Consider the following 60,948-nt stretch of genomic DNA (forward strand, 5'->3'; position numbering starts at 1 on the left):
AACATCTTGATGATCCCCAAGACTTTTGGGAAAATATTCTGTGGACTAACGAGACAAAAGTTGAATTTTTTGGAAGGTGTGCGTCCTGTTACATCTGGCACAAAACTAACACAGCATTTGATAAAAAGAACATCATACCAACAGTCAAACGACTTGCCGTGGTTCCATCAATTACAAGAAGTCATAATTGATGGAACCATGAATTCTTCTCTTTACCAGAAAATCCTGAAGGACAATGTCCGGCCATCAGTTCATGACCTCAAGCTCAGGCGCACTTGTGTTATACAGCAGGACAATGATCCAAAACACACCAGCAAGTCCACCTCTGAATGGCTTAAAAAAACAAAGTGAAGGTTTTGGAGTGGCTGAGTCAAAGTCCAGACTTATGAGGGGCGGGGTGGTTCGATCCTTGGCTCCTCCAGTGTTTTGAAGTGTCCTTGAGCAAGATACTGAACCCCTCACCACTCCTTGCATGGCAGCCTCTGCCATCAGTGTGTGAATGGGTAAATGTGAGGCAAACATTGTAAAGTGCTTTGAGTGGTCAGTAGACTAGAAAAGCGCTATAGAAATGCAGTCCATTTACCAAATCCGATTGAGATGCTGTGGCATGACCTTAAACAGGCCGTTCATGTTCAAACCCTCCAATGTGGCTGCATTAAAACAATTCTGTGAAGAACAGTGGGCTAAAATTCCTGCATAGCGATGTAAAAGACTCATTGCCAGTTATTGCAAATACTTGATTGCAGTTGTTGCCGCCAAGGGTGACACAACCAGTTATTAGGGTTAGGGGGGCAATTACTTTTTCACATAGGGCCAGGTCGTTTTGGATAGCTTTTTTCTCTTACAGTTTTTTTTCCATTGCTTACACACTAAGAACATACACTTAAACCAGTGTGACAAAACTTGAAGTCATTGGAACTAAACCTTAAACACAGCGTGGCCATACCTTAGACACATGTGCTGCTTTAAACTGTGTTTGCAATTCTACAACATACTTCCTCCTTAACACTAGACACTATTTCATACAGAAGACACCTCGCTCAAAAATGAAAGCATGTGGTTACAATTGGGAAAACATTTATATTCAAAATACAAAACACATCGGGTAATTAGAAAACCCGAGACACACACATGAAAGCACTTACTTAGAAAACTGAACACCAACCAGTCAGGGCCTAAGCACTACAAACAGGCCCCAGGTCAGCCATGTTGAGTACTTTGCGTGGAGGCGGTGAGAGAAAGAGGCACAGGAAGACATCGTATGCGATGTGGATGAGATTTTGTAGCTGTACGTAGTTTGATTTTGTTATATTGTTTTATTTTTGCTTTACATACTATGCATGTATGTTTATTTATGTTTGTCAAAAGGCTTTTACCATGACAAAACCTTTCAAACATGCAGCAAAAGCACATTTTGTCAGCGCCCAATGCAACTAATCCAGCCACTCACTCACTTCATACTCAACACCAAAATGCAACACACCCTTTTCAGCCTGAGCAGGTTCAACCTCACTTTTTCTTGTGTGTATGCAGTCATATTTTTTTGACAATTTGCATAGTTACATATTGTAAAGCAAGTAGCAAAGCCAATATTTCTCTCAAACAACTCAACTTCTGCCCAAATGAGTAGATTCCTTCAGTCAGCTCTACTGTACTGTACCACAGCTGACAGCAGAATACAAAATACAGCTGTCAGTTTGAACAAGGTTCTCCTGTGAGCTACACATTCAAATGTGAACTTACAGTAAAGAACTGCATCCAAACTCAAAGACTTTGAAGTGAAATTTTTACTGTATTTATGGCAAAAACTGAAATACTGTAATTCACATACAGTATTACACAGAAAAACTCAAAGGAGTTGAAAAAAAAATACCGAATACAATTTATAGGCCCTTTTTTTTTTTAAGTGCATCCTGATTGATTGGTGAATGGTGATTTGTGGAAAGGGTAGTGATGCAGGTGCACTAGTGATTTCACAGTGATGCAGGTGCAAAAGAGTGTGAAAAATGTGTGAATCCAATGAAAAGGTATGAACACATTTGCAAAAGAAAACTTCTGCTGTGGTTTGGAGGTGAAGATGATGACAAAGTGGATCCCAGTTTCATTATACTGGAAAAAGTGATTGAAAAAAACTGTACTGTAAAGTACAGTATACTCTATACTGTATTCAGTTTTGAGTTTACACCTTTCTTATTTATTTTTATTTTTTGGTTATTTTGCAAACAGTTGTTACTGTGAAAAAATTTTGAGCTTTGCAGAATTCTTTTTGAAGAAATAAATGAAAAGCAGTAAAAACTGCACTGTTTTGTGTTAAGTATATCGTTGTGTTGCTTGCTGCTGTCAAAGTGTGTTCATATTATAGAAATGTGTATCCTTTTGTTATCAGAGTTGCATTTTGACAATGGATTTTTAAGTTTTGATGACTGAGTTTCAGTTTGCCATAAATGTGTATGGTTTATTTCCAGGTGTTGTGTCTTATTTGCGTTGTGTTTAGAGTTTTGGCACAGTGAGCAAAGCATTTGTAAAATGAGTTCAAGCAATCAAAAAAAAAACTGTAATAAATGAAATCATTATTTAAAAACTGTATTTTGTATTTACTTGGGTTATCTTTGTCTAATATTAAAATTTGTTTGATGATCTGAAACATTTATTTGTGACAAATACGCAAAAAAAAAAAAATCAGGAAGGGGGCAAATACTTTTTCACAGCACTATACATATAGTCTATGCAAAGGTGAAAGGTCTACAGATATATTTTAGTGGGTTTTATTATTTATTACTCTTACAAGGTAGGCAAAGGTTTTTCTTTGATTCTTTGTATTGATCCACTTTATTTGTTTTGTAACTTTATTTTCTGTCTTATTTTTCTGAAGATCTGTATTTCTCTGAGTGTTGAGAGGGAGATTTTGTGTGTAATATGTGATGCAGTCACAGCCCTCAACAGCTCAAAAGCTTAACTTGGAGCCGGTCCTTTCCCTTCTCCCTTCTTTTAAGGAATAGTGTTTTTTTTTTGGTGTGTGTGTGTGTGTGTGTGTGTGTGTGTGTGTGTGTCTTTTATTATGAGTACTGTAGTTGTTGTTTCTGTCGTTTTTTGCCTACTGTGTGTGTGTGTGTGTGTGTGTGTGTGTGTGTGTGGGTGTATACATGTAAGCCTTTTTGAGCCTTGTCAAAGAAAACTACTACTACTACTACTACTACAGCAACTACTACTGCCACTACTATTATTACTACTACTGCTACTACAGCAACTACTACTGCTACTACTATTATTACTACTACTGCTACTACAGCAACTACTACTGCTACTACTATTATTACTACTACTGCTACTACAGCAACTACTACAACTACTACTGCTGTTACTGCTACTGCTACTACTACTGCTGCTACTACTACTGCAACTACTACAACTATTACTGCTGCCACTGCTACTACTGCTACTACAACTACTACTACTACTACTACTACGTACAGAATGTAGGTCCCGTCTCCAGCAAAATTCCCTGGGGCATCCAGGTTTTCCCGCGCGTTAAACTGCAGCATGAACGCAGTGATGTCAGGAGTCAGAAGTCTCTGGGTTGGAGCTCCAACTTCCAAGTCGTTTTGAACGCAGCATACACACAAAATCAGATGGTTTCGAGTCTACATGTTTCTCTCATTGATCTGATTCATTGATAGGCTTAGTCACTGTTTCTTGCTGAGTCAAAATGATTCTTACTTCAGTCTAACCTCAGTTTTAGATAGTACACTTTTAATTTCATGATCATTTGATTTACCACAAATTGCTACAATACAAAAAACATGATTAATTTGACAGGATTCAACCCTAACCCTAACCCTAACCCTAGGCTGTTAGTCAGTGTTCAGGTACAACAGTATGACTACATGTTGTGCAGAGCTGCACATTAGAGTGTGGCTTGTGTCGCATGTTTTTGTCTGAGCCTGACCTGAGACAAGAGCACAGTAACTGAGCCCAACCTGAACCCCACAGGCATTCTGCTGCTTGTGTCCAAACCCGACCCGAGGGACCTGGTGGGTCCCAACGGTGCCTGACGTGCTCAGGTCAGGTATCCACACTCTGCTACACATGTAGCCTTTTTCTGCATGTTAACCAGGTTCCAGGTAGTGTTATAGTTGGTTAGGCTTACACCTACTGCTAGGATCAATCACAGCATTAGTGGAGCAGGGGTATACGTGTAGCTCCGCCCCATCCTCCAGTGTCACGTGTCAGCCACACCCTGAGCACTGCTACTGCTCCCTCATCCTTTTTTTTTTTTTTTTTTTTTAATTTCCGTCCTTACATTAATTTTCACATTATGTTTTCAGCTGCCAAACACAAATTTTTATCTCACAATACACAATAGTCCACACAAAAGTAAACAAATTTTTACATATTTCAAATACATGGAATGGAAAAAGCCTGTCTGTCAATACCATTTGCCATGACAACTGTACCAAACGCTAATTATGAACCTACTGTGACATCTTCTTCAAAGTAAGAAGAAACTACACTGACATTGGCATTTGACATACCCAAATATATTGCAGTTTTTATTTTGAAAAGTTTTATTTCAGTCTGTGAACAAAATTAACATTATTTCTCTTTTTGACATTTTGTGTTTAGTTTTTTGGTACTTTTCTGGAAATTTTCATGTAATTTCATTCGAAAAACATAATTATAATAATGATAAATATAGTTTTCTTGTGATTACACTACTAGGTTTTATTTTCTAATTTTTGGACAGATTGTTTGGTGATTTTAATATAATTTAAAACATGGATTTTTAATAATTATGAATAAAGTGTTCTTGTATTTACATTTACCAGGTTTTATTTGCAATTTTTAATGTAATTTTCTTTTTTTATTTTAAACAAGTTTCCTGATAATTTTCTGGTCATTTTTATTGTTTGCAATAATTTCTGTTTTTTAGGTTTAATAATGTAATTTTATGGTAAGTTTCTTGCATTTTTTTTTTTCTTTTTTTTTTTTTTAATTTTGGGGTAATTTTGTGGTATTTTTCGGTAATATTTTGTTCATTCAATTTTAAATATAGCCTCTTATTTTTTTTTTATTATTATTTTTTTTTTAAGAATTCAAGTTCAGGTTTCAATGGGTTTAAAACAATCTCATCATTTTCCATGAAATGATCACATTCAGTTTGCCAGTTTTTCAACTCTAAAGTGAGTACAGCTATCATGACAGCCCTCCTGTGAAGTTTGCTGAGCAGCGCTATAGGCTAGTGCTCTTCTTTAATCAGCTTAATCACCAGTTAATCGGTTAATCGCTTCTCAGGATGGCGCATTGTTTGAACTCTAATTTCAATAATAATAGAGTATATTTGTTTGGAGTGGGGCTTTGTTGTAATGTTTGTAGTAATAGTCGGGCTATGCATGGGGACGTGCATTAGTGTTACATTGTAATGTTAAGTAGAGAGGGTTAGAATTAGTTATGTAAGACAGCGGCGCAGGATTGGTGGCGGAGCTGAGCATGCGCAGAACGCTGCACCGACCAACACAATAAACCATCAGCGCTGTTTACGGAATTGAAATTATAAGTGGTCTTTTTTTTTTTTTTTTTTTTTTTAAGAAGGGGAAAGCTTTGAGTGAAGAGTGAAGGTGAGTTTTTGTGTTTGTTCCCGCTGCTCCGCTGCGGCTCTGCTCTCCCGGAGAGACTTGCTGCTTTCTCTGCGCCTTTATGGAATTAGGAGGGAGAAATTAGGACGGCCAGGGCATCTGGCGGACTGGAGACACGGGCATTAAATATAGCAGCAGTAGGCCTACATCCAGTCCGCACATCCTCACCGGAGCACACCGCAGCTCCGGTGCGCACAACTCCTGCCGTGCACTAAACCTAAAGAGGATCTTTTGATCGGGAACAAAATGTTCCTCATTCAAACAGACTGAGTGTCATTTATCACTCTTGCAGCATTCCTCTGTGCTCTTCAGGCTGCAGTTGAACTCCTATTGCCACAACTGTTTCATTGCTCTTTAGCTGTTTACTTTACATTCACGACAGATGTCACTTACTCAGTGTTAAGTCGTGTTACGTAGCTGTTTGGCTCGTGCTGGTGATTTATTACCACACTGTCCTGCATGCAGCCACCAACTTGTTGAAGTTGTGTAATGATTTTTTTTTTTTTTTTGAGTGTGTGTGTGGGGGGCACGCTCATCCAAGGTAAAGGTGATACTTGTATCGGTATCTGTGCGCCAAACAGACGCGGACCAGTTTGCATTTACACTCTGTTGTTTGTTGTTTACTGTGTTTTGGTCCTGTTGGGACTCTTTAGATTCTTCACTTGCAGCGTGGCTGGAGCACACACCCACTCCATACACACACACACACACACACACACACACACACACACACACACACACGCACCCAACCCCCCATTCCAACTCCCCTGCATTGGGAACTCATTGTTCTTTTGACTAAAGCGCGGTTGAAGTTAGTGAGACTGCAGATATTGTCCCATCACAGCCTGTAAGAAACCATTTCCCAGCCGCTGTTTGCGGAATTTTGTGCGCAAATAAAAGTAACAGAAAGTGCGCACTCAGCGTTTCGTGCGGCAGCGCAAGCCGCCGCTCTCAGTCCGCACTGCTGAGGGAAACTTGGATTGAAAACGACGCTCCATCTGCTCAGCGCAGGCTGCGTGTCGTCTGACCGCGACCAGCTCTGCTAACATGGGTCTGCGTAGCAAAACCTGAATGAGGCATGGACAACCGGCCTCTTAACATGTTTGTGAGTTTTGGGAACATCATGTTCTCAGTCAGGGGTGGACTGCACACAGCAAACAGCCTCTTCCTTGTTTTCTTCTCTAAACATGAAGCACAGTTTGGTGTTCGGGGTCCCTGTGCGTTCTGCGGGGAAGACCCGCAGAAAGTGCACTTTGTGAGGGACTTTAACTTTTTCCCACGAATTTCAGTCTGTGATGGCAGACTACAACTAAAATGTGTGGTTGGACTGATAGGAACCAGTATTGGCTGATCAGATATCAGCAAGTCATGACTTCCACCTGTGACCATAACTACATAAAGACATATAGAATTATATATAAGTATATACATATATGTACATGGATGTAGATAGATAGATAGATAGATAAAATTGCCCTTTTCAGTGTAAAACTATGATTTGAACATTCTTAATCAAATTCAGAAAATTTCTTTTTATTTTATTCAATTTATTCATTTTTATCTTTTTTTGTGTGTGGTGGGTGTGTTTGGGAATTTTCTTTTTCTTTCTATTCAAAATATTTTAATTTAAACAAATATTTTTCGTGATTTTTATTTATTTATTTTATTATTAACATTTTTATTTATTTTTTTGTTGTTTTCTTGTCATGTTCGTGTGAGTGTGTGTGTGTGTGTGTGTGTGTGTGTATACAATCACAACATCTTCCTAATTTTCAGGCTGCTCATTGCTCAAGGCGGTAATGTATCTCTCTACCACTAACTAGCTGGGGTGCTTGGGGGCCGGGGGCCACACTATAACCTTATAGAGCTGCTAATCCAAAAAGGCCTGAAATGGCCTGGGTTTCGGTGGAGAGTTTCATCGCCTCATGAAGGTGTAAATACTGTTTCAGAGACTGCTCCACCCTGACTAGAATAAAGTTCTGAGGTAAACAGTGAACACTTGGCATTTCCTGGCATATGAAAGTAGTAAAATGTTACAATTCCGAATATACAGGCAAAATACTACTTATTGGTGATTTTATTTAAAAATGTATGTATATATCAGCATCAGCAGTATGCATTGGTTCAGACTGTGCTTTAAATGTCACACAGACTGCGGTGACTACATTCAAAGGACCAATAGAAAGAGAAAAGGTGGCTGACCCAAAATGGGCCACAGGCTCTGTCTTAGGGGATGAGCTAAGCCACTGCTGATGCTTGAGGAGCCACCCTGCTATAGCTCACTTTTTGGCAACAGATACCGCTGATTGTTGTGCAGGTGATAGGCAGCGTGCGCTGGATGACACTGTAAAAGAGAGGACAGTGAGAGAGTGGAGCGTCTGGCTGCTTTGTGGATGGATCTGTGGTATTCACTACTCCCTGCCCTGGGGGAGCACCGAGCTGGCTTTCAATAGAGCCATGCATGCATGTACACACAAACACACACAGTCAGATGCCAGCTTTTTTTTATACTCAGTCTCTCTATCTGTTTTCACACAATGTTATCTCTCTCGCTCTCGCTCTCACACACGCGTACACTCACACAAACAAAACTGGACTTTATGCTTGGCTGGTGATGCTCAGTGACAGTGGGTGTGTGTGTGTGTGTGTCAGTGGCAGACAAAGCGGGACAAGGGGCAGGACTGTGGCATAGAAAATGGACAGGGATTCAACACTGCCTCCAGTTAAATACCAAATGCCATAAGTGACTACAGCCAGAAGCAGCTCCAGCATCAGCTATGAGCTGTGTGGATCTGTGTTCTGAATGAATATGTGCACAGTTTATTAGGGCTGTGTGATGATGTGGCATGGATATGAAGGAATACAGCATGCACCAAACAGACATACATTTTAATGAAGATTTTTTTTTTTTTTTTTGGCATTTCTGCTTTATTTTATAATGATAATAGAAAGAGAGACAGGAAAGGCACAGGAGAGTTTAGAGAGGGGATCACATGCAGTATATGGCCTGGATTCAGATTCAAACCCAGGGCGCTGTGGTAAGGACTCAGCCTTAATATGTGGTACACACTTTACCAGGTGAACACGAGGGCACCCAAAACTGACCCTCATCTAATCAGATTTAGTCCCAGGGAAGAGTTAAGTTGGGTTGGAATTAGAGTGTGGACACCTGGCCTGGGCCCACCAGGACCTGTCAGGACCCGACTTGGATGGACCTACTGTCTGTTCTGAGCAACTTCCTGTATAGTGCTGAAGTTTATGTGACACTGAAGGCAGCACGCAGGCTATTTCAGGCAGTAAATGTAACCAAGCGATGGAGGATAAGCAAAAGTTTGGGCTCACAGTATCTGTATCTGAAGAGGAAAAAGTATCCTGCAAAGGCAAAACAATTTTCCAATAAGCAGGACGTAGTCATGTTTTTCAGTGTTACAGTATGCACAGTGACAGAACAGTTTCACTTGAAATATGTAAAGCTGGGGAACAAATAAGCCTCATAGGAACTCAAATGTGCATCAGTGCAGTTGAAGTTGAAAACTCAAATATTGATACTTGGTACAAGTGTGCCAATAATGTATCACAATATATTGCCTTATCGATTTATTGTTCACCCCACTAGTTGGTGCCTATTTAGTACTGAACTGTGCAGCTGTCTATACGTAAAGATAACAGCAGTGACAGTGAAATTTAGTATTCTACAAGGTATGCTTTTCTCTTATTGTAATAATTTCTAGAGAATTAAATAACACACTGAAATTGAACTATTCCTCCTTTTGCTAGGGATCCCTCCTTGGAACCTCTTAAAAGTTCCTTGGGAATCCCTAGCTCCTATTTTGACAATAAGTGATACAGAACATAAACAAGCCACAAATGCTATAAATGGCATAATTTCAAAAACACAGAGTCATTGGGAAATATGAGATTTGCAGTTTGATTCTGTGTTACCCCTTCTTGACAACAAGAACTGACATGTAATGTAGGTGGGAAGCAGCAGTGTTCGCTGTGGATTAGCCTAAAGGTTCTATTCATGTTGTTGATTTACATACGTGGAGTTTGATGTTGTCCCTGTGGTTAGTCCACATACTGAGGAAACTGGTCCAGCCGGTACCTCGGCATGGCAGCAGGGAGGCAGGACTGGAGCCCACGCCATCATTATTACCATCAACCACTATGAACCTGCATAAACAACTAAATAAACTGTGCAATACAGAAAAGTAAACTAAGGATGCACAATACATCAGTGGCCTATTATCATCTAATAAATGAGAAAATGTATTTGTCATTATTGTTTCCATAATGTAATTTCAGCAGATAATTGTGTCTGATCATCTGGAGCCTGTTCTTCCAACAGCTGCAGTTCCTTGGTGGCTCTTTTGCATTACAGTTTAGGCATTTCACAGTCAGAAGTTGTTATTTATTATTATTATTACATTTTTTCAATTCAAAATAGTGTTGAGCATTTATGGTGCTTTCCATTGACTGTCGGACTTTCCGACTTCCCAGTTGTACCTTCCCACCTCTGTGCTGAATGTGTTGCATTGCAGCTGGCATGGACAATAGGGTGCCATCCCATTTGCCTGATGGACCATTATTCCAAAACCTCAGTATTCCCATAAATGTTCCATTGGACTTATGGGCTACTGGGCCCAATTGCCCAGTAGCCTGTTATCCTGAAAACAAACACCCATTGCTCTGAAGACATTTTGCTGTAAATAGTACACACTGTGGAGCTGTTAGAGTTCAGAGACTGAAGGTACTATGAGTTTTGCTGAGAAATGCAGCCGCCCCTGTTTCCCCCAGCATTAACCTGAGAAAACCTCTGTCTAAACCAAATTTACAGAGTGGACATTTTTCAGACTGTTGGGGTTTCGGAATAATAAGCATTTGTTATCAGGGTTAGGGCCTTCAGACTAATGGGCTTTCAGTCTAATGAGACATTTTTCAGACTATACAGGGTTTTGGCCTATAGTTAAATGATTATAAATTTATGGGTGTTTTGGCAAACAGAGAGCTTTGAGATCTTGATTGTAATTGCATACGTATCTGGTGTTCCTTTGCACGATGCCATGAAGGGGACGTGGGGCATGTTGGGTATATCCCAGTTCTGAGTTCAGTGGCATGCTTCATTACTCTACTATCTGCCAACATGGTTTACCCTAAATTATTAGCATGCACACCGCTATCATGCAACATGTGTGTCTAATTGTCTAGCACTAGAATACCATTGAACTTGGGACATAGGGGTCATTTTGGTCATTTTCACATCACTTACTGAAGAAGTTGGCACTGTAGTCCAAGTTTGAGTCAGGCCCTCATATGCATATATGCATTTCTATCATGCTTGTGTGAAGAACAGGCTGTGTAAAGTAGCCAGTGAGTATTTGTGTGTTGGAGGGTGTGTGTGTATGTGTGTAGTAAATATGCTCCAGGACCTTCTATAGGACCTTTTACTCCTCTGCCTCCTCCTCCACTCCCTGAGGCCAGGGGTCGTTGGTGTGTGTGGGGAGTGGTGGTTGGTGTCAGCTGTCAGCCATGTTTGCTTCCTGCTTAAACAGAGACCTACAGATTCCTCTTATGCAATTTAACACTACTGAGCAGTGACTGGCTGGAAAGTTTGTTTGAGTATGGATGTGGGGGATTGGAGAGAGAGACGAGCAGGTTTAGAGTGTTTGCAAGGCTCCTTGCCTTTTAGACTTTACTGATTGTAGCAGGTGTCGGTCAGTGACCCAACAGTAGAAGTGTTTCAGGGGATGAAAGACACTCTGTAGATAATCCACTGGATTGCAAGGAAACATCCCTGGCAGACTAGAGGTATGTGGTGGCAGCCACAGGAGCGAAGAGGTGTGTCTTGTTGTGAAATTATGTTGTGGAGGTTTGTGTGCATTTTAAAACCAATCCATAGATATTATCACCAGTAATAGTAGTGGTGGTATGGGTAGGTATTGTTCCAGGAAAAGCAAAAGGTCCAAGACACAGGCAAAAAAAGCTAAACAGAAAACAAAAGTCTGAGACAGAGCAGGTGGACAAGAGAAGTCCACACTCAGCTTCTGTGTACCTCAACCGGCCCTGTGTGTTTCAGGCTGAGAAATGTTTAGTGTGCTTTTCAGAGTGCCTTTTGAAAAGCAGAGAAGGAACGTGACCTTTTTGCCATCGAGGGCTAAAGGGGCGGGATGAGCTTGACCTCTGGCCAAAATGAGTGAAAGGCAATGTCTTCAATGTAGCACAAAGTTAGCTGCTACCCAGAGTTAGTTGTTCTTCACAGTAGGCCTCAAATATGGAGCAAACTGTAACTATTTGTGGGCATCATTTGTTATTTGTTGTTTGAAAACTGATGCAACTAATTGCAGCACAAAACTTCATTTTAAATCTTTTTGTATACACAACATAGAAGACAGTTTTGCGCCAATGTGAAGTGTATTTTTTCACATGGTGCAGTTACATACAAAGTCAATGTGAAGCATGAGATTAAATTTATTGAATCAAGTCAAAATTCACTTTGCTTTTGTTCTGAACAATACATTACACAGTATGGCATCAGATTGCAGAAGATACTGATCTGATTTTTTTTAATGTTTAGAAAATCACTTTATATACTTTTAACAAATAAACCTAATATAGGGAAACCAACACTCATAGACTGTGTAATCATCCTGAGGTTAAATAAATATATTTGAGGGAAAGCCTTTAACAGCCTTAGTCTTGACATTGTTTGAAGGACATGGTCAATGTTGTGCTGACCTTCTATTGGATATTTAACAGAATTGTTGAACTTGGTGATTTTAGATTTGTTAGCTTTATTACAGTCCAGTGTGATGGGGGTATCTTCACTGATTTCGAAGAGGAATCAAATAAAAATTAAAAATAAGTGTAGCATACACCAAATCTGAGGCAATAATTCTGATGTTATAATTATCCATGAAATGGGTTGACATTAACACCTTCCTCTACATGGAAACATACAGTAGTGTGCAGTGATGATTACACGCCACCATTTTTGTCTAAAAAGGGCCTTAATATATTAATTCTTTCATTTTTTTTTTTTTTTTTTTGGTGGAAATGTATTGAACAATACTACTGCCCAAACCTGAATTTTCTGCTATAATCTGCTCTTTTAATGTGAAGTGCTGTTTACATGTCACCATTTATCAATGTGAGAGATAAATACACCAGCAAACACTAAAGTTAACCCAGAATAGCAAGACACATCACCAGTAACTGTGTTTTTGGGTGGAGCTTTCCTGCCTAAGTCCCACTTTGGCCATTTCCTACAGGAAATTTTTTACACGTCCTCTTGCTAAGGGATCTTATTGTATTTTCCATCATCAAGTACTTGAAGTTGTTGTATCACATTATTAAATGACTTGTTTGCACATGTGTTTGGTGAATTTCTAATCACTCCATGCGCTGACTGAATTATCCTACATTGTCTCTCAGACATGCTAACTGAACGGCTTTCCAAACTCAGTGTTGTGCCACAATCATTCTGTGTTCACATCTACACCGGCTCACTGTCAGTCCTCCCAGCTTAGTCTGATTGGGATTGACAGGCCTAATAACAATGTCAATGTGGGTCTCCACTGCAGAGACATGTGATTGCTTGTATGAGGGTGAGGTAGCAGCTGACATTTTTACACACCTTGATATCTCTACTCAACAACATGATTCATATAAGGGCTTTTTGATTAAGGTAGCTTTGGTTTTAGTTAGGTGTGTTTTATTCAAGTGTATAACCTAGGATTGGAGATTATTTTCATAGACTTCTAGTACCTTTCGTGAATCCCTAGAAAACCTTGCATGTTTTGCCTTTAACTCGTACCAGACTTTGGGCTCCCTCAGCATGTGGCTGCCTGTTTCCACTCTCCTAACAGTTGGGAAGGCCGTCATTAGCTTGTTTTTTTGGGCTATCTTCAAGCCAGAGGCAAATGGTTTGACACGTTAGCCACGATGTTAGCCTCAGGTGCTCATTTACTGTCACTGAGTCCAAGCGGAATCAGATCCTGCCTGTGTGTGTACTCTAATGACACTGCAAAACAAAAGCACTCCAGAAAAAGCTGATAGGAAACAGAGCTTTGACTTGGATTTGATTCTTTGTGTGACGAAATGTACCAGTGGTGACTTACAGTTCTAGTACATGGCAACCACTCAGCCTTTTTTGATTGTTTTCCCATTCTAAATAAAGCTAAGACTTTCGCAACTGATTAGCCTCACAAGAGATCACTGAGGATCAAAGTGAACTAATGGGTATTTGTTGGACAGGTGAATTGGATCAGATTACCTTGGCTCAATTCAGATTTAGTCTCCCATAGGACAGCTAGTGGTCGAGTAGACCACTGCTTCACTCAGTGACATGCAGACTGAGTGAGTGGAGAGGCGTTGTTTTATCTGGTTGGGAGATCAGCAGTCAAACAAAGATGCATTTGCCACACAAAGCAAGGAAATGCACAACTTGCAAGGTGCCTGCTAGTTTGCAAGCCTTATGGTCATTGCTTTGTTATCTTAATGTGTAAGGGTAATTCTGTCCATTTTGCAACTTAGGCAATATTTTCCCATCATTCATATCATACTGATCCATTCTGGCCAAAATCTCATTTACTTCACCAGAGAACTACTCCGCTCTTGCTTGCCATGGTGCTTTCTGAAATAGTCCTTACAGGCCAATGGGCACTGAAAATCTGCTGATCAAATTAAAAGTGTTAGAGATACTAACTTGTTCTGGCTTTCAAAAAACAGGCAGCCACAGCCGGAGTGAACAGCACAGCCCCAAAGCGAGGGTCAAGGTAGCGTCAAAACTGTTGGACAAAGACGTGGCTTCTGACAGGTCCTCTTCAAACGGGCCTGTCTCTTTAAAGAGTGACAGGCCGAAAAAGACATAGTTTCTTTTAGTTTATTTTTTGTGGTGGAGAGAATATGAAAATAAGGTCACGTTTGGAATTTTGTTTTAAAGGGATAATTCACCTATTTTGAAAAATGTGGTATTATTTCACTCCCCACAGCTGTAATGTAGGACCTTAGTGGTGCCTGTCCCACGGAACAAAATAAATAAATAAATAAATAGATAGATTTTAAACATAAACATTAGAACCATCTCTTTCTGCAGTCTAAGCTCTCTGTGCTGGTCTCAGTACACGTATTCAACAAAGAAAACAAATGATAGCAAAGTGAAGTAACCCACTTGTGTCTCTGTGGTGGCTGCTGCTCCTCTGCTGTGGAGGGATCCAGGAAGTGCAGTAGTTATTCGATCTTTGTGGATGTTGATATCAGGAAAGACACAGTTATAAACTAATAATTTGAGATAAACTGTCGCCCATGTCCATTATTGTATGTGCATTTTAGTTTCAAAAAGCAAGATTTAAAGTGATGTTAAACCTTTTAGTGGATTAAGGTGGCTATTTTTAAGAATGGAGGCTAACAGTTAGCATTTGGAGCATCCAGCCAGTATCCAGTACTTAGTAACAATGAGAGGAAGATAGCACCACGACTGTCCTACACAACAGCTGGGGCACTGGGGTCATAAATCAAAATTTTAAGAATGGATGAACTATCCCTTTAAGTCCTGCTCCTCCTTGGGGCTGATGTATGGCATATTGTAGGATCCACAATGCTCCATACTGTGTTTCTTGTGTAGACAAACTGCTTGCACAGAGAGCCAGCATGGCCAGTGCTCTCTGTGTGTAGCACTAGATGACAAGACAGATGCCTGATAATCTGTATCTAGCAAAGCTGCCCAGCCAAACAGCTCAGGCCCTGTCGCCCAGAGGTTATATAATGCTGCTGTCTGCTTTACCAGCAGGGCTTGTATGGATAAAGCCGCTTAGAATGAACATTTGGTCTTCTTTTTGAAAGAAAGATTAGGACCAGTACATAAATGTGCTTGTCTCAAGAATTCTCTCAACTTCAAAACAAGATTCCAGTAAATTTGTTGTCTCCACAAGTATGATGAAGTAACAAATGCAGCATGTCACCTTGAAGGACAGAGGAAATTAAAGAGGAGCTCACAATGGAACTTCTGAAATGGACGTTTTTATGAATCATTCACAGATTGATTCAAAGCAACAAGCAGTAACAGTACACAACTGTGCAGAGGGGACCACAGAAATCCAGGGGACAGTCTCTCTATGTCTATGTTGTGAACACTGGTGTTCCAGTAAATCACATATGAAAAAATAATCCTGAGGGAAAAAAAAACACTGGGATATAGCTTTTGTTTTTCAAATGTGAAAATGGTGGAAATGAGCACATGGTTTACAGTGATGGTCCCGCAGGCAAGTCAGCAAAGCAGTGACAGCTGGGTTTGTGCGCCACATTGCACATCTTTCAAACTTGTGAAGTCAACTTTTAAAGTTGACTATTTAAAAAAAAGGAGATTGAATGGAGTAGAATGGACATTGCTGTGTTTGCCATGGTCATCTGGCAGATACAGAATAAAATGGCAATTATACTTATATGCAGGGGCGCCGTATATGGGGGAAAAGTTAGGACAATTCCAAGGGCCCTTGCCTGACAGGGGCCCCCAAAAATAGGTAAAAACTAATATAAAATTATTAAACCATCGTCGAGTAAATATATATATATATATATATATATATTTTTTTTTTTTTTTTTCATGGGGCCCAAAATTCCTGGTGGCGCCCTTGCTTATATGCTATGGTGACAAGTCAATAGGGCCGTGAAGTCCTTGTGCTTGCTTGGGAATCGTGCTGTAGCTGTAGCCTGACAGCAGAAGCGACTTAAATATGAACATTTGAATCTGTGTGTCATGCTGTGTCACACAAGGTTAGCTCCTCCAGTCAGCGTCTGCAAATAGCACACCTAGCTGCTCAGCATCATCAAACAGACCTTTTACTGAATGTAACTCCTTAAGCACTACACTTCATGCATTTACCTCATTATCTGATTTAATGTCCTCATTTGGACATGTTTAAAGTTGCAGAAATATAACTGTGGGTGCGGTTTTTTCGCACTGCCTATTGAAAAGTTGTCCACCCTAGAAGCATCAGTCTACATATTTTCACTGGCTGTTTCATCTGCCTTTCGACTAATGTCAGTTCAGTTTTTGCCTCCTTGGGGTCTACACAGCAGTGTATTATCCCTCAAAGCTGAAATAATGGATGGGAGTGATGACAATGGACTGGATGTGGGTCTGGAAGCCGGCCTTCTCTCATCACTCTCATTTGCTCTCCCCTCTGTGCTGAAACAGGGATGACGTTCCCTGTGGATCTCCTGGCTGATGTCAGGCAGGGAGAGCTGGAGCGTGCAGCCCAGAACTACATGAACAGCCTCCTCTTCAGCAACCCTGACTCTCTTCAGCTGCTCACACTTGCCAACGCAACCCAGGTAAAACCCTGTGCATGTGTGCACACATTCTCTCTCACCCCAGATACAGCAGCAGGTTCACAGAGTTCACAAAAACAGGATTTAATTTGTGAACTTTTTGTGCTACAAAGAGCATTAAAACAATGGGATTAAGTGAGTTCTTGGGGCCAGATGCATAACAGTGCATATGCATAATTAGAATACACATGCCATTTCCCACACAAAAATCACAATTAAAAAGATTGTACTTTGAGAATGTGATTTGCTCCAGTGCTTTGGTGATGTAGCGGAATAGCAAACAGAAGGATAAAGACAGAGGAAATGTTATTTTCCTTGTATTTGGTGCTTGATACTTTTCAGAGCCCAGTCCCACAGAGCTTTTTTTTCTCCTCATTTTTAATATTTTGATAAGTTTCTTGTAGTTATCTCAATGTTTTTGACCGTATTCAGGTCATTTTCTTTTGTTTTTTCTTTTGTTTTATTTTTTACTGTGCTTTCAAAAACTATTTTAAAGCTAATTTACTTGTAATTTGTTTAAGTTTTCATTTCTTGCATATAAGATAATCCCTTTTTCTCTATGCTTCTGAAAGAAATCAAGTGAAGTTGCTCAGGTTTCAAATGGTTAAACTAGTCACCTATTAGACTGCAGTAGAGTTTCATGATGATAATAGTTATTTTTTTAAGTCAGTGTGTCCTTTATTTGTACAAGCCGATTTTTTATTTTTTATTTATTTATTTATTTATTTTATTGTAGTACATGTTTATAGGTTTACATACTGGCCCCAAATCTTACTGATGGAAAATAACACTATTGAACACTATCTTGGCTTACAGTATAATTATACTATAAGCAAATAATTACACACTACAGCTCACAGTATATAGTAGTGCATAATATCTGTGTATAATGATACTATGTCTACATTGGCCAGTGCAAGACTAAACTAAGAAAATGAGCGCGATTTCTCTAACCCTTGATGATGAGTGGCATTTATGTCCAAACCAGGTTGGACAAAAGCTTTATGTTGTAGACATACTCACAGATTCACAATGAATAATGTACACAATGTCCATCACCTAAACAGCAATTCATAAAGAAAGCATACATCCATGAAGGCATGTTCCCAGTTTTGTTCGTGCAGGTTTTTAAGTTTTGATTTCCATCTATCATTCTTTTGCCTCTAATTGTTTAGAACTTGAGCCCCTCCTGACCCCACTGGACACTTTCAGGCTAATCCAGAATCCAAATTAGGAGCCGCTGCCATAGACAGCAAGGCTACAGAGTACATTTAACCTCAGCTTACACTCTACAGTATAGGCTGTTTAAGCTACAAATTAGCTGGCTTTCCACAACTACTGCAGAATGAAACTTTATTTTTTTCCCCCTTTGGATGCCACTTTGTTCAGTGTGTGCTTTAACTGTCTTGTACTGAGACCACAGTTTTTCAGTGTTTGACTGACCTGTCCCGTTGTGTGTTCCATCCCCACCACTGCCAGCTCTCTCACTATATTCGCATAATGTCCTCATTTTGGTAAACAGCATCAGTTTGATGTTGGACATTACCCATTATGCCACTTGTTCTCCATTTTTATTTTTTCTGATATCTTTCTGCTACAAAAGTGAGCTGCTGTGCTGACATCTGTACTTAGCAGCTGCACCGTCTCCCCACTTATGAGCCTTACCTTCGCCTCAGACCTCGGTTAGCCATACCGAGATGAAAGACTGGAAGTGACAATGGAAACGCAATTGGCCTTGGAATGCACTAGCACATTCGCATTTTGCGCTACATTGGAAAGCCTGGAAGTGGAGAGCTGTTGGCTTTTGTTGAAGTAGTGGTGTCAGTGCTCCAAAAGCAGCAAACACTTAAGCAACAGCACAGTGTCCTTCATACAAATGTGGGGAGATATGGTTGAGGAACTTACAAATTTTTGGCTCTGACTTCTCTGTCTGTCCACTTCAGGTAACCATTGGTCTTTCCAATGTGGGCTTTGTCCCCATTTATGGCGGCAATGATAGGCAAAAGGTCCTGGCCCTTTTCTCCCCAAGTGATCCATTCACAGCTGTGGCTCTTTACTTACTGGACCGATGGTGGACAGTAGATGACATTCTCAAGACATCAGACCCTGCCAGAGATGGAGCTGTGCAGGTAAGAAGACACAGTTCACCGTCTTGGTAAACCACTAACAGGTCATTCACACAGTTGGGTATGAACATCTGCTGCACATGGGCCAACTGCATTAAATAAAAAGACATTTGCTAAGTATAAAGCCTATTGCTAGTGATTCATGTAGCCTATTCTCCACTATGTGATTTTGTCATTTTATGAGCAGAGAATGAGCCGTGAGAATTAAAGCATGTTCCCATAAATTGTGATCCTGAAATACAATTCATTCAAAACATTTTAAGGAACACGCAATTTAGCTAAGAAAAGCATCTCTGTGTTCTCTGTGTGTTGCTTCCAGGTGGAGACACTTGGCGAGAGAATTGTTCTGTACATCCTCAACCGTGTGATCTACAGAGTCAAGGAGATGAGCACTGAGGAGCTTCCCTTCCTCTGCCATGGGGAAAATGCTTATGCGAAAATCCTCTGGAGAAATGGAGAGGCTGTTGGTTTCTATTCGGTCAAGCCCTCTGGTAATTAATGTGATGTGCAAAACATCTCTGCTGAGATGTCTTGACTTCACACATTGATTGTAACAATAATTCCCTTGATACCGTAGTTTCTGTTGCTGTCTGTAAAGATTAAAACCCCTGCCTCGGCCTACTGAGCACACCCAGGCCATGAGGTGTACAGGCAGGAAAGCAGAACTCAAACAGAGCACCATTAATACAGCATTCTCCCATCATCTTCAGTGTAAAATCTTGCTCCTTCTCTGAATGTCACTGCAGGCAAATTTGTCAAAAAAGATCCTTTGATCTGTCCTCTTAAAGAGACATAGAGTGCTGTTTCTAGTTACATTTCAGTGAGGTCTTGAAGTTCTCTGGGGATTGTTCGTCTCAGTCTCATGTGTGATACTGCGAGCCCAGTCCAGTATTATTATTAGTAGTAGTAGTAGTAGTAGTAGTAGTAATAGTAGTAGTAGTAGTAGTATTTTCATATTTTGGAAACTGTTCCAGTGTGTTCATTCTTTTCTGTCTCATTTTTCTTGTAGGCAGCTTACACAGTTCCTTCTTAAGCAGAAGCTATCAGCTTCCTGTCATGGACTCCATATTTGTCAGAAAATGTCACCGCGGTAACGGTCTTGGCCTCAAGATGCTGGAGGACTTTGTGCTCAGTTTCAAAGAGGACTGCCTGGGGTTACGGTACCCCCTTACAAAAGCCATGTATAAAGGTACATAGATCCTTTATGTAGCTAATATACCTTACTGAATGACTCTGTGGAAATACAAAACACAAACTGATTTACTCTCCAACAGTTTGGCGCGTTTGTGCTGATATTGTAGTGGCATAATGCGAGTTTCTCCTTGTTCCTCTGCGTCCCCAGTTTGTCAGACGTACCTGAGCCAGTACCCAGAAGACAGAGACTTGCTGTGGGAGGTGGAGAGCATAGGTGGGCCCAGCCAGAGGACCAACATAGCCAACAAAATCCGGACCATGGATTTGAGTGGTAAGGAATGACGACAGCTATACAGTGAGGTTTCACTGAACGATAAACTGCCTCATTGTAAACTAGGAAGGCCAACACCTGGCTTCTGAAAAATTTATATTTTTTGACTTGTTCACTTATGTGGGACAGTAGCCGTGTTATCTGCTCCAAATGCAAACTGTTAGTCTGCTGCCATTGAGGTGGAAAATAGGTGCCTTAATCCACTCAAAAAAACAATGATTACAGACTGACTTTGATAATGTGTGGCTGAATTTTTACAGCCCAAAGTGGTCTTTAAAAAACAGATCAACAATAGAACTATTTTCTTGTGTGGTCCAAGCTGTCTGTGCTGGTCTCAAGTTACTACGGTTGCTGGCAGGAGCCCGAAAGCTTCATGAAACGTGTGATAGAGGGACACAGGAAGCTAACCACAACATGACTTGCCAGCTGTCTTTTAATACGATGTAGAGAGTTGTTATTTTTGTCCTCCGACATGTGAACATGTGTTCAATGAAGAAAACAAATCAAGGAGCTATACAGGAAGTGCAGAAGTTACTGAATCTTTCTGGATGTTGATAACAGGAAAAATAAATCAAATCAAATCACACTTTTACGTATTGCAAAATTGCAATATGTAACAATACAATGACAACACAACAGTACAGTGAAGATACAGCCATGCATAAGGAATGGCAAAATAAGAAATAAGAGACATAATAGAAAAGAGACCAGTGAAGCATGGTAGAAGAGGGATAAAACTGTATTAAGTCACAAATAATAATAAATAGTAAAATAATAATAAAAATACTAAAAATAAAATACATTAAAAATAGGTAAGTAAGCAGACAAATGCAGTGTAGTAAGAGAATGCTTGACTAAAATGGTAGCCAATATTTTAAGATTTCTTTTAAAGGTGTTTACAGATTGTGACACCCTCAGCTCCTCTGACAGGCTGTTCCACAGACCAGGACCATTCACCCCCCATAGCTGTCAGTCCTCACCCTGGGAACAACTCAAAGGCCAATGTCCAATGGACCGTAGTGATCTGGAGGGAGCATACTGTAAAGCATGTCTGATAAATATTCAGGTGCTAGTCCATTGAGCTCTGTGGTGTTGGTTAGTACTCGTGCTGCTGCATTCTGAATGATCCATAGCTTATTTAAAGCTTTCTTGGTTAGACCAGAAAATAGAGTGTTGCAGTAATCAGGACTGCTGGTGATAAAAGCATGTATAAGTCTCTCAGTGTATGCCTGAGAAAGAAACTGTTGCACTAAAGCAATATTTGTAAGGTGGTGAGAAGCAATTTTAGTAACACTTCTGATGTGATTGCTAAGATGCATCAAACTGTAATTGCTTGTCTTTTTCTTTCTATCTCAGCAGTATCCAAGAGTTTCTCATTCATGGAGGAGTCACTTGTGATCAGTGATGTGACTGAAAATGATGTGGTCATGGAGGCAATTACCACACATATTGAGGAACATGAATCTATGGAGTGCACAGTCGAAATTGTGGTACATCTTTCATGGTTTTGCAGTTTGCACCCTTAAATTGTTTGAGAAATGAATGAATTTCTTACAATTAAATATTACATGTAATTTTATTTTTAGGAGGAAGTTACAGTAGTGAAAACTGCAAACGGTAAGTCTCATTCTTTTATAGTTTCATCACACACTTTCCTTATAAATGTTATAACATTAAATGCAATAATTATAACAGTTTCAGAGAATGATGAAGTACCAGTTACCACCCGTGGCAGGAGTAGTGGCCTGAAGCGGAGTAAGATCAGACAAAAGATAACAGAGGACAACAAATCAGAAAAAGTAATCAGGTAAAAGCATTGCATGTATGAAAACAACATGTCCCTGCTACATCATCACAAATGTATTTGTATTAAGGGTTAACAAGGCACTGAAAATTTAAAAAATAGAGCATTGCGGTAGTTGAAGTGAGCAACGAAGTGTCACATTGTCATACACCCTCCAATCACCTGTGACCATAACCACTGTTGAACAGCTAGATGGTCCACTGAGACAGATCTGGCAGCCAGCCCTTCCTTAGTACTACACTGCATCCCTGCCTGTTGACAGCACAGCCTGCAAACCCCCACCCAACCACCCCCGCCTCCACAGCGCCACAAAATGTTCTTAACAGTGTCCTACACACTCCAAAGGACTTCAGTCTCCTCAGCATATGAAGATGACAGTGGCCCTGTTTGTACAGGACATCCATGTTGCCTGACCAGTCCAGTTTATTGTTAAGGTGAACACCCAGGTGTATGTAGGTTGTATGTTCCCACCATTTCAAAATCCAATCCCTGGATGTTCACTGGTGTGGTCTGTGGCAGCTTCCTGCAGAAATCTGCCACCTTCTCCTTTGTCTTGCTGGTGTTTATGTGGAGGTGGTGGAGAGATTCAATAGTATGTCTCTGCGGTGGAGGTTATAAACTAAGTCAAGAAGTGAAGAAGTGCCATGCCTGTGCAGATTTATTTTAAAGCTTCACAAGTGCCCTGACAGACACTGTGTTGTGTGTAGTTAAAATCAAGGTTAAGCCATTTTACCCCATGAGCTCTGTAAGGTGAGCTATGTATGTATAGTACTGGAAGAGAAAAGTATGTTCAAATGAGAAGTGCCAGATATTGCAGTCAGGATAAGGCAACTGTGCTATTTTCCACATTTGCAAATATTTGATGCAATTATTACATGCTGTATTAAGTGACGAATTTCTTAGGTTTTATAGAGCGACTGCTACTATTTGAATGAACAGTTGTGCAATGTGTGTTGTATGTGAGACATGCAAACAAGAACACAAACAACAGGAAGAGTCAAGAAAACAAATATTCATTTTTTTCTTTTCAGATCAGAGTATTAAAAATAACTGATGTCCTCTGATGTCCCTCATACACATGCCTGGCCATACATTTTTGTAGTTGGCTATTCACATGAACAGATATACAGATGGAAATATGCTATGTACAGTAATGCGTCCAAAATGTTAAGACATGTGCATAGGCACATATCAAATTGTAAAAGAGGGGTAGTTCAGAGTTTTCTGGAGCACAGCATAAAGATAGTGCTATGTAACCAAGCGTCCCTCTTTTTAGTTGAGGCTTTTTTTTTGTGGCAGGAAGTTTTGTTTAGCTGGATGGCAGCAAGCATGAAGGAATGCTGGAAACATTCTGTTGTCAAAGGTGCTGTGTAGCTGCACAGGCCCACTGTAGAAAGGCTATGAAGCGTTGTACAGGATGGATCTCAGTTTGGACCTCAACTCCAGGGTGTCCAGACAAACAAATACCATTTGATTAACCAGTTCTTGAGACTGCTGGCATCCCCTGTTTTGATATTGCTTCTTCAGCACACTATAGAGAGCACTATTCTAGCCATTATGGAGTGGTAGAAAATGTGGAGTACTCTGTTGCACACTTGACATGAACTTTTTCAGCACTCACCTGCTCCATGTTGTTATCTCAACATGTGTATGTAGCTTTAAAATGATTGAAATTAACAGCCGATGCTCTAACATTTTTTAGAATCGAGGATATTGAAGCAGAAACTCCCAAAGAGGAATGTGTCGCAGAGCAACAGGAAATGGAGCTGCCGGACGTTTCTGAATTGGACAAGACAGTGCAGGATGAGGTGTGCACAATTAAAGTAGCATTTGCACTATTTGTCTCAATTCCAGTCTGAGGCATCTTTTGTGATTTCATTGTCTTATGATATTTTTTAGGATGTAGTTGGTGTGACAACTGAAGAAAAAGCAGAGACTCAAATTGACAACATGCCCGAAGACGAAGTGGATACAGTGTCAGACATACCTGTCTCAGTCCCAGCCACAATTTCATCTCAACAAGACTTAGAAGAAACTACAGCTGAGGTTACAGAAGCATCAGCTGGTGAAGAGCCTTCAGTAGAGGATATCTGCACACAGGACCTGAATAAAACCTCCTGTGAACCACAGATAGCAGTTGAGAACGTGGCATCCGAAGTAGAGGAAGCACAGGAAGAGTCTCAAAAGGAAGACATCACAGAGCTGGCATTCTCTATAGAAGGTGTAGAGGTGTGTAGAGCAGCGGAGGCCCTAGAGGAAGAGGAAGAGGGACCTAAATCTGAGACTGCAAAAGAAACTGTTGGACAACAGAAGTCAAGTCATCTCTCAAAACAGCTGGAAGAACCTCAAAAACAAACAGAAAAATCTGTTATAAAAGCCATAAAAGCAGTACAGAGTGAAATGCCCACAAGGAGATCTCAGCGCTACAACAAGCAAGAAGAGGTGGTAAAAGGGGAAGAGACTACAGCACAGGGTGGTACAAGAGTTTTGAGATCAAGAACTACAGTGCTGCCCCCCACGCCTAAGCGCAAGAGCACCCAACAAAGCCAAAAAGAACAAAAAGAATTACAGAAGGAAGATGAAGAGGCAGAGAAAATTGAGGCTTCAGTTGAGCCCCCTGCAGTTGTAGTGGAAGAGTCAATTGTAATGGAGGTAAAAGTACAAGAAGAGATCACTGCAGAGGTTACAGCTGTCAAAGAGGATATTCTTGCTGTGCAAGCGGAATTAAATGAGGAAGATCAAACCATTCAAGAAAAGGGGCAGGTGGCCGATGAAAAAATGGAGGATCAGGTGGGGACAGAGAAACAAGAGGAGCCAGGAGTAGAAGACACTGTAGTGGAGGAGAGTGCCATAGAGGTTCCAGATACAGAGGAGTCTGTCCTTAAAACACCAGAAGAGGAAGAGACAACAGTAGCAGAAATGGATGATCTGGAGAAGGAAAAAAAGGATGTGGAGGATCAATCAGAGGTTTCCAAAGTTGAGGATGAGGAGCCTCCTGTTGTTTATAGAAGAGCTTTAAGGGGCAAAGTAAAAACTGTTGAACCTACGCCCACAAGACAAAGCAAAAGAAATCAAAAGGAGAAGGACAAAGACAAAGCAGAGCAGACCACAGAAGGTCCCTCTAGCATACAGAAAGAGGATGAACAAGTAACAAGCAAAGAAGACACTGCTGTAAAAGAAACAGAGAAAGCAGCGAGTTTGGAAGTAGAAGAGAAAGTGAGAAGTGTTGTTGAGGAAGAAGCTGAAATTCCAGAGGGCGAGCAGGCATTGGAGGAAGCTCCACCTGTAACTGAGGAAGAGATGGGTGTGGAGGGGAAACAGGTTGAGGAAGAGGAAAAGACTCAACCAGTGACAGAGAATGCATCTGTTTTGGAAGGAGATGAAGAAGCAGCCAGTGTCCCAGATGCTGGAGATGACAGAGTTGAAGAGGCAGAAACTGACACAGAGTTAGTCAAACCCACGACTGCATCAGTGACAGTTACACCTGATGAAGGTCAAGGGGAGACCAAATTCAGCACTGTATCAGCAGCTGCAGATGAAGAGCTTCAGGAAGAAGATGATATCACTTCTCAAATCCCTAAGCTCCAGAGAGCTACCGTGGTCTTGGTCGACCTGAAAAAAACCTCACATCATCTTGAGGGAGCTGTAGGAGAGTATCTTACTAATGAAAATGCCTCCGAAGAACAACAGAAGGAGCAGGCATCAGCAGAAGAGGCTGAGAAAGAAGTCCCTAGTTCCACTGTAGAGGAGCAAAATCTTGAGCCAGAAAAACTGGTAGGGAAAGAGGGAGAGAGTGTGGAATTAGAAAGTATAAAGGAACAAGCTGCACCTACAACCGCAGAAACAGAGATTGTTGAGGAGGAAGAGGTTGAAAAAGACACCTCTAAACAGGGGAAGGAAGATATTATCAATGTAGAAGAGGCAAATTCAGGTGAGACAGAACATGCACCAGTTATTGAATCAAGAGTTCTGAGAAGTGGGAGAAGGACAGTTGGAGCAAGCAGATCCACAAGTACAGACACAAAACAGCAAGGGAAAGACATAGATAATGCAGGAGCGGATATTAATGAGGAGACGTTGGACAAGGCAGAACCAGAGCCAGAACCAGAGATTGTTGAGGGGGCAACAGTTGAGGTGGAAAAGGTAGAAGGAGAGATAACATCTGTAGAGGAGGACACAGTCACAATAGAGGAAGCAGTGGGAGAGAAACAGCCTGCCACTTCACATGCATTGGCAGATGGGCAGGTAGAAATCCTGGGTCAGGAAGAGACTCTTGCAGCCAATTTAGATGAGACAAAGAGCTTTGAAGAAGAACAAATACCAGTTGCTCAAACAAGAGCACTCAGAAGTGGAGGAAAGACAGTGAAAGTTACACCAATACACAAATCAACAAGAAGCAAACAGCAAGAGGATGATGAAAAAGGGGAGGAAGAGGCAGCTGTAGGAAGCAGTGCTGATGAAGATGAACCAACAGTAGAAACAAGAGTTCTGAGAAAGGGAAGGAAGACTGCTCCTGTGACACCCAGACCCGAATCCAAAAGAGCTCATAAACAAGCCCAGGAGGAGGAGGAAGGAGATGAGGAATCTAACTCCACAAGAGCCCTGAGAAGTGGCAAAAAGACAGTCAAAGCGACACCGAGGCGCAAATCCACAAGAAGCAAACAGCAAGAAGAGGAACAAGAGGAGGACGCAGCTGTAGAAAGTAGTGATGAAGAAGAACCAGCAGTACAAACAAGAGTCCTGAGAAAGGGAAGGAAATCTGCTCCTGTGACACCAAGACGTAAATCCAAAAGAGCTCGCAAACAACTCCAGGAGGAGGAGGGAGAAGAGGAATCTACAACAGCAGAAGAAATACAAGTAGAGGCAGAAGAGGCTGGACAGGAAGCAGCTGAGGAAAGACTGGGAAAAAAAGATGGCGAGATTGAAGAAAATATTCAGGAGGAAACTGCTACTACAGCAGTGGAAAGTATGGAGCCAGACACTGACATGGACAAAGGAAACAGGAAAGAGGAAAAAGCAGAAGAGGAATGTATACCTGCAGAGGAGACAGAAGTGGAGAAAGAAGAGGAGAGGCTGAGCACAAATGAAGAAAAAGAAGAAACTGAAGCAAAAGAGATGGTAGAAGAAAAGGTAGCTGAAGAAGGAGAAAAACCTGGAGAAAAGCCTGCCTCTGTAACTATAGAAGACAAGGTAATGGAAGAAGTGACAGAGGAAGTCACTATGACATTAGCTGAGACGGAGGAAAACTCTGAGATAGCTCAGATAGGAACTGCAGCAGATGAAATGGTACAAGAACAAGGAACTGACACACTGTGTGAGTCCAAAGCTGGGTTTACACCTTCAGCTGAAGAGCCAGAGAAAGAGGACAGTGTATCTCAGTTCTCTAGTCTCCAAAGAGCCACTGTGGTCTTAGTTGACTTGAAAAAAAACTATCATGAACTACAAGTGGAAGCAAAAGAAACAGCAACTGTTGAGGAGAATGTTTCCACAGAGAAGCTTCCTGCTGAAGCAGAAGATCAACAGATGGAGGAGAGTGAAAATGAAAAAGCAGAGGAGCAAAAAGTAGTGCCAGAAAAGATGGCCGTCAAAGAAGGAGCAGAAGATGAAAAGGCAGAAGAAGTTGGAATTGCATCTGCAGAAGTAGAGCATATTGAAAATGAACAGCTTGACGAGGATAAACCTGAGGCAGAGAAAGAAGCAGTTACTGAAGCCAATGCAGCAAAACATTCAAGTGAGGAAAAAGACATGCAAGCTATAGAAACTAGAGCCCTGAGAAGTGGGAGAAAGACAGTCAAAGCAGCAATAGGACGAAAATCTACAAAAAGAAGTGAACAACAGCAAGACAATGAAGAAGACAAAGAGGCAGGTGTTGAAAATAGTGCTGAAGAAAATGAACCAGCAGTACAAACAAGAGTTCTGAGAGGAGGACGCAAGTCTACCCCTGTCACACCTAGACGTAAATCCAAAAGAGGTCAAAAACAACTCCAAGAAGAGGAGGAAGAAGAGTTTACAACAGTTGAGGAAATAGAAGTAGAGAAGGAAGAAGTTGGTCAGAAAGCAGCTGAGGATAAAGAAGCAAAGGAAGATGAGGAAATTGAAGAGAAGGCTGAAGAGGAAGCTGCTGAGACAGTGGAAAGCACAGAGCCAGAAACTGATGTGGACAAAGAGAGAGCTGTGGCAGAGGAAGTAGCCACAGCCACATTTGCAGATGGAGAAGAAGAGGTCCCAGTTGGAAAAGAGGCTGAAGTTGAGGAGACAAATGAACAAGAAGAGGCAGAGCAAGGAGCAGCTGGGGAAACAGATGAAAAGAAAGATGAGGAGATAGAAGAAAAAGTTGAGGAGGAAGCTGCTCTCGAAAAGGTGGATGGTCTAGAGTCAGAAATACTGGTGGAGGAACGGGAAACTGTGGCAGAGGAAGCTGTTACAGTGCAAGATATGATGGAGGAGAAAGAGGTTGCTGAAACCTCTGTAGAGACCCCAGTTGAAAATCTCTTGCCTGCCAATGTAGATGAGGCTAGAAGTTTTGAAGAAGAAGCGCCAGTTGTTGAAACAAGAGCCTTGAGAAGTGGAGGAAAAACAGTCAAAGTTACACCAAGGCGCAGATCCACAAGAGGCAAACAGCAAGAAGAGGAACAAGAGGAGGAGGCAGCTGTAGAAAATACTGATGAAGAGGAACCAGCAGTACAAGCAAGAGTTCTGCGAAAGGGAAGGAGGGTTGCTCCTGTTACACCTAGACGTCAGTCCAAAAGAGCTCGCAAACAACTCCAGGAGGAGGAAGGAGAAGAGGAAGTAGCGACCGCTGAGGAGATAGAAGTAGAGAAAGAAGGTGCTGGGCAGGAAACACCTGGGGAAAAACAGGAAAAAATAGATAAGGAGATTGAGGAAAAGGTTGAGGAGGAAGCTGCTCCTGAGACAGTGGAAGATACAGAGCCAGAAATTGAGGTGGAGAAAGAAAAGGCTACAGCAGAAGAATTAGTCACAATAGAAGGTACAACTGAGGAGACCAAGTCCTCTGTGCCAGAGACATTTGTAGATGAGGAGGCAGAGACTCCAACTGGAGAAGAGGCTGAAGAGAATATCCTGTCAGCCAGTGTAAATGAGGCAACAAACACTGCTGTGGAAGAAGAGGTGCCAGTTGCTGTTGAAACAAGGGTCCTGAGGAGTGGAGGAAAGACAGTCAAAGTTACACCAAGACGCAAATCCACAAGAAACAGACAACAAGTGGAGGACGCAGCTGTAGAAAGTACGGATGAAGAGGAACCAACAGTACAAACAAGAGTTCTGAGAAAGGGACGGAAGGTTGCTCCTGTAACACCGAGACGGAAATCCAAAAGAACTCGCAAACAACTCCAGGAGGAGGTAGAAGAGGAGGGAGAAGAGGAGTCTACAACCGTTGATGAAATACAAGTAGAGAAGGAAGAGGCTGGTCTGGAAGCAGCTGAGGAAAAACAGGAAAAGGAAGATGAGGAGATTGAAGAGAAGGCTGAGGATGAAGCTGCTGAGACAGTGGAAAGCATAGAGCCAGAAACTGATGTGGACAAAGGGAAAGCTTTGGTAGATGAACCAGCCACAATGGAACAAAAAGAGTCTGAGACATTTGCAGATGGAGAACTAGAGGCTACAGTTGGAGAAGTGGCTGAAGTTAGGGGGATAGAAGTAGAACAAGAGGCAGCGCAGGGTGCAGCAGAGGAAACAGGTGAAAAGAAAGATGAGGAAATAGAAGAAAAGGTTGAGGAGGGAGCTGCTCTTGAAAAGGTGGATGGTTTAGAGTCAGAAATAGTGGTGGAGGAACACGAAACTGTGGCAGAGGAAGCTGTTACAGTGCAAGATACAATGGAGGAGAAAGAGGTTGCTGAAACCTCTGTAGAGACCCCAGTTGAAAATCTCTTGCCTGCCGATGTAGATGAGGCTAGAAGTTTTGAAGAAGAAGTGCCAGTTGTTGAAACAAGATCCCTGAGAAGTGGAGGAAAAACAGTCAAAGCTACACCAAAGCGCAGATCCACAAGAGGCAAACAGCAAGAAGAGGAACAAGAGGAGGAGGCAGCTGTAGAAAATACTGATGAAGAGGAACCAGCAGTACAAGCAAGAGTTCTGCGAAAGGGAAGGAGGGTTGCTCCTGTTACACCTAGACGTCAGTCCAAAAGACCTCGCAAACAACTCCAGGAGGAGGAAGGAGAAGAGGAAATAACAACCGCTGAGGAGACAGAAGTAGAGAAAGAAGAAGCTGGGCAGGAAACAACTGGGGAAAAAGAGGGGAAAAAAGATGAGGAAATTAACAAAGCTGTTCCTGAGACACTGGAAAGTATGGAGCCAGAAACTGAGGTGGACAAAGAGAAAGCTGTGGCAGAGGAAGCAGCCACAATAGAAGATATAACAGAGAAAGAATCTGCAGTGGAAGAAACAGGTGATCAGGCAGAGACCCCAGTTGAAGGAGAGGCTGAAGAGAAGATCCTGTCAGCCAAGGTAGATGAAGCAACAAGCACTGCCGAAGAAGAACCACAAGTTGTTGTAACAAGAGCTTTGAGAAGTGGGAGCAAGACAGTTAAAGCCACACCAAGACGCACACCAGATAGAAGCAAACAACAGGAGGAGGAGGCAGCTGTAGAAAAGAATGCTGATGAAAATGAACCAGCAATTGAAGCAATAGAAACAAGAGTTCTGAGAAAGGGAAGGAAGGTTGCTCCCATGACACCTAGATCTAAATCCAAAAGAGCTCGCAAACAACAGAACAATGCAGAAGAGGAATCTACACTGACTGAGGACACAGAAGCAGAGGAAGAAGAAGCCGGGCTGGATTCAGCTGAGGAGAAAAAAGATAAGGATACAGAAAAGGTTGAGGAGGAAGAATTGCAGAGCCAGAAAATGGAAACAGAGAAAGAGGGCTCTCCAGAGGAGGAAAGTGTTGTGGGAAAGGAGGGAGAGAAAGAGGGAACAACTCAAGAAGAATCTGCACTTGCAAATGCAGAAGAGGAAGAGAAGATGGAGGAAGCCGCAACAGAGGAAACAACTGTAGCAGTGCTCGAAAAGGAGAAAGAGATTGTAGCTATTGAAGTGGCAGAAGAGGACAATTTGGCAAACCAAGCTGATGACGTAGCCTTGCTGGAAACAAATGAAATAGTGTCTGAAGAACAGGAGGATGAGCAGGGGAAGGCTGAAGAGGCTGACCAGGAGCAAAAGGAGCAAGCAGAAGAAGAGGAAGCTACTGCAGGAGAACCTGACACAGCTACTTCTAAAGAAGAGGCAGTAGTTGATAAGGAAGAACCTCCAGCTGTATTAACAAGAGCTCGTAGGAGCAGGACAAAAAATGTGCAAGCCACACCATCACGAAGATCCAAAAGACAGAAATCCAAGGAAGAACAGAGTGACCAAGATGTAGTGGAAGTGCAACAGCAAGAAGAAGGAAGGGTGGAGAGTGAAAAAGAAATTGAAATTCTAACTGTTGATTCACCTGAAAACAGAAAAGAGACAGATGTAACCCCTTCAACGGAGCAACAGGAGAAGACAGAGGATACAACACCATCTGGAAAGGAGGTCAAGACTTCAGCTGAAAGTGCTGAGGAGGAAGATGACAAAGTCACAGAGCCAGCTGGTCAAGTTTCAGCATCAGAAGAAAAAGAGACAGAATCATCCGAGGAAGAACTAACAGAGAACAAAGAGGAAGGGAATGTGGACCCTCCAGTTGTTGAAAAAAGAGTCCTGAGGAGCAGGTCAAAACCTGTTGCAGACACTCGTGAAACAAATTCCAAACAACACCACCCTAATGAGGAGCAAACCAAAGTGGAAGCAAGCGCACCTCCAAAACGCAGATCCAAACGGCAAAAAATAAGGGTGGATTACAGCGAAAATGATGACAAGGATGAGGAGGGAGATGAGACAGAGGCAGCAACTGATTCCAAGGTGGAAGAGGACATAGTGGAGTCAGATGAGGGCAAAGACAAGAGTGAAGATAAGGTAGCTGAATGTTCTGAAGATGTAGAGACAGACATGCTGGAAAAGAGTGGAGACAAGGAAGAAGATATAGAGAACAGCATGGAGGTCATTAATGGTGAAGATGATGCCGTTCTAGATTTAGCACTGGATGAAGACGAAGTGGAAGAGGAGACAGGTGCAGCTCAAGAAGATAAGGAAGATGAGCTAAGTATCTCAGAGGAAGATGACGAACCTGTAGTGATTGGAAAGCGAGTGTTAAGATCGAGATCAGTTCCTTCGGTAATAATCACACCGCAGTCTAAATCAAAAAGACGCAGCTCCAAAGGCAGAAAAGAAGCAGAGGAACCGGAGGCGCCTTTGTCTGAAGATCCTGAACAGAGCCCTCATTCTGCTCAGAGCAGAAGTCCGCGAAAGAGAAAAAGCGCTGAGCTATCTCCAATTCGCAGATCCAAGCGTCACAGCAGAGTTTAGGATAATGTGAATAATTGGAATGACGTTGAAACCAAAATACATATCCGCACTTAAAACTGGGGAAAAGCAAAAATACTTGTGTTGCTCATTTTTCATTGCAGGCAGGCCTTCTTCATTGTGCAGGACAGACTACATTCAGACAACAAAACACAGGTTCAGATATTGTCTGTCAGTGACGAAAGGATGCCCCTTTATTGTGTATACCAGTGGCTGAGCAGGACGTGCACACAAACGCCTTACCAAGTTGTACAGTCAAGTCGAGTAAAACAGGATTCTAGATGTAACACAAATTAACTGAGCTGTATTGTTTCACAATGCCAGCCAAAAGTGAATTGCAATAACTTTGATCAGGTAATGCACCAGTAAGCCACAGCTAAAACAATTCTTTGATATATCTAGTCCCCAAATGCTTTGTTTTCTTTCCACTGTGGTTGTTTTGAATAAAACAGTGAAAACCTAAGCTTGTTGGCTAAAGCTAGCCATCTTGTCAGTAGCTTAATGACAAGATGGCTAATTAAGCTAATTAGCTTTTTAAGCTACTGACAACAGCCTCTCCGCATCCGAGTCACAATGCACATGAATGCATTTCTATCTTTTCACAAACCGGGAAGCAGGAGCATCCGAGTTATCCCATGAATCCAATGAGGTCATGAGCACAGCGTAACTTTGTTATAACTGTATTCTTCAAGAAGTGTTTTTTTTTTTTTTTCTTAAAGACATGCAGGTCTGGAAAATAACAAGGTGAGTCCAGAGGCGATTATCAAATGCAAAAGGTGATACTTGTGGAGAATGTTTTTCCCAAGTTGACTTGGAGAGAATGAACAAAGATGCAAGCACACAGAGCGTCTGTCCGGTTGGAGATGGACTGTGTGCTTGCAGTCTTAGGACACAGCTGTTCATCTTCTCAGATAATTCCAACAGTTGCTGACTGTTCAGATCATTCCTGTAATGAATCTTGGTGCTTCCTAATTCCCTCTCTTCAGTGAAGTCACCATCCAGTGCGTCCTTGGCAGGCAAGTAAACTTCCAACATCTTTACCATCTTCCACCATCACCTTTTTTTTGTAATTGTACCTCAGCTGTTAGATATTGCGTCAAACACATGCTGATAAGGACCCATTGACTTCCTCCACAAAACTGGCTTTTAATGTAATGGTGTAAGGCCACAACAAAGGTCGAGATAGTAATTCTATTTTCAGACTACAGAGGGCAGCCACATGCCATCGCTGCATCTAGCCTTCCGAAATGCAGAGCAGGAGGAGTGCTGTGAGGCCACACACTGATTTGGTCCTGCTCGGTATCGAACTGAAGTTGCAGTGAAAACATGGAGCCACTTTCTTTTGCTTTTTCCCTGTTGCCGTGTACTTTCAGTTTGCTAACCCTTTGGTTTTACACACCAGCCGTAAAGACCGATCCACCGCTGCGTGGTCAGTTTTTTGTCATTGTTGGTTTTTTGCAATGATGACAGTGATGTCAACACATATATGCAAACTCCATTAATCAGCAAATCCTAATGGGACCACAGTGAATATTTCCAATGACTGTTTCTCAAAGAGCCATAGTTTCCAGTTTTATACATGGAATGTTTACTCATGGTGAATTGATATTTTTATATTGTACATATTTTTCTTAAATTTCATTTCAAACAAATTATAAAGTGTGTTATTGATCTTTTAGTTTGCAATTTGAAATCTAGAGGCTGAATATCATGTTTTCAGTCACTTTTATTGCTTATTTTTAAATAAAAATAAATACTTTTTGGTAATTTGTTTACTTATAGCAGAATGCCAAACCAGCCCCAATATGATAAAAGAATTTTTAATCTTTCTTAAACGGGTAGAATACCGTATTATATCCATTTTTAATTCCTCAACAGGACAGAGTAGTGTTGATGTATTTTTAGATGAATTAGTGTACTTGAAATTACTCATGAATTTTCCAAAACATGTTTTTGTTTTTCAAATATCAGCAGAACTCAGGATGTAAAATTCAGATCTCCTCCACTAACAGACATTTTGTTCGACATGTAAAAACATTTTGGTCTTATGTGACTCTAAATATGTAACACACATTTATTCAGACACAGTACACCTGTAGCTAACCTTGTGAACTTTGGAGTCATAGCCTGTTTTGGAGAGGAGGCTGTCTCGTGTTTTTTTCAAACCATTTCTGTTTATATTGTTTTAACATTGTGACAATATTTAATCCACATTTTACATTGTGTCCTCACTATCAGTGAATGTTTTTTGTTGTCCATCTAATTTGGCGCATAAACATGTGTGATGTAAAACCGCTGGCCTCCACAAGGTATGCACACATGTGATGTTTGTGGCATGTGCATCTATCTTGGGTCAGTGCTTGGCAGCAGTTGTCACCAGCAATCATGTCATTTTTGATCACCTACATTTACTTTTCATGTTTCATGTTGACAAACCTCTCAATGCTTTCTATTACAGGTTGTTTTCCCAGTGAAATGTCATTTGTAATTATCTTTTGTGGCAAATAAAGATTTCTGGAAAAAAAAGAAAGAAAAATTCCCTGTTTTTATGTTCTCTGAGAAGGAAATACAAAGTTTGCAATGCAGCTATACACAGAAAAATAAATGTACCAACTTGAACTGAAAAGTTTTCCTTGGAGTGATGCTTCAAGGGTTCCAGAAAATACCATGGTTCTATAAAGAACCATGATTGAAAGGTGCCTCAAAGAGCCATAGCAACAGTTCTTTGCAGAGCCAGCAATGGTTTCTTCAAAGAAGACAGAAAAGCAAAGGTACATGGAAATAAATTAAGTTAATTCTCTTTTTCCTCAGGAAAAATAAAGGTGGAACTTGGAACCAAAACCAGTTCATAGTGGTGATATAGGAGAACCTCTTCTGATTCCATAAAGAACCTTTCAGATCTTCAAGGAACCATTTCGTAAATGTTTCTTAACAGAATCCTGAAAGGTGTTCAAAGAGCCAATAAAAAGTTATTTGAGGTCGTGGTGACATGGTTCCTCAAAGAACCTTCACAACAATAAGGTAGTTGTTGGCTGGTTAGTTTGGTTCAAAGAAAAAGTGAGGATCCATCCGTGAAATAAAGTGGTTCTTTAGTAGGTAATGGTTCTTTATGGAACCATACAGTCTGTAAAAGAACCATTTAGAGCCATTGTTTTTCTGTGTCTATACACTTTTACTGGTTGATGTGATGAAGCAGTTCTTCACTTTAATAGCACAATCCCACTTTTCAGCATGTGAGTCAGTGACACTTTACTGTAATGATAAATAAATTGAGCATAGTTCAACATGGCCCTCTATTTTCATAATTACTCATTAGCTAAAGGTTTGTGAACACATGATCATGTCATGGTGGGTCACATCCCTGTATAGATGTGTACTGCCCAGATGCAGAGGACTGGCAGCTCAAGCACTCACTGGCAAGAAATACATCAGTTCATGGTACTTATTAACACTGTTAGTTCAGAAAGATACATTATAAAGATTATTAACTTTATTCCACGTAAATTATTATGGTTAGTCCAGTCACTAAATAGTTGACCCCTATTGCACTGTTCATCCCAGCTGCATCTTCTTTAAGGCTGTTTTCAAATGCCTGTCAGAAGCTATTTAAGCCTTTGAAAGCTGAGCAAATTGACTTGGTTTCTTTCAAAATCATGGGTACATGGTGACAAGCAATTTAATAAGGAATGACCCCCAAAAAATCAGCCAGAAATTAGAAAACAAAAAAACAAACAAACAAAAAACCTAGCAAATCACTGCTGGAAAAATTCCAGCAGTACCCCCAAACAAGAAAAACAAAAATAAATCAAATTTTCAAAAATAAAATTAAAAAAAAATAAATCAAACACACAGTGCAGGTAAAACTCACCTGTTGATTTATTTCCATGCCAAAAAAAAAAAAAAGTAAAGAAGAGAAAAGAAAAAGGAAAAAGAAATAATTGCCATTTTTTCCTGCCCGGTGAAAGCTGGGATAAGCTCCAGCAACCCACGACCTGGACTGGGACAAGCAGTTTGGAAAATGCATGAATGACATGAGGGCTGCACCCCTCATGAGTCACACATTGAAGAATGAACATATTAGCATATGTTTAATTTGGCTTGGTTTGTTTTGCTGTAAACATGATAGCTACTAGATGTTTTTTCACTATTAGTGTGGCTGACTGATTTTGATTTTTCATTTTTCATTTTCATGGTTATTACCTTACATTAGGAACTGCTGTTAAACCATGAAAAGGATAAAAAAAAATTGTTGGATAACTTTAATTAGGCCACATTAGGAACAGCACTAGCGTATGTAATCAAATGATCAGCAGCTACAAAATAATATCATATCAGTGTTTCAGAACTTTATCAGAACTTTGTCTTTGAATTTCAAACATTTCAGTTATGGGAGAAGGGGATCTCTGCAAAAAGAGCAGTCTAATGCACCAGAACAATGGAGTAATGGCAGGTCAAAAAATATGTATATAATAAAGAAATAAAGAAATCAGTAAATCAATCATTAAATAATTAAAGTACACTTAGTGGCCACTTTATTAGCTCTACCTGTACAATCTAATCCAATCCAACCGCTGTGCCATGAAGTTTCCTTTCCTAGTGTCTATAATGCTCAGCTTTTCTTTCAGGTGTTCATTCAGTTCTGTGTTTGGCAGTGAGCTCATAGTTAGTGCTGCTTTTGGACTGGACTGCATTTTACTGAGAGGTGTTTCTAATATTCGGTTCCCCCTCATGTATATAAACAGGGAGGACAAAAAATTAGAAACACCTCTCAATATAATGTAGTCCAGTACAAGACCTCTGCAAACTACAACCTCAATAATAAACACAGAATTAAATTGACACATTCTCCACAATGTCAAAAACTGAACATTATAAACTTTGTTAAAAGGTAGAGGCAGAGCTGCTGACCTGAACTGAATTAGACTGGACAGGTGGACCTAAGATAGTGGACACTGAGTGTAATTTGTAATATTATGTCTTGATAAAGGTCTACTGCAAAACTGTTTAGTGCAGACCCAACACAGGCCTTGTAGGAGCAGCTATCCAGCAGCAGGTGGCAGTGTTAAAGCATTTGACTGTCAGTCATCCTCAGACAGCAGATGGTTTGAAATAGTTCCAGGCCTAACCAGATGATCTTAGTTCAAACTTCATAGAGTGGCTGATGCCAAGGAGGAGCTGCCACTGCTACTGTGGCCTGCCTCCATGCATCAGGCACATTCTCTGCTTTGTTTGGTGAGTGCATTTCATATTTGAGTTGGCCTGCCAGTCAAGTGAGCGCCCACACTGGCCCTCAGCCTGCCAGCCATATCCCACCCACCCCACACACGTCACAGCAGCAGCCCCCTCATTAGCTGTGTGAGAAGTGACTCTGCAGGATCACGACAGTCTGCTGTTCTGACAATACATGGGCATACTAAGTAGGACTGAATGAATCACTCTGACTTCCAGCATTTACAAAATCTAAAACAAGCTAAATACACTATGGTTTCCTCTGGCTTTTATGCAGTATGGTAACTCTGAAGCCAAAAACAGGCAACATGCACCAGGAGAAAGCCTACAAACTCCTGGTGCACGTTGCCATGGTCTCACGGTGTTCATGGTGTTATTTAGCAACTTTTAAAATATATGTATTGAACAAGATAGCTTGCCAGACGAGGGCTAGAATGTTGACCAATGTGTAGTATTGCAAATATAGTTTCAAACTGGAAGACATGTTAATAATCACCGAAAAAACTGATATTTAGACTCCAGGAATGAAGATGAAGATGATATTTCCTACTGAGGAAGAGGAGGAGGAAAATAGAGAAGAAGTGAATCAGATGAAAAGCAGCATTGCAATGTACTTTTGTTTTAATAAAACATGATTTTAAAAAAGTAATGGAAAAATTATTTTAAAATGTTTTTACGTTTGTTTTGACATTACTTTTTATGTGGTTACTAGTAGACAGAAATGATAAAATCGGTTAAATCAATAAAACTAGTGATGAGGTTCAATGACCAGGGAAAACAAAAATGTATCACTTCTCTTCATCAAATAAGACATTAAAATGTTTATGGTTTTGATACTTTTTACACCTTAATTGGGCGATACATCCTTGGAGATACAATATCTACAATACATTTAAAAATGAGAGTGGAAATGTTTTGCTTTGTTGCAAATGAGATAAGAAGTAACATGAAATAATTTGTTACAGCTCATTTACCCACACCTTCCTGTTTCAGGGTTAACCACGGTCCCATGAGGACATCACGCTGACTGTGCGAACCGTAGTGCTGCTGTGTCTTTGTTAAGGGATTTTATGGTAATTGTCATTAGTTGGCAGTAATACTGTAGAGATTAGTAGAAATATTGTAGAAAAGTAGTTAAACCATAATACGTGTTACACTACCTCAAAAAGACAAAAAAAAAAGTTTGGTTGTTTTTTTTTTTCAAACTCAAATTTGCAAAATCTGCTTTTAAATATTAACCTTACATGATGTATACAATATCACTACTGACTAATCTGACTAATTTAATAAGGTCATCAGCTGCAAGCATGATACACAGCAAGTGGCAGCACAGTGAAGCCATGTGCTTCCTTGAGGTTTTTTTTTTTTTTTTTTTTCGTAAATTTTTATCTTTAATCTTAGACAATATCCGCCTTTTTAGCTCACAACTTTACTAATTCACCTGGGAAATTCTGAGGGTTTTTTTTTAATCGGAACACTACCCCACCACACCCCGTTTTTTTTTGTCATTTCCCCCCTACTAGGGCCCTAATAGTAAAGTATTAAGGTTAGCTTATTTTAACAATCTCATGATTTTAGTAAAGTTATGATAATGCTTTAATGGTCATCATCACGCAATGCACATCCTGTCAAAAGGTTTAACTCAGCAGCCATGATCGCTCTCGGCTTCCGTAGCCTCCCCTCTCCTCGGTACTTGTCCGCCTGCTCTCCTGCAGCACAGCCAGTCCGCCTCAGCGAACCCAGCGCGCTCACACACATTCACACACACTCACACACACACAGCCTCCACTCAGACTCGGTCGCTTCCATGACACACGCACGCACTGCGAGTTCAACAGGTAAGACACGAACTGGCAAATTGCGTTTCTTTGAGTCGAGAATGAGGTGAACAGAGAGATGGAGGAGTTTCCAGAAAATGTCCAGGAGCCTACTTCTTTTGTTTGTCAGCGTGAGGCGAGCAGGAGCCTGCACAGGGTCTGTTCCAGCGTCTGAGGAAAGCTGTGGAAACTGTCACATACAGCCAGCTGCTCAGCCTGGAGTTCACCCAAACGCTTGAGTTGTGGAATGGCAATAGCTGTTTTAGTATAGTGGCATGTGTGTCCCTTTGTGCTGTGATGTTTGTAGTCAGTTTATCTACAGAGCCACCTTTGATGCCTGGCACACACCTTGTTTTTTTTTAAATCGATGACTAAAAGTCACGAGTTAAAAAAAGATAGGCTAATTAGTTGACTAATGGTGTCCCCCACTGGTCAAAGAAATGCATCAAAGACAAATGGCATTGAGGGGGGTTCTCTTTATTGGACAGTATCTGTGTGATAAGGTTAGATTGAGCTGAGATGATGTGGGATTGCAGGAATGAGCTTTAAAACCCCTGCATGACTCTGTAGTTTGATGGCATGTTGTGTAGTGCTGTTTGCATTGTGTTTTGTTATGATGCTTTTTGCTTTTTTTTTTTTTTTTTTAGATAGGAGAAACAGGCTGTCTTATATAGAAGTGTAATGCGATGCATTTCTCCTCTTGTTAAAAATGAGCAGCCCACTTTTTCATCAAAACACAACATTGTGTAATGTATCTCTAATAGTAAAGCAAAGGGCACTGTGCTAAAGTGTGTCCTTGCAGCTTTATCAAGAGCCAGTGTATCTGTGCCTTGTTTTTAATTTGGTTTGGAACTCATCCACCTGATGTAAACAAAAGAAGCCTTATGTTTCAGAATGGCAACATAATGGTCACATCCTACATAAGTATTAATTTACAGTTCTGTTAAATGACTGTGGTAGTCCAGGAAAAGTTCTAATATGCAAATGACTGGGTTCACTATGTGTCACCAGTCACCTGTTTGTGATTAGATCTGCAACGTCGTTCCAGAGAAAAAGTAGTTCAATGTGACATCACTCAAAGGCATCTGCTCTCTGGCAGAGATGAGTCATGCAGCCAAGCAAATAACCTGTCAGTGAATATATTTCATATTTGCGTGGGCATTTCAAATAATATTGCCGTCATTCCCTCTGTCAGTTGGTTGTTCTTTATAGATGCTGTAATAAAAAAAAAGGAAGTTATTTCTAATGTTAAGAGCATGCAGCTATGTGTTCATTTTGCACAGGACTCACTATATGAATTGATATGCTTTTCTCTCCACAGGAACAAATGAAAATGTCTTTCTGCACACATGAGAACCGGAAGTCCCGGGTCAGCTCAGCCGCCATGAACATCTATCTGTTTCACAAGTCCTCCTACGCCGACAGTGTTCTGATGCACCTCAACTCCCTCAGGCACCAAAGATTGTTCACCGATGTCCTCCTCCATGCTGGAGACCGCTCCTTTCCTTGCCATCGAGCTGTCCTTGCTGCCTGCAGTCGCTACTTTGAGGCCATGTTCAGCGGAGGCCTGAGGGAAAGCCAAGCCCGTGAGGTGGACTTTAAAGATACCGTCCACCCCGAGGTGCTGGAACTTCTGCTGGACTACGCCTACTCTTCTCGTGTAGTCATCAATGAGGAAAACGCAGAGTCGTTATTGGAGGCTGGGGACATGTTGGAGTTCCAGGACATTCGCGATGCATGTGCAGAGTTTTTAGAGAAAAACCTTCACTCATCTAACTGCCTTGGAATGCTGCTCCTTTCAGATGCTCATCAGTGCACCAAACTCTACAAGCTTTCTTGGAGCATGTGCCTCAGTCATTTTCCTGCCATCTGTAAGACTGAGGACTTTTTGCAGTTACCCAAGGACATAGCCATCCAGTTGCTTTCTCATGAGGAGCTGGAAACTGAAGATGAGAGGTTGGTTTATGAGGCCGTTCTCAACTGGGTTAACTATGACCTGGAGAGAAGGTATTGCCACTTGCCGGAACTTCTGAGGACAGTTCGCCTGGCCCTTCTGCCAGCCATCTTCCTCATGGAGAATGTTTCCACAGAGGAGCTTATCATTGCCCAGACCAAAAGTAAGGAGCTGGTCGATGAGGCCATACGCTGCAAGCTGAGGATCCTCCAGAATGATGGCGTCGTTAACAGTCCATTAGCCAGACCTAGGAAGACTAGCCATGCCTTGTTCCTTCTAGGTGGCCAGACCTTCATGTGCGACAAGCTCTACCTGGTAGATCAGAAGGCCAAAGAGATCATTCCCAAAGCTGACATTCCCAGTCCAAGGAAAGAGTTCAGTGCTTGCGCCATTGGATGTAAAGTGTACATAACAGGGGGAAGAGGCTCAGAGAATGGAGTCTCCAAAGATGTCTGGGTCTATGATACGTCCCACGAAGAGTGGTCTAAGGCTGCACCTATGCTCATTGCCAGATTTGGCCATGGCTCATCAGAACTCAAGCACTCTCTGTACGTTGTAGGTGGGCACACAGCTGGCATAGGCTGCCTCCCTGCCTCCCCCTCTGTGTCACTCAAACAAGTTGAAAAGTATGATCCAATCACCAATAAATGGACCATGGTTGCTCCTTTGAGGGAAGGAGTGAGCAATGCAGCAGTGGTCAGTGTCAAACTCAAGCTCTTTGCCTTTGGTGGCACTAGTGTCACCCATGACAAGCTGCCTAAGGTGCAGTGCTATGACCCTCTAGAGAACCAGTGGACAGTGCCCGCCTCGTGCCCGCAGCCGTGGCGCTATACGGCAGCTGCTGTCCTCAACAACCAGATCTTTGTCATGGGTGGGGACACAGAGTTTTCTGCATGTACAGCATATAAGTTTAGCACTGATAGTTACCAGTGGACTAAAGTAGGGGATGTCACAGCCAAACGTATGAGCTGCCAGGCTGTAGCCTCTGGGAATAAACTGTATGTTGTGGGCGGCTACTTTGGCACACAGAGGTGTAAGACTCTGGACTGCTATGACCCTACACTGGACGCATGGAACAGCATAACCACTGTGCCCTACTCCCTCATCCCCACAGCATTTGTCAGCACCTGGAAACATCTTCCTGCCTGAGGAGTCAGCGCTGTGGTGAGTAGAGTGATGATGCTCAAGCTTCATCACTACTTACATTTAATTCAGTTCTTCCTCTAATATCTGTCTGCTTTTCTTCTGAGACATCTGTGCCATCCCTAGACCTTGGTGGGGCCTATGCAAAACAATCATTTGGGGGCCCTTGCATTTACTATAAATAGATTAATGTAGGTCCACATCCCTAAAACACCAAAAGATGAATAATCTGTCCGACACAAGTTCATAAGATTTTGCAGCATTTTGTTTTAATGTGTCCTTTGATTTATTATGTTGTTAGAACTTTGAAACCCTGGAGCCTATGGGTGGGTTTTTATTTTGAAAGGTTCTATTTCACACTCACTGTTTCTTTCTGTTTTTTAATTTTTGGGGAAAGTTTTTGGTGATTTTCATGATTTTTTTAATCGAATTTTATTTTATGCGATTTCATGCAGTTTTGTAGTAAAGTTTTACAGTTTTTTGTGGTAATTTTGTAGGTTTTTTCCCCCTCATAACAGCTTTGAATATATAATCATTCTAAATATAGATTTCTGTAAATTATATAATTAAATTTTTTTTTTTTTTGGTAATTGCAAACTGTTCAGCTAATGTTTTGGTAATTTTCCATTGATTTTCCATTACTGTCCATTGATTTTGACTGGAGAAAATTACCTAATTTTCAGGTCATTTCTTTCTAATAGGCTCATAGCCTTTTTTTCCCTTTTTTGTGCCAAACAAATCAATTGGATTTTCTCAGGTTGCAAACAGTTTGACCTTTCCCCAAAAAAACCCAATATTTTGTTGGACCTTATATTGAGGAAGGCGGGCCTGCTTTACCTGATCTGCCTAGTGGGCCTGATTGCTCTTTGAGACATCTATTCATTTTTGGGGAGGCATTTTTACTTTTTATTATACAGTTCAAAGAAGAGAGACCCAAGACTTTGTGGTTACATAGCATGTGCCTTACCAAACTGAGTTGTTGTTACCCAGATTTCAACCATTTCACTTAAGTGGAATTCCAAGTACCAAGTAGAAATATTTTGCATTCGTCATTATTCAGTGAAAAAAAAATGTAGATCTGGAGTCTGTAAATCTATACAGGAAGTAAAAATGGGTAAATCGATGAGGAAGTATAAGAGCTGAACTGATAAGGCTATGATATAAAATGTTCTTTTAGTCTCTTAATCAGTCTCTTCTGCTTTACAGCCATGGCTACATTTTTACCCAAAGTCTTACATAGTGTAGATTTAAGTGCTCTCCTGAGATGCTGGAGGATCACTACTTGTGGCATGACGGACTGCAGCATCAGTGAGGCAGGAATCCTGGAAGTGAAGGAGTGGGTGATGTGTGGCAGTGATTAATGCTGGAGCTTGTGGGGCTGCCTTGTGCACAATTCCCAAAGGTAGAGGAATGGGGGGGTTTGAAGCCTTTGGTGGCGGCCCCCATTGTTTATTGAAGTAGAATCCAGAGGTTGTTTTTGAAAGGCCTGGGTGGGCTGAGTCCCATGGGGGGGCTCAGTGGGGGTGTGAGAGTAATGTGGAGGTAGAGATTGCGAGGGGGCCGTTGAGAAGGCTCTTTGTTACTTCAGGAATGCCCTCTCTCCGGACAAGGTAGCACTCCTCAGCCTCTGTTTTTCTCACCGTACAGCCCTGCTATTGTCCAAGCAGCCCAACGATGCTAACAGAAAAGACATAAGCTCAGTCATGCTTATCAGTCTAAACCAGACAACACGGCTTATTAACGGTCAATCAAGATATTGTCGAAATCGCAGTTTGGCCAAGTGCAATATTCAAATCACACGTACTGCAATTCTTAAATAAAGAGAAATGCAAACAGAATAAATAAAGTATTATGGTGCTACAGAGATGCTCTGCTACATAGAATCATTACCCTTCTATGTTGAATCAAATCATATCACGGAGTCCCAGCCGATTCCCATCCCTATTTTCTGGTACAGACCGCAGCCTTTTCAGTGAAAATGAAAATTATATGTAAAAATGATCATGTATCATATTGCAACTGCAATATCTGAAAATTTAATGTAATTTTTTTTTTACCATTGTGTTCAGCTCTACTTATTACTTAATTGGTGGAAACGGGATACATGGTCGGATAATGTACTGGCATTTTTTTTTTCTGTTGATGCACACTCACCAGTGGTGATTCTCCTTGCACGCATTTTTGTCTTTATAATGAAGTTCCCTAAAACTTGCATGCCAGAGTTCCTGTGTCCAGTCCAGTTGAAAGCCTCCTCCACAGCCTGTCCAGGTAGCAGCAGACACTCCACAGCAACCCTGTTGGACTGAGGAATGTAGCCCACCTTGGTTGGCCAGTCATTCTTTAAGTGGTGGCCTATTGAGAGGGTTATTAATAGGTTTAAGACGGGCTCCCAGCCGCTGCTGAGGGTCCCCATGATCACCTTTATTACAACTCAACCAACCAAGAGAGCAGAGCCAAGGAAAAGTTCTCTCTCATCTTCTTCCCTCCTGCTTCATATGTTGTCTGTCCTCCTGGAGAAAACACTTTAGTGTGAGTCTAGATAGTAGCATGAACTGCTAACATTTCAGTTCCTGTTTGTTCTGCTCTCTCTCAAGGCTTTCAAAGTGGACTGGAGCTGTCGAGTGTTAACTGTGAAGAGGCGAGGCTTCCTGACAAGTGAAGAAGCTGAACAACTGCTCTGCAGATGACTAACTGAATCCACACAGCTCTGTTGGACTTAAAGGCCTACAGTGTTTACATGAAGGATGAATATTTTTTTGTCTGTCTTTTGTCTTTTTTTGTCTCATTTTTTTAGACTCACCTATAAAGACTCACTTCCTTAGTACACCATGAAAGGGAAAAACAAACTTGCATATGTGTCTGTTTTAATCACTGCATTCCCACTAGCATCAAAATAGAAGAGAATGTATTGCCAAATATGTGAGAAAATTACAGCTGTCCTCTTGGGATGCAAACACACGGCGTCAACACCTCTCACACATGCAGCCTTTTCCACAAATGTATCACAGCTTTTCTGTGTGGGCGTCATGTGGGAAGGAAAGCTGGGGTCAAATGTCAGGAAATTATTTGTAGACATTTAGTACTACCAGTGCGAAAGGCCAGACACCACAGGTGAATAGGAAAAAAAAACTTTTCAGTGAGTCAGAATGATGCTGTTGATTCTGTCAGTTCTGTTGATCATTAACACAAATGCAAACACTTTCTGTATCATTTTACTTATGTTGTCAGTATCCATTCAAATGAGGTAGCCCTAACCCTTACAAAAAATGTGTGAATTTGCATATCAGAACACCTTTCCCCTATGTGCATAAAATCAGGGTGTGTTTTACATTTTCATATTAGTAAGATGCTAAAAAGACATAGTCTGTAAATTTCCAGTTATTTTTTAAGAATCAGGAAGTCAGTTTAGTGGCTGTATCTACAAGTTCAGTTGAAATAGTTTTGCATACATTTCTTGAAGCTTTTTCCGGGCTTGTACTTGACACTGCTGGTATAAATCTGTTGTTCTGGGGGATTTTGATCAGTTTTTACATTTAATGAAAAAACAGAGCAAAAGAATGTATCTCAAAACAGAGCATTTTCACCTGTGGTGTCTGGCCTTAAAACAGATTCAGGATGTGAACTTTGTGTTATCTAAAATTAACTGAACTGAAATTTAGCTCCTTAGCCTAGGCATATGAAGAAATTGGTCCACTTACTTTGATTGTCAATAACATTCCAGCCAAGTGAGGTGTGCGGCACCTCTCCCAACCTTAAAATGGAATTAGGAAATGGAACCAGGATTTGCAAGAGCGACACATTTTTTTATACTCTTCAAACGGCTTCAAAAAGGACAAAAAGGTTTTATGTGCAGTGAATTAATAGGAAAATCTTCTCTGAAGTGATTTTTTCCCCCATTTTCTTGTCTTTTCCACAGTATTTGTTGGGTTTTACTTCATGATAAAGTAACTGCACATTTACGTCTTCACCCAGGAGTGTTTCTTCGTTTTCTTACAAAAGAGATGATAAATGAATTCTGAAGCATCAAAAGCTGACATTTACTCTGGAAATAGGCTAGTTCATGCTCAACCCTGTTCTCTAAAATGTGCTGTAGCCTGTGGCTGTTGGTGTGTAGTGTTGTCAGTTGTGTTGAGTTGTGTTACTTTGTGAGGACCTTACATTGACCTAAATGCAACCCGCAACTAACTGTTTCCTTAAAGAATAATCTGTGTCATTGTCACTTGTCATGATTTAACCATTTTCAGTTCATGAAAGCTTGACCATTTGCTCTCTGTTGGGAAAGCAAGTGATTCAGTTCTGGTTTGTTTCACATAAACGGAAGAACAACTGAGTAGTTATGAGCAGCGATATCCATTATGGCTGAGATATTTTTTTTTAAGTATCATTGAAACTTTGGCTGTGGACACTTGTCTTTTCAGTGCGACTTTTGTGATCGGATGCCCCAGATTGGAACTCATTGTGCCCATATGCTGTCCATACATCACTGAGATCCAAACTCAGCACAGGGTCTGGCTGATTGGATCTAAATGCAAGAGATAGCCAGTCTCAGAACAGACAGACTTGACAGTTAATGCGTCCCGGCATGATCGGAAGTCAAACTTTGTGTTGAAAAGACAAGTGAGACCACAGTCTTTGTTGCATTGTTCATTTGGTTCAGTTTGCTTTCAAAAAAAAAAAATTCAAACGAGCCAAAATGCATCAACCAAAGCCATGTGGTAGCTGTCAGCCTGCTCATTGGTCAGGGTCAGACATCTCCAGGTTGAAAGGCAGAGAAAGGAAGTGTATATTTCAGGAATGATTTTTCCTTTGACTTTATTGTATAAATTCATGATCCAACATGGGCCTGGAGCACCATCAGCAGCTTTGGCATTTCTTCATTATCAATGTGCGAAAATACCAAGAACATTTCCTTGTTCCTCAATGTCAACCCTCCATTCATTTGGTTCCTATGTTGCTAATGCTACCAAGACACTTCTTCCTGTCCATAATGCACAGCTGATGCTGCCTTCACTGGAACTCCTGAGCCTGTGGGTGCCATATGGGAAGTCATGTGCATGACGCACAAACTCTGAGCTGTCAAAAAATTTCCACTTCCAAAGTCATGAATACCACAGAAGGGGGGGTATTCATATGGACTCTTCTCATAAACATGACCCCATCTGATGGCAGCGTGGACTATGGGAGCTGCTTCAGCCCGAAACACCCCGGTAGTTGGCTTGAGTCTCGGTCGGTCCAAGTTATCACCACAATCATAAGGCTCTAAGTTTGTTTGTAACCAAGACCACTTCAACAGGGTCTTGGTCCAGTTTATGTGTCCTGAACCAAGCGCGATTGCTAGTTTCACAGCTTCCCAAATGGATGGCACCAAAAGAGGGTAAACACACCAGAGTTTGAGTACGATTCAGACCGAACAAGGCAATGTGTGAAAAGTCCTCAAATTTCATATTGGACAAAAAAACAACAGTCTCGCAGGTTACCACTTTAACCTCAACGCTGAGCATAATCCTAATTTCTAGTGCTGAACTCAAATCCTGCTAAATTAACATGTTTAAGAGATAACCTCACCCCACAAAAATGTCTTAAGGTCTGAAACACAAGCTGGTTCTCACAAGGATAGAAGGCAAAGAACAGCCACATGCGGCCTCGGCCTCCATCAGCCAACACTTCACTAACCAAGTCTCTGTAATGCTCAGCGGTCAGCTAGCCTTTGCTCATCTCTCAGCATCAGCCTCACGGACCATTTGTGTTATCCTGCTCTCCTTGACTTGGCCATGATGTGCTACTGTTAACAATATATTATTGTACAGAAATAATGACATCATTTTGTATGGTATGCATTCCATTTTGTCTACTGGAGGTCATCATTTTGTACAAGTGGATTTGTTTTCACAATGTGAAATTCATTGCTAATAAAGAGTTTTTTCCTCTTGGCCAAGCCCTGACTTGTCATCCAGACGTCTGTGTGAAGGGATGGGAACGTAGCTGCTCACATTATCACATGCTTGTCTACCAGGTCTCAAAGAAAATAACTACCTACCCACTTGAGTCATTTGTGGAATGCTTTCGTTCTAATGATTCCTTCAGTGTTTTGCTGCACAACGGGGTTCTGTATGCAGTCTTTCCACTGAAGTCATTTGCATGCTTGTCATCCACCTAATGCTAAAGCAAAAGGAAGGGAGATACTTTTCTCAATGTCATTTGATACAACTCTTCCTTGAGATATCATATGTCAAGGGAAAGTAGAAACACCAGTTTGACTTGCTGCTCAAGAAACACACACACACACACACACACACACACACAGCTCCACTCAGATTTGTGGAGAGTTATGTTCAGAAGTTTCTCGACATGTTTGCAAGTACCTCCGGGCGTTTTCCTTCACCACAGAACATATGCTCTGAGAAGTGTTGTGAAGTCCTGCAGATATTAGAGAGTTTAAAACATTCTTTCAGCTAAGGAAAAAGACCATGGGGTGAAACTTGTAGGCTTGTGCACATTTCTATCCCAGTGTCTCCATGCTCTCCTCCACATAGTTCAGCAGGATAAAGTCTTCTTTAAGTCAACTGGTTTGCTGATATTGGACATTTATTAAATAACAGATATCAGCCAGTCATGCAGTTTCCTCTCTGACCACAGTGTCATTGAAAAGTCTGGAAATCTGACATGAAGTTTTAGTTCCTTTGCACATTTTGTTTGTCTTCATTTAATTGTTCAGTAAAGTGTTTGCATATTAAACCCTAATTTAAAGGCAATATTGTATCCCAGAGTTTCTGTATACAGTTTGATGGACATGGTAGGTCACACTGCCTTAAATGGCAGTGATTTTACATGTTTAGCATACTATTTCCAAAATGTGTAAACTTCATGTTTCTGCTAATCTTCTCCCAAAGCAAGCAGTTGTATTTTAGAACTCCATTGTCATTTTTCCTGCCTTTATCCAGCCATTGGTTTCCATTCATTCCACTACCACTTGAAAATGAATTTTCAGAGACTTTCTGAAAATTCAAACTTTCTTCACATCACTGTTGTGTTTTGACAACTTAAAATTGAATGGAGTGACACAGAAAATAGTCCCAGAAGAAATGTCTGTTTTACTTAGCCAGTTATCTGTTATGTGGAAGAAGAACATTATAATGTGGTTGTTTTACCCATAAATTAAATTTTGAAAATGGAGGGATTTTGATTATATGGTGTTTAATCAAAGTGGTCATCAGAATGGTTTGTTGTGATGTAAAATGTGGGTGAATTATAGTAAAGGGGCCAAACATTCAGAATCACTGGTATAGTCCTTTAATAAATTTGGAAAGCACAAAAAATTCAAGTATATAACAAAACACACTCTACTTAATGCAGACTGGTCTTTTTTTCCCCAGCGTCCTTGTTCCTGGCCTAAAAACATCTTCATGCTGCTTATGCAGCTGCATAAAGCCTAGCATGAGGCACAGCTCTTGGCAAATCATGCTAATGTTAGCCACAAACAACTTTAAAATGTACAATTCAAATATGAGCAAGTTAGCAAAAGACAAATTACTCATAATCTTGACACCTGCCTGAGGAACTAACCTGTTAAATATGACATAAACGGAGCAAACCCATTAAAACAATGACAACCAATTTTTCCACACTTGGCACCAATTTCACACTATTCACACACTAGTTATTGACATATTGTCCCATTCCCCCGAGGTCTCCTCCCAGGTGGTCATGCTCAGAACACTTCCACCAGGAGGTGGACAGGAGGCTTCAGGATTAGATTCCCATACTATCTCAGCTGGCTCCTTTCAATGTGGAAGAGCGGCAGCTCTACTCCTCGTGTCCTCGCAGATGTCCAAGCTCCTCTCCCTATCCCTAAGGGTGCCCCTGACCACCCAGCAAAGGAAACTCATTGCCATTTCTTGTATCCGCAGGTGAGGATTGGAACAAAGCTCGACTAATAAATTGAGAGCCTTGCCTTCTGGCTTTGCTCCTTCTTCACAACACTGGTCCAGCACATAACTGCTGCCGCTGCCCCGAGCCACCTGTTCATCTTCATTCTACCCTCACTCATGAACAAGACCCCAAGATACTTGAATTCCTCCACTTGAGGCAGTAGCTTACTCCCAACTTGGAGCAAAACCAAACCACCTTTTTTTGGCTTAGCACTTAGATGTGCTGATCCTCATCCCGACTGTTTCACACTCGGCTGCAAACCGCCCCGGTGCATGCTGAGGGTCACAGCCTGACCAAGCCAGCAGAACCACATTATCCACAAAAAGCAGGGATGCCATGCTGAGGTAACCAAACTGGACCCCCTCCACACCCTGACAGTGCCTTGAAATCCTGTCCATGAAGACTACAAACAGAATTGGAGACAAGGATCAGCCCTGGCAGAGTTCAACACCCACTGGAAACAAGCTTGACTTACTGCCAAGAATGCAGAGACAGCTCTCACTGTGGTTATACAGGGACCGAGTAGCCTGCAGCAGTGCACCCAGTACTCCATACTCCTGCAGCACCCCCCACAGGAACCCCCAGGAGCATGGTCACAAGCCTTCTCCATATCCACAATGCACATTTAGACTGGTCAAACTCCCATGATCCCTTCAGTATTTGTGTGAGGGTGAAGATCTGGTCCAGCGTTCCACAGCTAGGTTGGAATCCGTATTGTTCTTCTTGAATCCGAGGTTCGACAATCAGCTGGAGTCTCCTTTCCAGCACCCTGGAGTAAGCTTTCCCGGGGAGGCTGAGAGGTGTGGTACCCCAATAATGGGAGCACACTCTCTGGTCACCCTTTTTAAAAATAGGGATCGAATAGGGACTTTCCCTCCACCCCCAGGGAGCTGACATTCCACATGCCAAAAAGCCAGTCTCCATACCGTAGGTCCAGTCCGCGGAGTCCGCCACTCTTTGTCTGGCTCCTCACCTGAGACCTCTCTGCCATGGGAGTCCCTACCAGGAGCTACATGCTTCTGGTAGCACAGCTCCCAGGGTCACAAGGGCACACAGACCCCCCCACCACAATAAGGTTGTGATTCCCTCCCCTACCCTCTCCCATTTATTCATTCTTTGGTGACATTTGGTGCTTAAAACAATTCTGATTCTTTTAATTCTGATTCTAATTATGAATCTGATTATGAATCAGATTCTACATTTACAAATAGTGAACAATATCTGCATCTACTAATAAATAAAAAAAATATGGCCGTAAAATAATATTTGATATAGCCGTTCAAAAGAGCTCTATAGTTGCCTGAGGAAGACCGTTTGGTCAAAACGTCGTCTTTTTAGTCAATAAAGTTTATTGGGAGCTCCAATTCAGTGTGCGGATTTTCCTCCTTTTTCTCGTTCAAAAGTGTTAAACATGTAACCACCTCCACACTACAGCAAGGAGATGTCATCCTGTAATTCTGTTTCTTCTTTGGTGAAATGAGCCTATTCAGCTCCATTCAGTTGTGTGTCCACCTCATGAGCTGTCATGTTAGGTTGAATCTCCCTCCGTTTCAGATCATCATGTCTGGGCTGCTGGAGAGAATGATGCAGCTTATCCTCCCATCACAGAGCCAGCGGTGAGCCCAGAGGCAGCCGTCTTCTCTAGGCTTATTGCATCTTATCAGCCACCAGCACACCTCACCAAACTCAAACACGTGGACAGGAGAAACTGCTCTGGAAGGGTGCTAAAACAGATAGCACTTTATTCTCTGCCAGTATATGGGACTGGGAAATGTGTGAGTGCAGCAAGGCTCTAAAAGACATCATCTGACAGATAAATCTGCCCCCTAAACTTTGCTTGGATTTTCTGTTTTGTGCACTATTGAAAACTTGGTGTTGGCACATAACACAACATCAATTTTGCCAATAAATAGCAGCATGAACACAACAGTTAACTGTAGATAAATCTAAACAGTCTTTAAGTGATCCATTAAAGTTTCTAGTTCTTCTTTTTGTCTCCATCTTTGGTGCCAAGTCTTGATTGATATGGTGTTTCTGCACTGCAGAGATCACCTGTCATACAACTTTGGTGGTGCAATCATGTAGTTTTAGATTTTCTGCTGATGAAATTTGAGTTTCTGCAGGTGCAACTCTTTTCTTTGTCTCTTTATCCACAACAGTTATTGCTGCTCATGCTAACTACCAAATTTTCCTTCTGTTTATTTCAAAAGAACCAGCAACATAACACATCACTTCCTGTAAACCGGAGGATTTTTCCCAGAAAAGAGCTACTGTATAGAACAGTAAATATTAAAGCTTTCTTGGAGCAGACACAGAATGAATCACTACCATGTTTTACTTTTATATAAAATGATGCAAATTATTACTTTAATCCTCAATGAATGCTGCACTTGTTTTTAGACTAAACAGTTTTTGATAGATAAAGGTTTCCGTCCAACTTGATGTAACTCTGTGAATTTGATTGGTGTGGTGCATTTCTGGGTCTGGCATGTGTTTGTTTATCTGTGGGAACATCGGCATGCATTGCCTTACGTTTTGTGACCACTGAAATCCTCGTTCTTCTCCCGCATAGCCACTCACCAGATTAGCGCTTTGTGATCTTTCAGTTGTGTAAAAAGCTGCAGTGACCCCCCACCTTACCCCCTAAGCCCACATGGCACCAAAGGTCAGCACCCTCCTATTTTAAACTATTCAGGGGGTCCTTGAGGTTCTTGGAGATCCAGACCCCTGAGCCTGGGAGGCACAATGACCGCACAGAGACAAACACTAACAAAAAGCTTGTGCAAAATGAGTGTACTACCTCTTTAGGGTATGTACTCTCAAGGTCTACCCTCGATCCTGTCATCCCACACTCACAAGCTCAGGCTTTGGAAAAAAAAATACTATAGAACTTTTTTTTTACTAAGACACAGTCACATTTAAAGACCCAGATATGTGGGCACATGGAGACATCATAACCCTGTGTTCCTTTGCTTTAATGAACTTCATATTCAGAGTAGTGAAAATGAAAGTTCCCACACATCTCCTTTAACCATAAACACATCTAATTTTCTAATTTTAAACATCTAATCTAATGCAGTTATTTTTAACAATGTTAGCTCAGGGGAAGTCCACTTGAATGCCTAACAGTTAGCATTTGGAGCATCCAGCCAGTAATATCACATTTTTCAAAATGAGTGAATCAGCCAAGCATCTAGGCTGCCAGAGAGCCGAGGTGATAATAAAATAAATAAAATGATCATCTTATCACCACAAATATACTGTAAGAATTTATATAATCTGGATTTACCAACCTGCAAATAGCACAAAATACAATTATGTGACACTGGAAGTGGCCTTGTAAGTAACTATCTTCATCTGAACTCTGCAGACTTTCCTCTTTATGTCTGGTTCACGTGATAGTGATGAAGGAATCTGAACCCAATACAAGAAGTAGCCCCAAAACGGGAGGTTTTATGGATATGCAAGGAGACAGCTGCTGACACGTGACAGCAGCTGACATCTATCTCTTCATATGTTCTGTTGTGTGCTGAACACCAGAGAAGAAGAGCACAGACGAGCCATCATGCTAAGCTAAAGTTAGAGGGACTGGAGGCGGGTTTGTTTTGCCACCTTGACTTTTCCACTGGCTTTGTCCCTGAAGAGCTGAGGCTCACACACAGTTGGTAGATTGACTGTAGTTGGTGTAATATCCACACACAGTTAGAGCACTAGGATGTGGCGTCACAAGGCCAAATAGATAACAGCCCTGCCCACATCAGAGTGAAACCAAACCAGTGACCATATGGCAGAGCGGAAGTGTGGAGGACACTCAGCTCGGTCTGTAATTAGTAGATATTCTGGAAAATCCAACAACTGATTCATCTTTGGACTTTCTGCTTTCATATATCCACATCCTCCTGCAGTAAACATAATGCATCACATGATGCCTGAAAAGTGTTTGGATATTCCCTAAAATCCACATGTGCACGACATGCACACATTTGGAGTCAAATATCCCACATCAGTCCCACAGTGATTATATATATATATATAATACTGACTGAAATGTGATTTAAATGCAATACACGTTCCTCATTATTTATATCAGTATACCCGAACATTACACAGAGATCAGGGGAGTTTTCTGGCAGCCTTGGACAGATTCCGTGTTTAACCTTGTTTAGTCTAGCTTGTCTCTCTTCTTCTACATTTGTTGCATTTATTGCTTCCTCTCTTTCTTAGCCCTCCTTTGTTTTGCCCTCTGCTCCCCCATTTGATGAAGCGTGTCGCGGTGATGTTTGGAGTGCTTGTCTTCACACAGCATGGTACAGCGAAGTCAACAGAACGTACATATGTTAGCTTTCACACAAATGTGATGCTGGTATTAAAGTAATAACATAGCACAGTTCCACTTTCAAGTAAATGCTTTTTGCTTCTCTCTGTCATCAGCTGTAACAACACAACAGTGATTCCACCTATATTCTGCTATTATTTTGTGATCAGCACAGGATGTAACAACATAGCAATATGGGCAATAATGGTAACATAAAAACATCAAGCACAACTGATAACAGCTAACATGACAATAGAGACACAGAGGAGGACATCCAGTGCGACCATGTAACAGATCTGGGACATTCCACCTTCGAGCACGTGTTCCTTTTTGGCAGCAGTACAAGCTGCCAGACAACCTAACAGCAGAATTATCACTTTGGAGAAATAGTGTAAGACCCCAGGAGAATACTTCAATTTAGTGACAGTAACATGTTTCCAAAGAGAGCTGACCTGTGGACATTTCTACATTATGTGCATAAAAGAATCAACAGCTCTTAACAGACGTACATCACATAGTGGAAAGGAAATTGTGGAGATTTTGTATCCTTGTATATTCAGGTTATGAAAGCTTATATTTATTTTGATTGATTGATTGATTGATTTGTTTATTTAAATGTCAAACACCATGATTGGTGCCCAGCCCTCATGGGCTTATTAGACACTGATCAATACATTTAACAAGTAATATTCCCACAATTACATCCATGAAAGCCATGTGACATACTACTGACCAAAGCAAAGCATAAGAAAACCTACAAAGATAGGGACACCTACAAATAAAAAATGGTTTGTCATATAGGGTACAAAATACTTTGCTGCCAATACCAGGCCTTTTCTATAAATTTTGCCAAAGCAAAAACATCATTTTCAAACAACCACCACAGAATCTCACCTTCATATTTCCAAAATACATCAGGATTTTTTAACTGAATTGATTCAAAGAGAGAATTCCTTAAATCACAATATAAAGGACAGTACAAAACAAAATGAAATTCATCTTCTACCACCTGGAGATCACAAAATTCACACAAACGTAAATGTTCTGGTATACCTTTAAATCGACCCACTTCTACTGCCAGAGGTAAGGTACTAGTTCTTAACTGAGCACAGAGGGACGTCTGCCTTCTCTTTAAATTAAAGTTTGTTGTTCATAATACCCTTTGTCTAGCAACTGTTTCCTAGGAGGAATCCTCTTATTCACAGGAGGTGTTGCATTTTACATTTCCATTTGTTTGTAATAAATAGAAGATCTGGGTAGTTTGTTTAAACATAGAACTGGAATTGGAGTAGAACGGACTCTCCCATTCAAATCAACGGTGCCATGCCAAGCCATATCCAACTACTATTACAATAATGTCAAATGGTCCATTATTGCGAAACCCAAATAGTCCAGAAAATGTCACATTGGGCCAAAAGCCCATTAAGCCAATGGCCTGTTATCCTGACAACAAACACCCATTGCTCTAAGAATACACACTCTGGACCGGTTGTTCAGTGACTGAAGGTGTTGCGCCAAGTTTTGCATTCCTGCCAAGAAATGCAGCCACCTCTAACCTTAAGCTGAGGAAAGCCCTGCCTAAACTTAACCACATTTACAGAGTGGACATTTTTCGGACGATTGGAATTTCGGAATATGGGTCTTTGGACCAGTGGGCGGTCCCCAAATCAACATAGCGGGATGGGAGGAGCATCAGTCATTTTTTGGGCATTGTTGCCATTGTAAACAACTGTGGCCAATGAACCAGGCTTCCATTTCCAATTGGTGGTAAGTACAGTAACATTAATTACTGCTTTTAGCAGCCATGGTACAACATATCCTCAGTTCTCAAGCTAGTGCAACACACTTTACAGCCCCACTGACATGTGTTGGCACCATAGCAAATCACAATCCCCATTTTATTCTGTACCAGCCAAATGACCAAACAGTTCCATGACCCCTCTTCTTAATTCAACTTTTGTGAGATTACCACCTAAATAACTTTTGCAACACGCTGGCCTGCCATGAATTCATGTCTAAATGTAGAAGCAGAACAAGCTACGACCTTCATGATGTTATGCTAATTGTAGAGGCAAATCATAATTGGCCTTTTTGTTGCTTATCAATGTCTGTCAGCTCCCTGTCAGAGTGTGACCCCTAGTGAAGCTTGCCTCTTTTGTGTGTTGAGCGGCAGCACCATTTAATAAGTGGGTCGAGCGAGCCCTTTTCATACTCCATCAACCTTCCCTCTCCCCCTTCAACTGAGTAATTAGCTCCTCGATAATTGCGGATCAGCACGAGGTCGTTTCATGTGATAAAGCCAGTGGCCTGGCCTCAGCAGAGCTTCCGTTTTCATTGTTCCCCAGTTACACTGCTACACTGCTCACTGTGGTTAATGACATGCATCTTAGTGCACCAAACGTACTCAGATCTTCTCAAATACAATGCATTGCAACCTCTTGACTTAGGAAAATGCTTCATACCATCATGGATACACTTTGATCGTGTTTTAAAAATGGCTAAAACAAAGACGGCCAACTAAAGATTGCTGCTGAGCGATCTTATTGATTGGTTTGATTTTTTTTTTTTTTTTTTTTTTTAAATTTGGAATGATTTATTTTTGCAAACCAAGAAACAACCAAATTGTTCAAATTAACAACTTTTCAAGTAGCACTTCAGAGTGCCTGCTTGCTGTTGTGCTGATGTGTGGTGGTTGTATGAATCTAGATCATCCGTTAGGCATTAAGTCCTAAACCAGGCTAAAAAAAGAAAAACAAAACAAAACATGGACTGTAACAAAGAACGAACTCTGTAAACTTGTAGAAAGAAACCTAGAAGAAACATGTTCAACTTGTTCTCCAAAAACCTTTCCTTTACTGCACAGCTGCTATTACTGTGTCACAGGAAGATCAAAGGTGATACGTTTCATCTGAAGAAGTCAGCTTGGCTCAGTTCAAAGTAGTCGGTTTTGTTTTATGGCAAATAAAACAAAACTCCTCAGTTAGAAAGTCAAAAACAAAAGGAAAAAACAGAGCAGGCTGACAAGAAGCTCAGCATCATCTCTTGGTGGTGCAGCTCTTTGGTGCAGCACAGGTACTGGATCCTGTTGCATGGGATTCAGCTCTTGGCAAAGTGTCTGCCACTGGCTGTTACTGATTAAGGAAAGCATGCAGGAATACGTTAGAGAGGAAAATGGAACAATGTTTGGAAAATATGTCCGCTTCCATGATGAAACAATTTACAGTGAACTATTTATGGTACAGTAAGGCTGCTGTAAGCACTTGGTTTCATGGCAGAAGATTTTTGAATTTTTTTTTCTTTTATGAAGTGGACATGCCTCTTGGTTGAATCACTGTTAGGTGTTTGAGACTAATTCATTCATTCATTCATTCATTCATTCATGCATCTATTATTTATTCATTAAATAAGCAAACAAAAAAGCAAACATTGGACTAATATATTTATGATTGGGCCTTATTATTATATTTCATGGTAGAATTGTGTATATGAAAAAGCAGCAGTGATGCTAAATAAATAAATGCGGCAGTTAAACATTACATTAATTGTTGAAGTACCTGCAGTCTGCATTGCCACGGCTATCTTATAACAAGCTTGCTAAGTTCAGTGCTCAGTGTTCAGTTCAAACTATTGTCCTAAAAAAGGTTTGCTAACTCCGGTTTCTTCTCCAAAAGTTAGAGAGAGAAGAAATAGAGAGGAAAAACATGTGTTGTTTCATTTGGAAACGATATGAGAGGTTTGTGATTCTCCTCTTGACAACACCGCACGTTTACTGTCAGCTTGACTCTGGCTGCCTGCAGAGTGAATGCTGTGTTACACCTTTTAATCCATGGAAGGTTTACATCCCAGTTTGATCCGTGTATTACATTCCTTATCAACAACCATAAGTGGACACTAAAATCAAAGAGCCTGCAGTGCACCCCCCCAACCATCGTCCAAACAAGGGCGAGAGACTCCACCGGCCTGCATGTTGGCCCACGAGACAGGAAACACACTGTGGTCACAGGCTGTAAAAAGACTAATTATATGTTTAATGGGTCCCATTCTCACGTTGCACTAACATCCCTTTGGCGTGTGTGTGTGTGTGTGTGTGTGTGTGTGGTGGTGATGGTGTGTGAGTGCGTGTGTGGTGGTGGTGGTGGTGGGAGGAGGAGGAGGGGTAGGGGTGGGCGGTGCAGACATTAAGTCTACCTTTGCCCAAAGAACTCCAAATGTGTAAGATCCTATTATTCAGTACCACAGTTAAAGTAATGGAGCTTTGCACTGACAGTCATGATCTGACTTCCAAGTTGGAACGTCCCACCTCCGTGTGACTCCGTGTTCCACTGCAAACAAGCTGGATGCCCACAAGACGACAGAAAAACCTTGACATGTCCACTGACAGCAAATGACTCACTAAAGAGAGACACTGACGAAAGCTAACATCAGCCACTTACCAAGATTAGCCATTACAACTAACTGCTAGTGTAAGGTCCATTGATCAAATTAAAATAATAAACTGCTATACATCTATAACCACTCTAACATAAAGACTACAGAGACTGCCAGTTCCAACTTCACTGGCATTCCATGGCACTGTATCAAAGGAAGTTGGATTTATCCTAGCTCCTGGCTCAGTGGGAAGCTCTGTGACAATCTTCATTTTCAATATTCTACTTTGTCACAAAGGGCATTTAAAGTGTTTTTAAGCTGCTGAAAATGAGTGCCTCAGTGAGCTGTTTTGCAGATGAGCAAGAGGCCACAGCAGAGTGCTACGTTGCTCGTCACTGAAGCTAGCAGTGTGGTTGTGCTCTGTATGATTATTAATGATGGGCATAAACATTTTAAATAGCTTTGTTTGACTAATACTGGTTATATCCATAGGACAAACCTGAACAAGATGCCATGTCAACTAACCCAGTGCCAATATTAATATGAGCTATGGGGTCTGCCCATTGGTCCAAAGGTCCATTATTCCAAAACCCAGTCAGAAAAATGCTGCATTGGACCAAAAGCATGTTCGTGTAACGGCCTGTCATCCCGACAACAAACGCCCCTTATTCTGAAACTTGGGTTTTGGAATAACGGGCTGTTGCATTCCTATCAATAATTTATTAATTAGCATTTTGCCAGCAGCAACAATTGATATAAAAAGTGTCTTAAGGATGATAATTCAAAAATGATATTAGTTGATGTATTCTTTTTCAAAGCACAGTATAGCTAGTGAAGTTCTGTTTGCACAGGGATTTTGGAGAACTAAATGGCAGAAAAGCAAACTTGCGGCAAACAAAATTATTGCCAGACTTTGCTTCTCTGCACCAAAACCTATCAAGGGCCTGGACTGTTAAGTCCACCTCATGTAAATGAAGCTAAAGCAGTGTGTCAAGAAACAAAGCAGCCTTCCCTCCTTGGATACCTCACTTTGTTCTGTATTATTAATCTGTGTTTTTTTTTTTTTTTTTTTGTACATCCCAGGAGTGTTGTAATTCACCTGTTTGCTGTCTGCTTTGACCTCAGGCCACCTAATACTTTACGGCATTTTCTAGAATGGCTTTTGAGAAGCCACAGAGAACGTGCACACACTTGTTACATCTAGCTCTTAGTTTTGCATGTAGGTGCAGAAAGATAACAAAAGTGATACTAACATCATTATTATGGAAGGAGAAAAGGAGTTTTGCAACATTTAAACATAATACAACATATCTTGTGGCTGCATTGCATTCTGGTCTATAGAGGCTAAAGTCGGTGGAGGAATTGGAATCTTCTGGGATGGACCTCTGCCTGCTCAGTGTCTGCTGAATGGTGCAAGGTGACAAGTTCAGAAAGAAGCC

At 41.2% G+C, this 60,948-nt stretch overlaps 2 protein-coding genes across 8 annotated transcripts; both read left to right on the forward strand.

Annotated features, from left to right (window-relative positions):
• The first annotated feature begins 5,281 nt into the window (after window positions 1-5,281).
• Window positions 5,282-35,271, forward strand: LOC115365570 (titin-like). Of its 7 annotated transcripts, none has more exons than XR_003928769.1 (12): window positions 5,282-5,615; window positions 16,828-16,964; window positions 18,905-19,090; window positions 19,407-19,578; window positions 20,097-20,276; window positions 20,430-20,552; window positions 21,909-22,042; window positions 22,139-22,169; window positions 22,248-22,359; window positions 24,059-24,164; window positions 24,256-33,058; window positions 33,277-35,271. XR_003928769.1 is itself a non-coding variant. In XM_030060651.1 (12 exons), the coding sequence occupies exons 2-12, from the start codon at window positions 16,830-16,832 to the stop codon at window positions 32,755-32,757; spliced, it is 9,597 nt and encodes a 3,198-aa protein (XP_029916511.1). In that variant the 5' UTR covers window positions 5,282-5,615; window positions 16,828-16,829; the 3' UTR covers window positions 32,758-35,271. The 7 variants fall into 7 exon arrangements, 6 of the variants coding, with proteins under 6 accessions (XP_029916511.1, XP_029916512.1, XP_029916513.1 ...); XM_030060651.1 differs by having other exon boundaries at window positions 24,256-30,769; window positions 30,854-35,271; XM_030060652.1 differs by having other exon boundaries at window positions 24,256-30,217; window positions 30,329-35,271.
• A 4,392-nt stretch (window positions 35,272-39,663) lies between these two features.
• Window positions 39,664-48,836, forward strand: LOC115365750 (ectoderm-neural cortex protein 1-like). The gene is made up of 3 exons (XM_030060891.1): window positions 39,664-39,821; window positions 41,122-42,918; window positions 45,492-48,836. The coding sequence occupies exon 2, from the start codon at window positions 41,128-41,130 to the stop codon at window positions 42,901-42,903; it is 1,776 nt and encodes a 591-aa protein (XP_029916751.1). The 5' UTR covers window positions 39,664-39,821; window positions 41,122-41,127; the 3' UTR covers window positions 42,904-42,918; window positions 45,492-48,836.
• The last annotated feature ends 12,112 nt before the right edge of the window (window positions 48,837-60,948 follow it).

Source organism: Myripristis murdjan, chromosome 9 (assembly GCF_902150065.1).
Source record: "Myripristis murdjan chromosome 9, fMyrMur1.1, whole genome shotgun sequence".
NCBI lineage: Eukaryota > Metazoa > Chordata > Actinopteri > Holocentriformes > Holocentridae > Myripristis > Myripristis murdjan.

What these genes read in the sequence shown, in the direction of transcription:
- LOC115365570 (XM_030060647.1), top strand. Translation starts at nt 16,830, where the DNA reads ATGACGTTCCCTGTGGATCTCCTGGCTGATGTCAGGCAGGGAGAGCTG. An exon ending in CACTTGCCAACGCAACCCAG is followed by an intron (nt 16,965 to 18,904) that starts GTAAAACCCTGT and finishes TGTCCACTTCAG; the next exon opens with GTAACCATTGGTCTTTCCAA. An exon ending in TACAAAAGCCATGTATAAAG is followed by an intron (nt 20,277 to 20,429) that starts GTACATAGATCC and finishes CTGCGTCCCCAG; the next exon opens with TTTGTCAGACGTACCTGAGC.
- LOC115365750 (XM_030060891.1), top strand. Translation starts at nt 41,128, where the DNA reads ATGAAAATGTCTTTCTGCACACATGAGAACCGGAAGTCCCGGGTCAGC.